The following is a 72,089-nucleotide window of genomic DNA, read 5'->3' on the forward strand; positions in this document are numbered from 1 at the left end:
ATATCAATATGATTATCGGTATTAATAATTATATTTAATATATCATCATGATATAATCATGAATAAACGGGGCACCACCCTGGGATCAGGGAAAAGATAACCTAAAACTGTATTCAGTCTCAATATAAAGGTTTTATACTCACATGCCAATCATCGTGATCATTGGCATAGAAGTACAAAACCAATCGAACAATTAAAAAGGCGTGAAATTCAAGCACTAGCCTTCACAACCTGCTGTTATCCAGTGACATATACACAACAAGCACAAGAGACCGCTAGTTATAATATAATAAGATTTATTAAAATCAGTAATAATGATCACAATCAATAACACTGCAATTAACAAAGCCTTATTACCTAACTACCTAACACACAAAGCTAAGCTTAAACAAAGGGAGATACACACGTGGAGTGTGTGTGTGCGTATGTGTGTGTGTGCGTGCGTGTGCGTGTGTGCGTGCGTGCGTGTCGAGAGAGAGAGAGAGAGAGAGAGAGAGAGAGAGAGAGAGAGAGGGAGAGAGGGAGAGATGGCTATGGGCGGCCACCGGATGGAGCTATTCCTCGCAGCGTTCAGGGGCGGAGCCACTGAGGTTCGATGGGGTAGCGAGAGAGAGAGAGAGAGGTGGAGCTATTCCTCGCAGCGGTCAGGGGCGGAGCCACTGAGGTCTGACGGAGTAGCGAGAGAGAGAGAGAGAGAGGTAGCCGTATGTAGCCACCAGATGTAGCTATGTCCCTAGCGCCCGCCGGGAACAGCTGGCTTAGGACACGTGTGTGCGGTGTGTGTGTTAGCGGGGCACAAACAAAGAGAGAGAGGATGCGCAAGCGATATTCGGAGGGACAGAAAGCGTGCCGCTATCACACGGGCTCGAGTGAATAAACTGGCGTTTATTCCGTGAGACCGGTCTTTTAACTGATAGTAGAGGCTTTCTGAGCTCGCGAATATGGCGGAGGTTAGTCGAAAACACTGTTACAGAAATCAACCCAGCTACGTGTACACGATCAGTATTCAAATACAGAAGCACATGAACCAACGGACTCGGCGGTCCGCGATCAGAACTTAAAACACATTAACAAGAATTACAAGCATATCCTACACTATCACTTGTGTCTCTGCCCAGACTGATAGCCTCTTACTGGTATCGTTGCGTAAGACGATGACGGCGTTCCGTAACGGCGGTGGTTCGTGAGTCGAGAGCGGAGCGGGTTTCCTCTCGTTGATCAAACTCAAATAAAGAAAACAGTCCGTGTTTCTTTCTTCCACGGACGGCGATGTAATCGCGGCTTGGCGATTTAGTCAGCTTACTTCAGACAGCGTCTGGTAGCTGGACGGCAGGAACCGGCTTGGTTCCTCTTGTTGCAGCGGTGCGCTGCAGGAGGGGGTCGCCTCCCGTTGCAACGTGGTGTTGCGCCGGTTGTAGGAAGAGGCCAGAGTAGGAGTCGGAGTAAGAGTGAATAAGAGAGCGTTCTCCGGGCGGCTTCGGTTTATAAAGCTCAGGCCGCTCCAGGGGACCCCCCGGGGTTCCCTGAAGATGTCAGCCAATAGGATGGTTGGGTGGCGTCGCACCTCTCACCTGGGTGAGATGTGAAACTAAAATGGCGGTGTAGTTTTTAATCCCCTTTGTCCCTTTGTCCTGGCCGCATGTGTAGGCTTCTGTAGGCCGCATTGTGTAGTCCTAACGGTTAGGTCCCAACATTAGTGAGGCCGTTTGTGTTGGCAAAACATTGTGAGGCGATAAGCTTCACTTTTTACTTCAGAGTATTGCTGGTCAGCTGTTAGAAGTCGTGAGCCAACATATTATTTCAGATCTTATTTAAAGGTTTAAACACCAGTTTTACTCAACATGAATGAACCCATTGAGGCAACATTCTAACAACTCCTATCTTCTAGTTGGAGGAGTTATGGAACTAAATTGCTTCTAATTCAAATATCTGTATAAGTTCTATCTTCTGTAACATTTATTCTTTTATATTTTTCTACTTTACATTACATTTACCTACATTTTTACTGAAGTACTTCTACTCGTACTTGATTACAGTATAAACCAAGTCACGGTACAATTTCTAGTGTCACTGCTGATCTGTGACACGTCTGAGTGCTGCAGGAGGTTCCTTCACCTCAGGTGTCACTGTTCACACCAACATTCAATAGCATTATGTCGACTCAAGCTGTAGAAACATCTCAACAGTGATCAAGAGGAATGGCAGGCAGCTGTGTTTTAGCAAGGAGTCTGACTACTTATTATATTGATATATGTATAAATAATAAATGCTTTTTTTCATCTTTTTTGCTAGTTAAGTCTGAGACAGGGTGAGCTGTGTTGTATTTTTCAATTATAAAAAAAAATCTAAAATTGGGTTTTTCCTTCATCATAGTATGGGAAAAATAAATAAAATATGATTTTTTTCTTCTTTTATAACGTTATTTATCACAAATTTAAAAAAAAGGGTCAAGAATCAAACATTTTAGCAGACTGTAACTTCAAATGCCTTTATTATTAAGTTTAATAAAAAAAAAGGCTCCCATTGGCTCATACCCTCCATCCAATCCCCTCGTCTCCCCTGCTCCTCGTCATCCCGCCTCGTCCAATCGTGGTTCACTGAGGGGAGGGTTTGGTTGGGGGGGCGGGTTGCTGTTTCAAATGTGTCTCAGAGGCTCAACTGATTTTCAGAATGTAGACCATAGCTTTAAGTGTTGGTCTTCACCGGAAAAAACATTGTTTACTCTCATTTTCAATAGTCAAACCATACCATGAGAGATGTCTGTGATGAAATGTGAAAGATGAAAAAGCTCAGACGTGACTATAATAACTCGAGACCATAGACGCCAGAAAGCCTCACACAACTCAAGGTATTTTGAGTGTGCATGCGGTTAACGTTGTGAAATAGTCACGTTGTGTTTCGGCAACAAAACCACTGGTTATAAACACATGTTTTAGTTTTTAATGAGGTTGTAATGACCTCTATCTACTAAAACAAATCTGTTGACACTGCCTTCTAACCTCATTGTCTTCTTCTCCTCCTCCTGACTGCAGAAGGAACCAGTGATGCTGACTTTTGGGACCGAAATGAAACATTTTTCACTAATTAACTTTAAACCAAAAAAAAAAAAAAAACTTTCACAGAAGTAAAACAAACTTATTTTTAGTCCATAGTGTGAAAACATGAAATTCATCATTAAATCCTATCTTCTGTTATTTTCGGTCTTGTATTAATGTCCTGCTGTCCTCTCCCTCATCACAGTCTCTGGTGTTTCCGGATTAACAAGCTCGTGTTAGCGAGGCCACTCGAGCAACGTCTGATCACACGTGGCAGCCTGTACTTTTATTTTTGTCCCGTAACTCTTCTCCATGAAGCAGAAAATGTGGGCTGCAGCGAGCCGAGAGCAGACGGCCATGTTCTAATCAGTTGTGATAGTCTGGTAATTAATGGGATTTGTTAATTGGGTCTGTCGTCCCTGGGGACGTCTGCTGTGAATATTCATGCAACGCTCAGCTAACCTTCCTCTTACAGTCACTTGAACTTTGGCCGCCTCAAACACGCTCATTTTGTTTCCTGTCGGCATCATTTTTATCTCCCTAACTGTCTCTGGTAAGGATTGGTTGATTGATAACAAACTGCCTTAAAATCTAGGAAAGACAGAGTCCATCTTATTTGGCACTGAACACAAGCTTAAGAAAAGAGACACAATTAAGGTACAGCATGATGGAAATATTGAATCCAAAACCTGTGCCTCTTGACCAATCTGTCTCTAGAGAGGAAATTGCTGCAACAATCAAAAGTTTTCATATCGTTACACTCGTTTTTTTTAAATATTAAGGTTAAAAAAGTTAAACAACTGAAACTTAACCGCATGTTTGATATCATTCACAAAAGGGCCCCAGAATATCTGAACTATCAAATTGATATGGTTGGAAGCCAACATAATTGCAACACAAAAGCAAGCATTATGTCATGCAGTGTTCCTCGTGTTGGAAGGGAACAGCTAGAAGCTCTTTGTTATACTGGGATTTCCCTATGGAACAACCTGCCCCTGCATATTAAACAAAGCCAAACAAAGGCCATTTTTAAGGCGGCTTTGTGGGAGGGTTGATGGTTCACTTTGAAGGGAGGGAGTTTTGAACCGTGGGCGTGGGGTGGCAAGGGGGTTTATGCTGTTATATGTTGTTTTTTTAATCGATTTGTTCGTTTTTATGTATTGTTTGTTTCCATCGAGGACCACTTTGGAATTAAGTGTTTTAAGTAAGGCTTTTAAGTGCTATCCTCTGGGATTATTGTATTTTGTTACTCCTTGGAGTTGTTTGTACTTTTAAATTCCTTGTAATAAAATCAAATCTCTGTGACAACAAATCTGCCACCTCAGTACCTTCTGAATGTTTAATGCTGCAATACATGGGCAGATTATTCCCACAATGCTCCTCACTGTCAGGAAGCCAGGCCGCCGCTGTGAAACGCTGCAGTCATAATTACGTTGGCGACGTGTTCCAATCAGGTTTGTTTTCTCTTAAACGAGGCATCTCCTCAGGTTTGGTCTCGTTGGGCTGGAGGGTGGAGAGCTGTGGCCCGAGCAACGCACACACACACACACACACACACGTCGTTAGCATGTTTGCTAACACGGCAGCTACAGGTGTAGTTGAGTCAAACGCTGACATTCACAGTGGAGGAGTCAGCGTGGGTTTGTTTGTGTGAGGCGTTTAGGTGCTGCTGGGCTCTGCCTGCATCCGACAGAGGAAACATATGTTTGTGCTGATTAAACTTATTTCAATCTTTTGAAATCGTACTTGCCTTCTATTAAAGAGACAACACCAGACAGATGAATCACTATCTAATTCCTCCCACCAACTCCACATCTTCTTCCCAGTAAGAAGAAGGAAATTACAGATCTTTTATATAGAGATCTAAAATATTTATTTTACCTCTACAAGAGGAAAGGAATGAATCAAGGAAAGAGAGCCGGCTGTTTGGAAGCTCTGAAGTCACAGATGTAAAGAAAATGAATAAAGTCTCTGAATGAGACTGTTCTGTTTGTGTAGAATCATTATCCGTCTCAGGTTAGTGGAAAAGTAATTTTCTTTAACTGTTGTGAACTCAACAAAGCACCTCATGCACCTGATTAAGAATCATCGACAAGAAGGGCTGAAGGGTCCTTTTAAAATGTAAACCTCCTCAGCAGCGTTCATAAACGCGTAAGACAGGTAGAACCGTAGGAATGGGGTTTTATATCACTGACCATTGATGTGACCAATCATAATCAAACATAGATCGAAATAAGCTTTCAATTCCAACATTAAATTCTACCTGAGCTGCCCGTTAGCCCCAGTGTGATCTGGATCCTCCTGGAAGCATTGTTCTCATCAAAGTGAGCTGTTGAGGACGACTTGTGTTAATAAGCATCATGTCAGTAAGATGAAGTCAGAGGTTCTGTGAGATTTTCAGGTTTTGAGTGTAATATGATGCTGCATCATCACATTACAGGAACCCCACAGCAGGAAGGATTCATTTAGATTGGACTCCTGTTCCTCCTCCTTCTCCACCTTGCTCCTCCTCTGGGCCACAGCTCGTCCTTGAGAACACACCGCCCTCCCTCAGCGTCCCCGCTGTCGTCAGCCTGGTGTTGGCGTCCTGACCGGCCCGTTCTCACCGTCCTGTTCTGTCCTGGCAGCTATATCGGGCCGCCTCGCTGTTCCCTGTTTCTAAAAGTGTCTCTGGCTCAGGTCGGGGTTTCCTCGATGCCCTTGTCCCTCCCACGGCATCAGGGCAGCTGCTGTTGTTTGAGAGGGAGGGAGGGGCATCTCACAGCTGATTGGCTCTCCGGGGCACAGAGAGGCAGGTGGAGCCCCACCCTGCCGGAGCTGATGGATCACCTGTCCGGGGGAGGACCTGCTGTGTTCAGGACGGGACACTCGCTGCCCTGCTGCTGCTGCTGCTGCTGCTGAGGAGGATGGAGGTTCAGCAACTATTGTGTGTGTGTGTGTGTGTATTAATGAAATAATTGTCTTGCTCTGTGCCTTAGAGCTCCATTGTTTCTCTCACTGTTTGTACTTAAACCCATGAAAAGTAATGCACTGTAATTGATTTACATCCCACAAAATCAATAGGTAAGTTATCCATGTAATCACAGATCAGGAAGTATAACGAGCAACACAATCCTGCATGGGGGAGGTTGGGTGGATGGACGAGTCATGGACTACTAGACTTTCAACCAGGTGGCCACTGTTAGTGTCCTGTTTAAAAGCAGAAGTCAACGTCACTTCCCCCCCCCCCCCCCCCCCCCCCCCCCCCCGCTTTTTTCAGAACTTACTTCGGTACTACTTTTATCCTAAAACATTTTCTTAAAGCTACGCAGTACTTTTGTTTTGGGTCTGTTTTTCCTGGTTTGGGTTTATTCGAGGGACTTTTTAATCATCATTGATGATAATTTAGACAACGGTGTTCTTTAACTTTGAGTTTGTCTGCTGTCTCAACATGTCAGTGTCATAGATAAATGGTTTTCCAGTCTGGTGTGGAAGGACTTGACTGTGGCGGACCTCAACCTCCTCCAACCACCTTTGGGATAACCTGGCACGCCGATTGTGAGCCAGACCTGATCACCGAGACCTGGACCTGGTGCTCTCTGTGTCGATGGGACCAAGTCCCTACAGCAGGTTCAACATCTGCTGGAGAGACTGAATCCAGAAAGAGGAGGATGTCCTTGGACATACAGTGGTATCAGGCTGAATAATTGCTTAACATGTTTTGTTTTTAAGTCATCTTTACCATTATTTCCGTTGTGCTTTCTTGAAATCCAGCAGCAGCGCTGTCAGCCTCTCATTTTCATTTCCATGCTGTGTTTCTTAGAGCATTAAAGGCAAGCAGAGAGAGTCATCATCATCCCACCATGGTCGTAAGCACAAGAAAGAAAGGACGCGAGTGAGGCACCGTGGAAAAAATCATCTCCAAAGAAAAGTCATTACATGAAATAATCATGTCAGCAGCAGCAGGAGAGTAAGTTATTCCTTTCATGAACAAAGTATTTATAGACTCATTAAAGCAGCAGCAATTTGGTGACATGATCCGCTGCCATCAAGGAACATATGTCTTTGTCTCTGTGCTTTTCCTTTACATCTAAGTTTGCAGGATACATTTAATATGAATTCATTAAACCCCTTTTACATATTCAAGAGATGTCTGCCCAAGCAGCACAATAACGAGTAGAGATGAGATCATGTTACACATTAGGCCAGAAACATCTAAACACACTGGTCCATTCCCAAAGTCCCCCTCAGACCTTAAACCCTGAACCCTCAGGGACTAAACCGATGTCACCTGGTAACTGGCTGAGGCTGCCAGGGCCACATTTACACGTAATATTTCCTCCCCTCCGTTTTCAATAATGTCATCCGTAATGATCAGTAGCCAAACAAACTACAACAAAGGTTTTTTTCTGTCACATACTGTGATGTCTGGGAACCTAAAATTCCCTTTCACCTGGTACACATGCAAACACGAAAACGTTTTCACAAATCCCCACCAGTTTCAGAAATGATCATTTTCCTTGATAAAACCTCAGGTTTCGTGTAAATAAAAGGCTAAACCTCATGAAAATATATGTGTATACGACGTCTGAGATGGTAGAAATATGGACAGGACAGCACTTGTCCACAGACATGTCCCATTACCTTGATGGCACCAAAATGTGTTGTGTATAATTGTGGGTACATTTCTAAAGTCTGATACGTCTTCCGGGCTCTTGGTTTATGAAAAATGTGTTGCCTTGCAGCTTTGATAAACAACATTTAAATGAATGGTTGATGAATCAACTGGGTAATAAAGCCCATCCATCTTATATCCTTAATGTTAATGTTTCTGTGTACATGTTACATGGCAGGCTAAACATCCACATCCTCTTTGTTTACCTTTTTTTCCATTCCTCTTATCTAAAGTGTCAATAAAGGTCTCAAAATGTATGTGAGAGAATCCTCAATCCCTCATGATTTGACAGTGGGGGGTGGGACAGACTCGTTGGAGATGAGCTGTGTATCGCCTGGACAGACAACGTCAGGCGTCAGCAGCAGGAGGTGGAGACTAAAACTGTGGTCCAGTCGGACGGTTTCCAGCAGCCTTCAAATTAATTTACAGGAAGTCACAGAAAGAGTTACATTCTCTAAAAGGTAATACCTATACTTAGTTAAACACATTAGTGTACTTTACTTATTTCTCAATATCCTGTTGATTTAACTCATGAAATGTGAGTAAGTACTCATTTAGGCAAGGCAGCCAACAGACACCATGCCATGTAATCCACATGAGAATCTGTAATATTAGCTCCATGAGAGCTGCAAATAACTCTGTTGCGTGCATTCTGTGCTTTCTTCTTCAAATTAGCCTTTTTGAAATGAGATCAATAAAGTTGTGCAGAGCATGCAGGGCAGACTGACCACAGCCAGAAGCAACAGTTGTGAGGAGCAACCTGACTCACGTATGTGTTGCTAAGTACTGTTTAGCTGTGGTCATTCCAAGAATGTTCTCTGCCCAAATTGACTGAACTTAGGTGTCTTCACTGAAGTTGTTGCTGCCAATTTTGTGCATGTGACATGTATGCTTTCTCTTCTTCACATGTGATAAGAGAGGTCATACTTAAACATAGACTGAAACATGGTTGTTACACAAGGACATCACCATTACCACATCTTCATAAAGAGTGCACTTTAACATTCAAGTCTGTAAATGCTCTTAAGGTTAAGGTTAATGTTTGTGAAGTTCAGTAAATAAAAGCTTGATTGAGTGTAATTGACAGGAGCAGTCTTGTAAAAGAAGTCAAAATGATCGCAGACAACCTCTTTGTGTATATCAAAATGTTTCTTTCAAAATGTTCTAAATGCTTGTTTGTTTCCATGATGTGGCCGTGGTTTAAGTTCAAATAAAAAATATCCCTGTGAAATAATCATTCTGTTTGTTTTTCCTAGTGCCATCGGTTTCCTAATTCTACTGTGTAAACACAACTGTTCAGGCTAACTTGGCTTACTTAGGTTGGTTGCTAATACTTAGAAAAATCAAGTTAATTACACTAGCTATTTTTAAGTTGGACAACTTAATACGATAAAGTAAACTAAACAAGTAGATTTTTTTTGCACCTTTGTACCTTTATAAATTGCAACTGGTTTCCTAGATTTTTTTAAGTAAGGTCAACTTGTCACATTTAACAGTGATGCGATCGACCTGTAGTCACACGCATGGGGAAAAAAACTTGCACGGATTTTTCATGAATATCAGTGGAAATGTATGTATCTGTCATCCATTGTTTGACTATCTAAGTCTGCCTCATAAAGCATGCTGCATTGGTTTGTTTTGATCTTGTGAGTTTATCCTAGCTACCTGTGCAGGAAGTCAGAGCAAGCTGGACAAAAATCTAACCAGCATGCATTGTGTGGCGATCACTGGTGATCGATCCTGCACAGGCCTGGCTCATCTCCAACCACCCTATTCTTTCTCTCGCCCCAACGTGAACCTTTTGGTTGGGTTCTATGGATTCTGGATGACCTGATATGATTAACACCTAAATTTCCATTATCTGAGGGCATGAGGAAGAGAGCAGAGCTCTAATTGAGAGCTAAAACAATTAATCAGTCCATCAGTTGTTATTTTGACAATCTACTTATTCTTTCAGTCATTTTTTTAGACTATTGGCTGAAAAAACAAGATATTTGGTCACATGCGTGTGCTCATTCTATTTCTCTGCCTCATACTCGTCTCAGATTCAGCCACTCCCTCCTGCCCTGCACTGAACCTTCTCTGGCCTTCCATCAGCAGACCTTTCCCACCCACCTGCCACCCATTTCCCTTATCAGCCCTGCTGTATACAAACCAGGACATCTCCACTCATCCCATCATCCATCATCAATCATCTTTTGAAGTTTCACACACCAAACAATTAATCAGCCAATGATGGAAATAAGCATTACTTGAAGCTCTGCTCGCCACACAGCCCACATCTAGAATGTGTGTAAAATCTCTTGAGTACCGTTGATGGTAAACTACTGTATACATTCATTTTATTGTACTGTAGTAAAGTGGAATTAGTGTGAAGTCAATATCACCAAGCAGGTGGTTAACAGTCTACGATTTAGTATAAAAGCTCTGAACAACAGAACAATGAAAACATCATTGCCAAATAATATGTGGTAAGCTGTGAAAAGGTAATGACACTGATGAGAAGTGAAGCAGAGGAACAATGGAGTGAATCATTGTTCCCCCCAACACCTCCATCCTTCCTGTCTTGGTGTTTGTGTCAGACGATCCGTGGTGGCTGGCGTCTCGTCAGAGCACTATCAGCAGCATACGTGACAATTTAATGGGAGTTGGTGGAGGTGGTGGTGACAGGTGGAGGCGAGAAGGAGGAAGTGTGAGGTCCAGCGAGTTAAGACCGTGAATTTGCTGGACTTTGAATTATGAAGCTTATTTTGTTAACAGAAGCCAGATGGAGCAATATTTCTACTTGAGAAAAATATGCACATGAGGCCAAGGGATATTGGCGATCTCCACTTGACCCTGTGTAGAAACCAGAGACTGTCTATGGTACAAACAACAAGGTCGCTGCCATATTTACATGGAGAGGATGTTATTTCAGTGTCTAAAGAGCAGCTGTTAACATAGCCTGCCTCCGATTGATCTGAACTCCTTTCAGAAAACTAGCATTTTTAAAGTTATTTGCTTCACGTCAGACCAAACAAACCATGACTTCGGACCTTTTACATATTGTTGCCATGATATAGTTATTCCACTATCCTTTTTTATCCATTTATGGCAATTAAATCACAACAAAATGGTTTATTTTGGGTTTGTACCGCTGTAGTAAACCAGCCGATGTTTGTCTTGCCCCATCCTCTCTGGTGCGTCGAACTGGTCCTGTGGTCAAACACACCTTATACTATGTGTTTGACCTAAATTCTACAGTCAATTTGTTACTACACTGTAACAAATTGACTGTAGAATTTAGAGTAAATACCTGGCAAAAAAAGTTGCCAGTAAAGTATTGTAAAATTGCTGTTAATTACTGTAAAAAGGATTACAGTATATTACAGGATAACTTTTACAGGTTTTTGTTGTATATAAATTACAGTAATTTGTTACAGTGTAACAAATTACAGGACTACCGATTGCCAACTAATGAGACCAGGTGCCGAGTCACTTTGGTACAACTGTTGTTTTGCTATACCCAAAAGTTGACTTATGTATTACAAAGTCATATTCATCCATTCATTGACTGCCCTAAAATCTAGCAGTGGTTTATAGGATCGGTTGATTATTTGGTGGAGTGGCCGCAGCACTCAGTCGGAAAAAGGAACGGTTCAAAACCTGCTCGAACCAGCCTCCATTTCAGCAAGTGATCTATGTCTGGATGACTACAGCGACGGTGTGTTAGCCTCTGATTATAGCACTGGTAATTTGTATTTGAGAAACGGTTCCTGTGAGGCATGTCAACCTGAAAGTGACCTCCTCGGTTGTCTTTGAGAACTGGTCCTTTATTGTGATCGTGTCCCCTGTTTGATGGCCCTACCAAAAGGATCAATCTGCATCTCATTTCACGAGATTCTACACGGCTGTTAAAACACTGTTGTCTCCTGTAGTTCATTCACTGTAACAAAAGACTCTGGATATTTAATGCAAAGCTGCTTCTTGGTGCTGACAAACCTGACATGACAGTAAAATGAGCCTTTCCCAAGCCTTGTCAGTCCTGCGGAGATTTGAATAAAACAAAACGGCGGCCTTGAAACAAACAGGATAATTATGGCCTCGGGTGCCGAGTGCCTGTCTGTCTTCCTGTTGCTTTTATTCCACAAACACTGAACCAGAAAAAAAAGTTGCCTCTTGTCGCCGAGCGGCCCCTCCAAGCCGCTCCGCAGAGCGTTCGGCGGCTGATATTAAGAGCATGACAGATGAGTGAATCTCCCCTTGTTGCACTCTTAAATAAAAAGTGAGACAACAGAGGATTGTGAGCTATGTAACTGGATTCAAACCATCACGCAAACTGAAAGCAGAGGAGGCTTCACTACACTGCTGAAAAACCTCCACATTAATGAAGATTGCTGTCTGACTTCTGCTGTGTGCCACTTATTATACTCACTATAATATTACCTGGGAAGTATATACCATCGACTAATGCCGACAGTGCTCTACACCGCAGTTAGAAATGAATGATCTACTTCTACTGATTCACGGGAAAGGATAAAAGCCTTTCACAGAAGAATGTGTTTGCCTTATAGAGGCCAGCTCTATGAAGCTCTGCAGGTTCAAAAACACAGTCCTTAAATCTTAAAAACAAAAACACTCAATGTCAGGAGCGTGTTTCTATTTTTTGACATGGGAAGTCAAGAACACAACATGCTTGACATTCTAGTGGGTAACGTCAGGAGAACATTGCTGCAACTGACACCAATAATGGTCCTTACTTCTCTTTTGAAAAACAACAAATCCTTTGGCAATATTTGGCTTTTAACTTCAAGTGTAGAAGACGATCAGCAGCAACGTGTGTCACAACTGGGAGCGTTATTGGGATGATGAAATGTGAGATACTAATCTGTATGTAATTCCAACTCACTTTAAGTCATTTTGCAGATGATCTCAACTTTACTGCAAAATATCTCTCTCTCTCTCTCTCTCTCTCTCTCTCTCTCTCTAGACACATCTATTTTACATTATATAGTTGTAGTTTGCTCTGAACTACTCATTTAGAGATATTGATAAGGAAAGAAGTATCTGTTTGTTTCAAGTTTATATACATTCTGCTATTAAAAAAGTTATAAATAGATAATAATATAAAGGTATAAATCATACATATTCCTATCATTTTTCTTTTTACTGTTTAACTCTCCTTTCCCTTACTACTGAAATGCAGCCTCCCTCCTTTCCCACCAAGACATCCGGTCACATAGGTGTTCATCCATGAGTGAGTGAGTGTGCACCTCTGTGTCTGTCCATGGCTAATCTCTCAATCTGCTGGAGCAAACTGTCTATTACCGCTGGTGTCCAGTTATGGCTGTATGCTCAAGGACCCAGGTGGCTACACCTTTTATTATGAGGGGCCGTCAGGGACATAATTCAGAATTGCCTCTCACACACACATGTGAAATGCTCTTATATGCACTACTAAAACACTCTCACATTAACAACTAAACATTATTTGCTCACACACACTACTGAAATGCTCTCATAACCACTTGTTGGAAGAAAATACCTAAAACAGGTGGTCTTTCATGGCTGTGTGGACGGCTTCAGCCATGGTGCCGTTCCATTGATGGCCCTGACGGCCAGTGCCACCTTGAATTGGATGCGTACTGCAACAGGGAGCCAGTGGAGGTCACGGAGGAGGGGGGTCACATGGGAGAATTTGGGTAGATTGAAGATAAGGCGTGCTGCAGCGTTCTGGATACGCTGCAATGGTTTAGTCTTATATGTATGAGAGCATTTCAGTAGTGTGTATGAGAGCGTTTCGGTAGTGTGTATGAGAGCATTTCAGTAGTGTGTATGAGAGCATTTCAGTAGTGTGTATGAGCAAATAATTTTTCAGTTGTTTGTGAGAGTGTTTCAGTAGTGTATATGAGAGCATTTCACATGTGTGTGTGTGAGAGAGGTAATTCTGAATTATGTCCCTGGCGGCCCCTCATATTTTATTTCCTGTTTCATACTGATTTGACTACCTGACTCAATTCTCTTAACGGGCCCCTAGCTTGTAGGGGCTGATAGTGATAAAAGAGATGACTGCGTCTCAAATTGAGATAATCCACTTGTCTCAGTGCAGTTTTGTTTGAAATCTCTATAAAATGTTGCTTTATAGAGAAAGTATCAGGCTAAAAGTTTAAAGTGTTAAAACAAGTAGATTTGATTGATGGAGGTGGAGGTGTTTTTTTACAGTGCATGAGGAGTATCCACACACATCCTGTGAGTTTTCAGTGAGAAACAGGCTGATGAATTAAAGAGGAAGCTCCTCTTTTGAACATGAACATGGACAGCAGCTTACACACTATTTGCTTGCACTTAGTGCCTGGATGAATCATTCACTCATATAATTTATTGACTGGCACCTTTAAATGATGAATGACCAGCACAGAGCCTTTGGCAGCAGCAGAAACTCTCTGAGGGCGAGAGAAAGAAGGTAGCTGGAAAATAAGAAAAACAGGGGTCCATAAATAAAACAGCAGTAATCACATATTGTTGTCACAAATCCCAGAACAAAGACAGGCGTCCTTCTTCCCTGAAGCCCGGTGGAAAAACAACAAGAAACATAGCCATATGCCTCAGACACACCTTGGCAGTTCCTATAATTACACTTTATCCTACAACAGTATTCTGCTGCTAGGACAGTTATTTACTACTGAGGATTTAAATTATTCATACTTCTTTCTGTCTGGGTTACTCCAAAAGAATTTTCTTTTAAAATGGATGTCCATATGTTGTTCAAAGGAAGAGAAATGATTCCCCAGTTTGATGCAACGGTGATGGAAACAGGTCCAGGGTAAATTTGGCCTAGCTTAGCACAAAGACTGAAAGTGGGGGGAAACTGCTAGCTGAGCTCCATCAAAAGTGAAGAAATGCACCTTTCAACAACTCCACTGATTTGCATGTATCGTATTACCAAAAAACGTATTTTCTTTTCATACATACATGATGTCCTGGAACCTGTTTGTTGAAGTGATGCAATTCTTTCTTGAGATTAAGTGTAAGCTATGATTAATCACACCGTAAAAGTCTAGGTTTTAAAGCCTTTATTTACAAATGACTAATTAAGTGCTCCTAGACTTGGACTGGTCAGGTTTGTTGTCCGGTCCCAGGAGTGGGTCAGGACCACATCCTCTTGTTGTGGTGGCTGAAGGGGAAATGTTCCACCATGTTTCATGGCGTGTTGCATTTGGCTGAGGTCGTAGGCTGTAATGGTTTTGCAATAATCAAACCATTTTCAGCAGTTGTATTTCTAGAGACCTTCTCCGTTTGTAGAGCAGAGCGCCACCTGCTGTGTACAAACACATCCAGCGTCTTTTCAAGATGCCGATTGTGCGCTGTGGAGCGAGTACACGCTCTGAAGCTCTCATTGGACGACACCTCCGGGTCTGACGGTTGGTGATGATGTCATCAACCAGGGGGCCAGGGCAGATCCTCCATCTGCTAATAAAATTAGGGGGTCATTATGGGAATAGAGCCCAGTGTTGCTGGTATTTATAATGAATTCCTCAAAGATGCGTATGTGATCCATGCGTCTCCAGCAGCTCCTTGTTCGACCATCATGCTTTGTATTATAATGAATAATAATAATTAAACAGATTATCCATCCATCCATCCATTGTCTACCGCTTATCCTGTATTCAGGGTTGCGGGGGGGCTGGAGCCGATCCCAGCTGTCATTGGGCGAAGGCAGGGCACACTCTGGACAGGTCGCCAGTCTATCACAGGGCCGACATGTAGAGACAAACAACCATTCACGCTCACATTCACACCTACGGGCAATTTAGAGTCACCAATTTACCTATAATTAAACAGATTAATTAAATTAAATTAAATAAATAAGTAAATTAAATAAATCCTATAGTATTGTGCAACTGTAGAATCATAACCCATTATGTTTCACTTGATGTGCCTTTCCTATCACTCCTTGGGGAACAGTGGGGCATTTCTTTTGACCATTTGGGTTTCAGGATGATGGGCGATCTCAACAATGGCATTGCACCAGAGACAATACACTTCCTTTGAAATGTAATTGAGATACAATTAATATTGTAATAATTGACAAGGACATTTTGTGGGAGACAGGCATTACTTTTGCTAAGTTAGGATAAATAATGTCCTAGACAGTTTTTTAATGGTCAAATACCCTCAAATCAAGTTGTTCTCAAATCATTTTATAATTCAGTTGTATGTTTACAGCGCAGTGTGTTCTGAAACAAAATAAAGAATACTACCAACATCTTCAATGTTTGTTGTGTTGCTTGGTTGCTTTAGAAAACACAATTTGGGCTCAATTGAGTGACTGAAGAACAATTTTGCTGTATGAATCCTCTGCACTCTGTTTTTCTCTGCAGATATATGTGACTGTTAGAAGAAATGACACTCCATATGGACAGGACGTACATTAAGCACAGGAGGTTGTCTTCCACCTCCTATCTAGCTTTGTTTTCTGACCTTTCTTCCCCGATGAGACTGCTTACATCACACATTTCTATTATTGGAGTATTTCTTCTCTGTCACACCTGCCAGGGTGACAAAAGAGCTAAAACACCAGCTTTTTCTCATATGATCTCACGTTCGCTTAATGCATCCTATTTATTGCACATATTCACCAAGACAAATTCCTCGTTGGTGTAAAATCCTTCTTGGTAATAAATCTGACTCTGATTCTACGGCGACGTGTTGGGCCTGACCTCATCCTCTAATGCGGATCGCCCGCTCTAACGATGGCAATGCTGAGCCTCCGACAGTCACCTGCAATTTATGGGTGTTAGAAACACAGAGGACATCTGTTCATGAAAAACTCATAAATAAAGCATGTTTGTATGACAGGCGGATCGGACCTGGGATTATTCCTGCAGATAGAAGGAAAACATGCAGGAGTGTGTCTCACACACTAACTGGGCTAATGCTGGTGACAGTGATTGGAGTCTGGATCTGCGTACCACAAACTTTCTGCCTTTGTTTTCTCACTTTGAAATGTGTTTCCTCCCGGCTTATGAGCACGTCAGCGTTACGCAGCTCTTGAATGTGTTCAGTGGCTTTGATGCAGCATGGAAACCTACAGACTGATAATGAAACTGTGACAAACTGGTGGAATTATTTTCCAGTTTAACCTTGCTGTTCCTCATTAGTTTAACCTGTTTTGACAGAAACCGTCTCTATTTTACTCAGCTGTTGTATATAACATAATACCATACAGCATCCAAACACAGCAGGTCATGAAAAAGTCACAGGATGGAAATCTACTGCATTGTGTTCATGGACACAAAATCCCCACATTTCAATGTTGCTTCACACAACTTTAATACTAATGTATAAGTTTATTAGACTTTTTTGTATCATGCATATTTGTTGCAGAGAAGAGAAGATTCTCCTCGTTGTGTATGTTCTGTATTTGTATGTATAACCTTTGACCTGGTGATTTCCTAGTGGGGATTAATAGAACAGATGTATGACTGAGATGGAGAATAAAGAGATTGACTCTTGTCAGATGTTCCTGTTGAAACGTGCCTCTGTGTCGATCCCACTCTTCCCCCAACAAAACAACACGTCTACAATCTGACATTCCTCTGAGGTGTCACTTCGGCTGACTTCAAAGATTCACTTCCCTGGCTGAATTCTGCAATCAGGTCCCCGGGGTGTCTGCCTCCCTCTCCCCTCTCAGGGGCCAGCCGGCCAGGGACTCGCAGAGAGGGAGAGAGGGGAGGCAGCCGCGCTGATGAGACGCGGCTCATACATAACGCTAATTGGACAGAGCGGCAGCTGCAGGCCTCGGGGTAATCAAAGCATCAGAGCCACAAGCACGCCTGCCTCCATTTTTTTTTCTTCACAGCCTCACATCAGCTGTGATGGAGGCGACTGTCAGCGGCCGAGCCAGAGTGTATAAGGGTGCCGAGAGCAGCCTGCAGATCAGGCACCTGATTGGTCAGCCGCCTTCCCCGCTGCCATCGCCATCGATCGGGCTGTAAAGGCTCCGTCCTCGTCACCAGAAAAATGGTCATCTGCTCTCATATTTCATTTTTTTCTTTAGATGAAATAAGAAACACTGTGAATTTCTAAGAACTGAGCTCACTGCATCAGCTGATTCCATAACTTATTTTAGGAAAGTACTAACTTACTAACTTTGATTTAAAGGTTGATGGATGTGTGAGTGTTTCCTCAGATTTAAGCTGTAGATCTTCAGGACTTAAATTTGAAGTGAGTCTTTTTGGAGAGCTCCACATTTTTTTAGAAATGGAGGATGCTTTGTGGAAAATTGGGTATTTTAGGTGAGTGAGGACTTACAAATTGCTGACTATTTCCTTTTGGAAAGTGAGATTACTTTTCAAGTGGGAACTATTTTACAAAGTGGGGACTTCTTTTTGAAAGTGAGGACATATTTAGAAAGTGGTGAGATTGTCAGACAGTGAGGATGTTTGTGAAAGTGAAGACTTATTTGGAAAATTAGGTTTCAATAACGGTGGACACTTTTGAAATATGGGGAATATCTCACAAAGTAGACGCTTCTTAGAAAAGTGGGGACTATTTTTCATGAGTGGGGACCATTCTAAGAAAGTGGGGACTACTTTTTCAAAGGGACTATATTTATGAAAGTGAGCATATTTACCTCATCCTCATTAAGTGTTGAGGTTATGTAGCTGTGATGGTTATGATTATTGATAATGTCACCGAGGGTTTTTACAAGTAGTACAATTGTGTGTGTGTGTGCAGTTTTGCAGTTTCTGTGTACTTGCATGATGACATGCTGAAATCTAGTCACTTTGCCAGTTAGAATTATGAAAAGGTAATTCATTAAGGATGAGCCTCCAGTCAACGAATGTAATTAAATCGGATGCCCTCACTAGTGAGAACAACAGTGTGTGCTGGTTAGCCGTTAGCAGCTGCAGGCTATTGATGCCTCTGCTTTGCACCGTGTTGTAAAAGCAAGAGGAAATCCAATAAATGAAGGCAGACATTTAGCCCTCCCCTCTCTCTCTCCCTCCCTCGCTTGGCCCTTGCTCGCCCCTCTGCAGGGTGGTAAGGCTGGTATTGATCTTTAGTGCCTGACTTGTAACGGCCCAGCTTTAATTAGCGCCTGCATCCTGAAGATGGAGATGAATAGATGAAGTGCTCAATGTCATTTTTTGTTGTCTTGTCTTGGCATTCCTTAAACCGTAAGCGTATTATCCGTGTTATTATTATTTTTATAATCATATCGTGTTGTCTGTCTTAATTTGTCTTCCATTTGTGGGCCGCTGGGGTTGGCAGAGTGAAGTGGCTGGCTGCAAACTCGTCAAATCTGTTCCATATTACTCCCTGTTGTATTTCCTGCTTCCCTGTGTGTGTGTGTGTGTGTGTGTGTGTGTGTGTGTGTGTGTGTGAGTGAGAAACCATGAGTGTACACGTGCTGATGCCAACAGCAGCCGTCACCGCCGGCTACGCCTCACTAACATCCAGCACTAATGGAAACGCTGGCCTCCGACGCCGCGGCACGCTGGCCTGGCTGCTGTGTTTCTGAACCTGCATTCACAGTCAATGTGTGCATGCAGCTTCCACTTTATTTTTTTTCAGGTCCGTCAGTTTGTTAAAGGTGCACCCGCCCAGGTTTTCATGTAAAAATCCAGCTGTCATCTTCCCCCGAATGAGAAAGTATGTTGGCAGCAGAGGAAGTGTGTGAGCTGCTATAAATTCTGTTGTCAGGTTACTTGCTGGTCTGCTTAAACAGATTTTTCTAAAAATGAAATATAAACAGGAATGCCATTGTGACAGGATGAATGTGAGTGAGATGGCGATCAGTACAGGGTGATTGTAAATGTTCTTTATGTCAACTAATCCCATGTGCAGACCCCACAACTGTTTCTTAGTCTGACAAACTTTTTTTTTTCTTGCAAATGCTGCTGAAAACTGATGAACAATCTAGACAGGGCTTCCTTACAGGGGGGATTCATTCATTAGTTAATCATAACGCCAATTAAGCAAAAGGGTCCCAAAGCACTGTAAGAAATATATCTGTAGAAAAAACATGATGGGCCCTAGTTTCGTAGACCAGGCGCAGTCAGCTTTCAGCGCACCTGCGCCGCGCCGACGGGGTGTGTCCGCCTGGACTTTGCAAGTTTCGTGCACCGCGCAGGCTCGCGCAGGCACGCCTCCCGTCTCGCCCACCGGCGCAAGTGGGAAAGAGGGAGGAGAAGAAGGCGTGAGTGGGAGACGAGGAGGAGACGAGGTGTGGACTGGGATTAATACAGCCGATTCAGATCTTCACCAATCAAATGAGCTCCTCTCCTCACCTTTAATGCGTTAGGGGAGGTTCAGTGCAAGTTCCGTCACTTGACAACCCGATGACAGAAGCAGCGCCGCCGCTCCCACCACGCGCATCACGCGCTGTGTGCGCGTATCATAATAATAACAATGCCCATATTATAAAAAACAGGAGAGAGAGAGGGAGATGTTTTGGTCCGAGAGGCTGAGTTTCCGTTACGCGTGCCATCCGCCTTTGATCTGACGTCAGATGTGACGGGACAATCTATATAGATATAAATTCACGTGTTGATTCAATTAGTTGCATTAAATAGTGTTTGTTGTGATTATTTATTGCATTTAAATGTGCCTGGAACTGTGGAAACCTGCCTGTGAGGTCTCGGTGACGTGTACGCACTGCGCGCCGTCAACCAAACTTCCACTCCGCCAGCTGTGATTCGCCTTGAATGAATGGACTTTATTTACGCCTTGCGCCGAGAGTAGACCAGAGGGGTATTCCACCAAACTCGCTAATTAAAGCGGCGCTTACCTGGTTAAGCCTGGTTAGAACTAACGCCAACCTCCACTTGCGTCTAAACCCGTTCCATTAACGCATTTCAGCCGCGCCTTGTTGAGGCTAATTCAAGCCAGGTTAACGTTGTCGTGTGTTACGCCGTTCACGGGATATGAAGCCAGACCAGAACCGTGAATGTCGAATCATCGAGAAAATGGCAGAAAAGACCAGAGCAAAAAATATTGATGGAACTGTATGAGGAGTACAAACCCATCATAACCAATAAAGGGAATACTGTAGTGATAAATAAAAATCGCGAGGCTGCTTGGGCAAGAATTGCCGAGCGATTAAATACGGAAGTACCGTTAAGAGTAACATGTTCTAATATAACACTGACTACGTTTTCTCTAATGTGAGGATAGTGTAGAGGTAACGCGCCGGCTGTACATGTGGCCGCCCACGGTTCAATTCCCGTCCATAGTCGTCTCTTTTTCTTTCTTTGGCCGGAACTCACTCACTCTCTCTCTCTCTCTCTCTCTCTCTCTCTCTCTCTCTCTCTCTCTCTCTCTCTTTTATAGATAGGCCTAGTAAATGCATCTACATTGACCAACTCATTTATCGCAACAATTTAATGAATACATTCAATGAACCTATTAATGAACTCACCTGAAAGGAATTTATGTGGCTGAAAATTGCATGCAGCAATGCCTTTGTCATTGGGATCTATAACATGCTATTATATCTATCATGTTTTTGCAAGTTATATTTGGGCTCTGGGGAAATTGTATGACATATTTATCATAGTTAAAGTAAAATGTTGGTCTAATTCTCTGATCTAAAAGAATTATGCAATCAAAAAAAAAATATTTGTAAGACGTCCTGGCCGGGATGTGAACACGGACTGCCTGCACCTGGGGGCAGGTGCATCTCTATCTCCACTCACCCAACTTGGAGACTAGCAACACAAGAAATAGATATGTATTTAGATAGTCGGTGTTCAAGAAATAAACGATTTATTCATATTTTTTAATTGCAAGCATGTATTCTTAGACACTTGATGCAAATATAGTTTGTACTTCATATATGTAATTTTTGGTTTTTCACGTGATGAAATCACGAGGACTAGGCTTGGCGGAACCTTCTGCTGGTACAGTTGTTTCCGACAGATGGACTTCTCTGAAACCCCCGCTAAAGTAAGCCTGATGGTTAGCCTGCCCCGGAGCAGGCTAGTTTGGTCGGATAAATTCCCATGGTTACTTAGCCGAGAGTGCCTCAAGTCACGTTGATGGAACGCAACTCTCGCTAAAGGTACCGAGGATTATCGAAATTAGCCCGGCTTTGCGCTTAGCGAGTTTGATGGAATACCCCTCAGGTTGGAGCTGGCGGGCTTTTGGCGAAGTCTCGGCGAGGCTTTTTGCCACAAAACTTCCGCTACGCCAAGCTGAATCTGTGACGCCTCCCCCTACTGCGCCGCCACACCCATCTTGGCGCAGGCGATCCACCAAACTGCCAAACTGACCGTGCGCAAGGCTGCGCGGGTCGAAACTTGCATTATGCCAGCTCCGCCACCCTGCGCCGCCCTGCGCTGCGCCACGAAACTAGGGCCCAATATCTTGGCAGAAAATGACCAGTGCCCTTTGGGTAAAGTTCACGTACATTTTCTTCAACCGAAAATGGAGAATTTCTGTAGATTTATAGAATGTCCTCTCACAGTCACTTCTGTCAAAAAACCCATGACTCTACAAAACTTGCCCTCGAGTTAAACATTAGTCTGCAAAACATTCCTGGCATATCTGATTCACACAGGTTAACAAAAGCCCAACAACTCTTCACAACTTATATGACTCACTAAGTAAAGTCCTTAAGATAAATCATGTTAGATAAGCAGTGATGAAGGTTTCCTAAAATCTGGAAAAAATAAATAAATTGATTGAATTGATTCAAAGTTTTTGTGTTGCTCCCACATTTCAATGCGTAATTAAAGATGGAAGTAAAACACCTGTGAAAAATTCATACAGAATATTCCATCATGTAAAAACAGTAAATTGGCCCATATTTCACAGGCTTATCTTGAAGTGATTGATTGGGATTGTTGTCGTGGTTTTGTTGCCTGAACATAAGTGAACAGTTATTTTTAGCCCAAGCATAATGTTTTTCCTCAACCTATGTCATTTTGTTGGCTGAACCGACCTTTTATTTTGTAGTGTGCTGTCTTCCTGTCTGAGAGAAAGAATGTGGTGCAGGCATGAACAGTACTTCACATTGAAATACATTTGTTTCAAAGTCACGCTGAATATTCATATCCGGCTGTAGATTACAATATCTTGATCATTTCACAAACTGCTGTGAGACTTGAAATAATTTAGACCTGTTTCATAGTGATGAACAGAAACACATGAACTTTTTTTTAAAGTAATTTAGCTTAAAGATTTTCACAAAATGCACAGTAACAAGACTGTAGTCCACTCTAATAAATCCAGACATTTAAAAGGACTAGCGTAAATCTGACCTATACTAAGTGCTTCAACTTAAATATAATGAATAGAAAAAGACGGCCACCGCACACTGATAAGACTCTGCTGATATACTTTTATTATGAACAACACGTTTCGCTTTCAGCGTCGTCAGGTTTGCCTCTGGCGTTGCTGGGTGTGTTCATATACCTTCGGTCACATGACCCAAACCATCAACAGATGGCAACAAAGTTTTAAAAAACACTTGTGATTATCATATGATGTATATGTACAATATAGCAACACTCAAATAAATCAAAAAGGGAAGCAATACACCCATCACATACAATAGAATACAATATAATAGAAAGCCAAGTTATGAGTGGCGCAACGTAATCACAATCACCCAGCGGGTACAATGTATCACACCACAACAATAAATGTAACAATCAATTTCAAAGAAAACAGCTCAAGTCCTGTGAGTCATTCATACCATACTAATGCATTCAATTTGAAAGTTGATTCATATAAATTCTTTAGACAACTTCATTTGAAACACTTTTTTCATAACAAAACGAATGCCACTATGGGAGCCCCCCCTGACCCTTTGAATAAATTTAAGAAAAAATCCACTTTCCTCCCTCCGGGTGCACCTAACCCCACTCTGGCCACATTTAGTAAATTAGTGGAAAGAGATATTGAAACTGTTGTAAAATCGAAAAACAATGTCAAGAATTACAACATCAGTTTTGTGGAAAGAAAGGCCTTAAATGAACTACAAAATGATTCGAAAATTGTGATTAAACCAGCTGATAAGGGAGGGGCTGTGGTTGTACAAAACACCAAGGACTATATAACTGAGGCCTTTAGGCAACTTGGAGATGTTTCGTTTTACAGACAGTTACCACATAATCCAGTGGAAACCTTCATAGAGGAGAGAGGGCCCTAGTTTCGTGGCGCAGCGCAGGGCGGCGCAGCCGGCGCAGTGCAAGTTTCGACCCGCGCAGCCTTGCGCACCGTCAGTTTGGCAGTTTGGTAGATCGCCTGCGCCAAGATGGGTGTGGCGGCGCAGCAGGGGGAGGCGTCACAGATTCAGCTTGGCGTAGCGGAAGTTTCGTGGCAAAAAGCCTCGCGAGACTGCGCTGAAAGCTCGCCAGCTCCGACCTGGTCTACTTTCGGCGCAAGGCGCAAGGCGTAAATAAAGTCCATTCATTCAATGCGAATCACAGCTGGCGGATCGGAAGTTTGGCTGACGGCGCGCAGTGCGCACACGTCACCGAGACCTCACAGGCAGGTTTCCACAGTTCCAGGCACATTTAAATGCAATAAATAATCACAACAAACACCATTTAATGCAACTAATTGAATCAACACGTGAATTTATATCTATATAGATTGTCCCGTCACATCTGACGTCAGATCAAAGGCGGATGGCACGCGTAACGTAAACTCAGCCTCTCGGACCAGAACATCTCCCTCTCTCTCTCCTGTTTTTTATAATATCGGCATTGTTATTATTATGATACGCGCACACAGCGCGTGATGAGCGTGGTGGGAGCGGCGGCGCTGCTTCTGTCATCGGGTTGTCAAGTGACGGAACTTGCACTGAACCTCCCCTAACGCATTAAAGGTGAGGAGAGGAGCTCATTTGATTGGTGAAGATCTGAATCGGCTGTATTAATCCCAGTCCACGCCTCGTCTCCTCCTCGTCTCCCACTCACGCCTTCTTCTCCTCCCTCTTTCCCACTTGCGCCGGTGGGCGAGACGGGAGGTGGGCCTGCGCGAGCCTGCGCGGTGCACGAAACTTGCAAAGTCCAGGCGGACACACCCCGTCGGCGCGGCGCAGGTGCGCTGAAAGCTGACTGCGCCTGGTCTACGAAACTAGGGCCCAGAGACTCTATCTTGAATAGAGCTCTGGAGGACCAGTGGATTACTAAAAAACAAGTTGAGTTTTTGCAAATACAACACCCGATGACTCCTGTCTTCTATCTATTGCCCAAAATACACAAGCGATTGTTGAATCCACCGGGCAGACCTATTGTAGCAAGTAAGAACTCGCTGTCTGAACCACTAAGCCAATTTGTGGATTTCTTTATTAAAGACATTGTAAAGACTTTACCATTATATGTGGCAGATACCAGGGATGTCCTAAACCTTTTGACTAACATCTCTATGCCTCACAACTCATTCTTGGTCTCCTTTGATGTTGAAGCCCTATACACCAACATCCCGCATGAAGGTGGATTAGAGGCCATGGACCTAAAAAAGATGTTCTCCCTTTTGAATTGCTCATGATGTTGACCAAGTTTACACTGAAATCAAATTATTTTATGTTCGATAAAAAAATATTTTTTGCAGTCTCAAGGCACCAGCATGGGGTCTCCCTTTGCTCCCAACTATGCAAATTTGTACATGGGATTGTGGGAGGAAAGGCACATATTCAATAATAACCCGTTTGCTGATAAAATGTTGTTATTTCGCAGATTCATTGATGACATCATTATGGTATTCACAGGTAGTTAGGATGAGCTTGAGGCATTTAATGTTTTTGTGAATGAAACCTCCTAACTTAAAATTCACTATGGAATACAGTCGTGAAACCATTCATTTCTTGGATCTTCTCATCTCAGTGAATGAGAACAGGGGTTTGGATACATCGATCTATCGTAAAAGCACTGACAGAAATACAGTTTTACATGCTGAAAGTTCCCACCCTGATCACCTCATCAACAACATCCCTTATGGACAATTTATCAGGTTGAGAAGAATTTGTAACAACGAAGGGGACTATCACGCTAAGGCACAAGAAATGGCTGAACGATTTCTACAGAGGGGATATGATAAATCTATGATTTACAGTGCTATGGCAAAAGCCAACAGAAGAGAGAGAGAAGAATTATTAAATCCTCCTACGACACAGTATGAAAACGTAAATGTAAATACCACGACCTATGTTTCTGAGTATTCCACAGTATCGAGACAAGTCAAACAGATCATCACTAAACACTGGAAACTACTTGAATGTGACCCCAGCTTGAATCATCTATCCTCGTCCAGACCACGCTTTTGCTATAAGAGAGGTAGAAACATAAGGGACATGGTGGTCAGTTCTATGTACATGGAACTCACACAAACCAATTGGCTGTCTCAGCAAGTTTATGGCAACTATAGATGTGGCAAACGTGCACATTGCGCCAACACATGTGATACTAAATCATTTAATCATCCCCACTCAGGAAAGAAATACAAAATAAAAGAATGTATTAATTGCCTTTCCATCCATGTTGTTTATGTGTAGATCTGCCCCTGTGGTCTTATGTATGTTGGCCAAACGAAACGCAACTTAAAATTGCGCATAGCAGAACATAAAGCGGCCATCAGAAATAACAACCTGGATTACGCCATCGCCAAACACTACCAAGATAAAAATCACGGCTCTGCTGCCTCCCTCAGGTTCATTGGCATTGAAAAAATAAAACCTAACCCAAGAGGAGGTAACATTATAAAACAACTACTGAGAAGAGAGGCTTTTTGGATAAACGAACTCTCCACTGTCGAGCCGTATGGTATGAATGACTCACAGGACTTGAGCTGTTTTCTTTGAACTTGATTGTTACATTTATTGTTGTGGTGTGATACATTGTACCCGCTGGGTGATTGTGATTACGTTGCGCCACTCATAACTTGGCTTTCTATTATATTGTATTCTATTGTATGTGATGGGTGTATTGCTTCCCTTTTTGATTTATTTGAGTGTTGCTATATTGTACATATACATCATATGATAATCACGAGTGTTTTTTAAAACTTTGTTGCCATCTGTTGATGGTTTGGGTCATGACAATGGGTCAGTTTGGCCTGACGACGCTGAAAGCATAACGCGTTGTACATAATAAAAGTATATCAGCAGAGTCTTATCAGTGTGCGGTGGCCGTCTTTTTCTATTGATTTTACGCACTCCTGCTACCCTCCTGCACCTGAGGAACTGTGGCTGTGCAGGGAGATTTGCTTTTCTTCAGTTAAATATAATGAACTTGTTGCTGTGTGTCACTATCACAGTGGACTCCTGGGTCCTCCTGTCCTCCGCTGACTTTGTCTTCTCATCCTTATATCGGTGACCAACCATGTTAACAGATGATGACAGCCTTCTGGGCCTGCAGGTGTAGCAGTTCTAACACACGAAGGCGGATACATCCAACCGGCTGATAACACTCGAACTTGGCTTCTGCTGCTTCACTTCTGACCACTTTCTCAAGTTCCCACTCGATGGAAGTGCAATAGCACATCACTGGAGTATCTCTTAACATTGTGGAGTTCAGCTTCTATAGACACAGACTATGTAACATCAGGAGCTACGGGGACAGGAAACATTTCTGTGTCTGAGTAAAGTTTTCACAGCTTTGAGCTGCAGATTGAAACAACCAAAGTTTGAAAACTTCCGCTCAGCACATCCTTCAGCCGTGTCGCAGCCGAGACACGATTTACACACCCAGTTGATTTAAGCGAGGATCGATTTGTATGAGAGTTTGACAGTAGCAGGATGTAGACGATTCCCGGGAGTGGTGTGAAAAGTCCTTGGCTTAATCTGATCCTAAGAGTAATGAGATGGTTTAATTACTAAAAGGAAAATCCATAATCATCCCTCTGCTCTTATCTCTCCTTATGTCAGAAAAAAAAACGTCTCGGATTTAAATTTGGATCCACAAACAGCTTTGACTCAAACCTTCATAAGCTGCGAGGGAAGCAGCGTTCACTTCTGTTTATCTGTTAGAACCATTAAAGTCACGGAGACATGAAATGACACTGAAGCGTAAAATTACATACTGTACAAGTTTATGGATTAACGTCTGCCGTGGACGTGACTGTGCTCAGTGTGTTTTTTATTCTCAGGGAGAGCCTATAAGAGCCCATTAAACAGCTTTCTGTATGGAAGTGAATTAATGTCAGTGGTGAGGCGGCTCTGCAGCGGCTCAGACGGCGCTGCTTCTCTTCATGCAACTGCTGCATTCACCACAGATCTTTTCCCTTTATTCAAATAAACATCACAACTAAAACGCTGCCGGGAACATTAAGGAGAAGATGAAGAAAAGGACTCCAGCAGAGCACCGCTCAGAAAAAAAACTTCACAGCTTAAGCAACGGAACCTCACAGTGAATTCACTTCACACAAGAATGGCCTCGAGTCGATTGGTTTCTTCTCGAGTCCAGCCCGGTCTACATAGTGGGACCTGGTATACCTGTTATATGACATGTATATTGTCTGTTTTTTAAAGGTATGATTAGAAATATTGCGACATATGCCTCTTTCCCTGAGTTGAGAGATGATCTTATTACGGCATATGAGAGCCGAGGTTAGAGAACAGTGAAGGAGCCAGGGGAGGGGTGTGATATTACAAGAAAGAGATTACAAAGTCTTAAACGTGCAGTTAACAAAGAAACACATCATTTCAGCAGCTGGTTAGGTTTGGTAAAAACAACATCATGGTTTGGCTTTAAATGATTATGAAATTGAAACACTTCTGGGTTCCAACGGGACACGAACAGTCTCCTGGTGGAAGTCCTGAGCAAATCTGATCAAATATGCTTCCCTCCAAATGGAAATCATAACGTATTTCATTGTTTGGGAGTCGGTGTATATGAACTAAAGGTTGTGATGAAGGAACATGTCAGCCATTGGTGTGTTTTTAATGGAGCTCTATGGACAGAAGAAGAAGAAGAGATTAATGAAACAATACTCCTTAGTTGATACATTCATAACTGTCCTTTAAAACAACCCTGGTTGACTTTCCCGTCCATGTTGTATTTCCATGAACACTACAGATGGTGTGTGTGTCATGTTATCCTTCTCAGTGCTGTGAGACCAGAAGGAGCTGTTGCTCTCTGCAGTGTTTCAGCGTTTCGTCTCCCTCTTGTTTCATCCGACTGCAGCCAAACATCAGATGGCACCTGTAAAGTGGCGAGGAAACACCATGTGATCTCAACTCCCAGGAAATCAAAACCGGGCCTCTCCCACAGTTTTGACTCGCTGTCAGAGAACAAGTTGACAGCTTCAAATTCATAGCTGCCACTCTCCGAGACGAGTGGAGCCGACACGTCATCACCTTTTCAGAAGCGGGACGCATTTCCATCACGCTGCACAATACAGCAAAACCATAATCAACATTTCTGATTTATTCAGCAATTCACTTGTGACTCTGGACATGTTTTTTTTTTCTTCTTCCTGCCATCAAACTCAAAAAACTTCCGTGACGCCTTTACAACTTTGAAAGAAACACGCAACCAAAGGGAAGAGAAATCTAACTGACACATTATCAGGAGCCAGAGTTCAGTTCTGTAGAAGAGCGCTGATAAAAAAAATATAGAACCTCGACACAACTCTTTTTATGAATCGTTATCCCGTCCCTCCGAGGCACGGACCGGAGCATGAGAGAACACAGAGTGCATGCTGGGAGACGAGTGCTCCTCCTCACCGCACATTATGAGCTCCAGATTGTTAAGTGTCAGGCTTCTGGTGTGCCAAGTTAAGAGGCGACAACAAAAGGCATCTGCAGCGCCAGCATGAGATTCACAACACAAGAAGGCCGCCGTCAGCAGCCGGAGTCAGATGCTCCTCACATCTGGACGTCGCACTCGCTCAGCCCTTTATTATATTAGAGATTTCACCCCGCCAAGGTGTCTGCACACATTCACAGTTAAATTTAGGGTTTTTTTGGGGAAGGGATGAATCATGGGGTGAGCTTTTAATTTGTATCTATTTAACAGCAGGAGGGCAAAGAGAGCCAGCTCCAGGTCTCACATCCAGGATGAAGGTGGAACCAAAATCGAGGATTTTGTGCTCATAGCCTGCTACGGATTAGTCACCGTTCTCTGTCCAGTATAATCTTAGCTCACTGGGAAACTGTAACGGCACATCTAACTGGCACTGGAGGCTGTTCCACTTTGATATGAGCTTTACTTCCAGCGACTAACGTGACCAACCGGGTTTCACTCCCAACATGTCAAATCCTGATGCTTGGTCAGTGTGCCTGATACCAACACACTAACACTGGAACAGCTACGTCCGTGACTACATCCCCTTCTTGTATGTGCTTTTAGTGAGTTATGTAACTTAACTTAGTTACAAAAGTATGGTAAAATAAGTCAAAGTTATGTGATACAAACACAAACAGCATCCTCCTGGGTGGAAGTCTGCTCGTTTGACCCGTTCGTCCACCTGAAGTGGGTTTTCTCTCTCTTCATCCTCCATCAGTTGCTCTGAGCTGATGATGACGTGGGTGTGTTTCTGTGGGAGTTAGTTGAAAGCTGCTATGCTCATCCAGACACTAAAGGCCCCTCTGTGTGTCAGTATCAGAGGGGCCCCCACCGAGCGTTCGTATGCATGCGTTAGGAGTGAGAACCTGGTGCAATAATATCTGTCTCCAATTGAAACAACTTTTGTATCCGTTTTGTATCTTGAAACAAGTAACACTGCAACACATCTAACTATAGAATAAAGTTACTTGAAAGTTGATTTGTTTGAGAAACAAACTTAAATATTCATTTTGCAGATTCTGCAGAAGACATTGTCTCCTGTGTGTTCACATATATAATTAGTTTGCAGATAAGCAGACGCATTTCTTCTGCTCTTCACATATTTACATCCGTTCTCACAGCTGGCCGGGTGGTGAACCGTTTCGAGGCGTAGCGCTGCGATCCAGCTTACAGTCGACCCCTGCTGGGATCGAGCTGCAGCTACTGACTGTGTTTACAAGCCCCATAAGCCGAGACAATACGAGACAGCCTGTCTGGGCAACCTGAGGCTTGTCTAATAAGCGGCAGGAGAGATCAGAAAACTTGGCAGAAGTGTAGCAGCCGGACGAAGCCGTGTGTTTTCATGTCAGAGCAGATATCACACTCAGTTTAGCTCAGGGACCTTTGTTGCTGTCAAATGACACGATCAACAGGTGCATTACAGCACCCAGAATGCCACCGGCCTCCATCTCAAGCAGTCCTTTTCTGCACTCTCCCGATAAATGGTTCCATATGGAACCACTGAGGGTTCTATAGCTACCTGACAATCTCTAGGAAAACCACGATATAATGTAACCCAAATTAATTTAGCTTTATTACTTGAGTCGTTATTGTGGTGTGGGTATGGTTGATAAGAGAAGGGGATATACTAGTCATATGAGTCTAAAAGACGGGAGAACTTGGGCCACAGGGGTGGGGGGACCGCAGGAAAGTAGGTAAGGTTATACTAGAACAGTTTATCATCATCATTTTTTTCTTTGCTCTTCTACCTTATGATATTGTCATTTTTACCTTATTTTGTTATCCTTTTGATTCTGTATAATTCATCTTAGTTAATTGGTGTATAGCAGGAGATAGATAGACAGACAGACAGACAGACAGACGGACAGATTATCTATAATATCTCAGTCTGTTTCAGGTGACAAACTTGCATGTTCAGGGAGGACTCACATTTACATTTACATTTAGGTCATTTAGCAGACGCTTTTGTCCAAAGCGACTTACAATAAGTACATTTGTCAAAAGAAGGAAACAAAGAAACCACAACGTATCATTGCTGATAAAGTAAGAGCTAAAAATAGAACAAGTGTTAGGTCCTCATCTGAGTAAACTAGTACTTCAAGAGCAACAGTGCTATGATCAGAGTGCTATAGGTAAGGTTTTTTTTTTTTTGGGGGGGGGGGGGTGTTAGTGGGTCATGCTATGTAGAGTCAAGGTGAAGTCTGAACAGGTGAGTCTTGAGCCTTTTTCGGAAAATGGCAAATTACTCTGCTGTCCTGACATTAGTCGGGAGTTTGTTCCACCAATGAGGCACCAGAACAGAGAGTCTGGACTTTGCTGAGCGACATTTGTTTGATTTCAGCGATGGTGGTACCAGCCGGCCAGCTGAAGTAGAGGAGCGAAGTGCTCGCTTCGGGGCGTGAGGTTTGACCAGTGTTTGAAGGTAGATGGGTGCTGTTCCATTGATGGCCCTGAAGGCCAGTGTCATCGTCTTGAATTGGATGCGTGCTGCAACAGGGAGCCAGTGGAGGTCACGGAGGAGGGGGGTCACATGGGAGAATTTGGGTAGATTGAAGATAAGGCGTGCTGCAGCGTTCTGGATACGCTGCAATGGTTTAATCGCAGAGGCCGGGAGTCCGGCCAGGAGAGAGTTGCAGTAGTCAAGGCGGGAGATGACCAGTGCTTGGACCAAGAGTTGCGTTGCATCCTTTGTGAGGAAGGTCCGAATCCTGCGGATATTGTAGAGGGCAAATCTGCAGGATCGGGCCACAGCAGTGATGTTGGGGGTGCAGGATAGTTGGTCATCGAGGATTACACCCAGGTTCCTCGCAGTTGACGACGGCAATACTGTGATGCCCTCGACAGTGACCGACAGGTCCATGCGAGGGCAGTCTTTCGCTGGGATGAAGAGGAGTTCGGTTTTATTCAGGTTAAGCTTGAGGTGATGTGCAGTTGTCCAGACAGAGATGTCAGCCAGACAGTCCGAGATGCGAGTTGCAATGTGAGTGTCAGAGGACGGGGGAAAAGAGAGGAACAGCTGGGTGTCATCTGCGTAGCAATGGTAGGAGAATCCATGCGATGTGATAACAGAACCTAGTGATCTGGTGTATAGTGAGAACAGAAGCGGTCCTAATACTGAGCCTTGAGGGACACCCGTGTCCAGAGAACAGGGTTTGGACATGGAGCCATTCCATGTGACCTGAAAGGTGCGATTTGTCAGGTATGATGTAAACCAGGTGAGAGCAGAGTCAGTTATGCCAAGTTCAGCCAGAGTGGAGAGGAGGATTTGGTGGTTGACTGTGTCGAATGCAGCAGATTGGTCGAGGAGAATGAGAACGGAGGAGTGGGATGAGGCTCTGGCGTCTCGCAGGGACTCGGTCACTGTGAGGAGGGCTGTCTCAGTGGAGTGAGCAGTCCGGAATCCTGATTGATTAGGGTCTAGGAGGTTGTTCAGCGAGAGATAGGATGACAGTTGGTTGTAGGTGGAACGTTCCAAGGTTTTAGAGAGGAATGAAAGAAGAGATACAGGTCTGTAGCTTTGGATGTCAGTAGCGTCTAGGTGGGTTTTTTAAGGAGAGGCTTCACGGTAGCTGTCTTAAAATCCGCTGGAATGACACCTGAGGTGAGGGAGGAGTTGATCAGGGTGGTGAGGAATGGCAAGATGTCGTGTGAGATGTCTTGGAGAAGAGAGGAGGGGATCAGGTCGAGGGAGCAGGTGGTGGCACGGTTAGATGTAACAAGTGCGTGAACATCTTCAGAGGTGAGGGGGGTAAAGCTGGTAAGACCATCCGAGTTGAGAGTTGGAAGAGATGTCTTCTGGGAGGGAATAGGCGTGAATGAGGAGCTGATGTCATTTACTTTCTTGGTAAAGTAAGTAGCAAAGTCATCGGCAGTAAGGGAGGAAGGGGGGGAGGGGTAGGAGGGGTGAGGAGGGAAGAGAACACGGAGAAGAGTTTCCTGGGGTTGGAGGCAGAAGAGTTGATCTTTGCCAGGTAGAAGGCAGATTTAGCTGCCGAAACAGTTGAGGTGAAGTTACAGAGGAGGTGGTGGTGGTAGTGAGCAAGGTCCTCGTGCTGGCCCGATTTCTTCCATTTTCTCTCTGACGCTCGCAACAATGATCTGTTGGTTCGCAGAGGTTCAGACAGCCAGGGAGGGGAGGGAGATGATCGCGCAGGTCGTGAGATTGGGGGACAGAGAGTGTCCAAAGAAGAGGAGAGTGAGGACATCAGGATGGAGGAGGCTTCCTCAGTAGGCATTAAGGAGAACTGTTCTGAGGATGGTAGCGAGGAGATAACAGTTGAGGAGAGAGCGGAGGGAGTGAGGGATTTCAGGTTGCGGCGGCTGGTGACCATTCGAGGCGTAGAGGGGAGGGATGTGGTGGGCGAGTGAAGGGTCTTCGGTAAAATCTTCTCCAGTGTGATGTCCTGACTGGGATAAGACACACGGCTGTGAGGGGGGGGGGGGGGGGATGTTATGCCTACCTCAGTGGACTTCCTCTCTGGACTCCCACAGATAGACTCCCTTGTCTTTGTTCAGATGTCTTCGTTCTGATGGCCAGACGCTGCAGCTGACGCTGTAATGACAGCCTTTTAAGTGCTCAGTTTACTGCAAGTACTGAGTGTGACCCCTCCCTCCAATCAATTCTATTCACTACAGCTGAGCTGGCTCAAACTAGTTGATAACTCACTTAGCATAGACAGTTTCACTAGAATTTCAACAACAAGCTATCAACACAAGACTAAATGTTACAACTAGCTTTACTCACACAATGCCTAAACCCAAATCTACAATTAGTTTCTGACTTACCAACAAGAGACAAAGCAGCTTCCTTCCTTTCTCCAGACAAAATGTGGTTTTTGCGTCAGCTGTTGACACTCCAGCCATTGAACGTGAATGAAGCAGAGGAGATGTCACCTGACAGCTGTCACATCCAGAGGATCAGGTGTGTAAGACAGCATCATATCGTAGCAAATATAGGTACGATAAGAGGCTAGATATTCTGCCAGTAAATGTGCTGTCCAACTCGGCCACACATGCTGCCGTTTTGTTGTGAAGGGTTCGCCAGTCGAAGCGGGCGTGCGGCGAGTAGGCGAGAGGACAAATCAGGTTTCAGAAACCAGGATGTGACATTTACATATGTAAACACATTTCCCCAAAAGCGAGATGTGCTTGACTGTGGGATTTCACGGCAGTCTCAATGAACTGAACCAACGGTTTGATGTGAGGAGTCAATGACTTGTGAAAGCGTGAGTGTGAAATATAATGCATGAAAGAGCAGTGTGTGTGAACCCTGAGTGTTTACACTCGTCCTTCATTCCCTTTGTTTTGTTCTCTTTGCACAGACGTGGTGACAGCGACATGGAGCCGACACGCCCCGAACATCAACCTCGGATTCCTTTTAACAACAACATCTAGAAATGGGAATCCACAACAGCTGTAACTGTAACCTTGGAATGATTTGATTCAGCCGGTCGTGTGGGTAAATTCTGACTGCGGGACATAATGGGGAGGCGTGAAGGGACCCGACGCCTCCATGGGAGAGGTGCTTAATGTTAATACCTTCATCTATTTCTGCACAGAGTGCCATGAAGGGAGCGAAGGGCTCCAATAAAAGCAGCTTTCACCTGCAGCCGATGGCAGACCACTAATAAAACATTAGCCATTTCTGATCTATCCGCCACATTAAAATGTCACTTCCTCATTGTGCGAGGCGGCTCATTGCAGGCCTGAGCGGCTGCTGGAAATAACCCCCGCACGGTGTCAGCAGGAATTAACAACCGGGAGGCTAATCAGCTTTATATGTGCTTTTACAGGCACGGAGCTTTCTGCTTTTGCAGGACATGAAACAGAACACTCCATCCCTTTGAGAAATAATAATAATAATAATGTTCAACCTGCAATGTAAAAAAAATTTGCACTCATTTGGGAGTGATTTGCACAAATTGATGCACAGGATATTCAGAATATTTACATTTGATGGAATTAAAAAATTGCCTATACTAACATTGTGTCAAATAAGTTTATTTACATGGAAACTAGTGTAAAACCTCTTCTCGTACTATTTGACTGAATGTTATCTTAAGATTACAGCTTTTAGATATCAGAGATCTGTTTTTTTTCTTTCACACATTTCCCACCATGCAACTCGCCCGCACTCAGCAGGGTAGATATTGTAGTGTGTTATGCTAGCAGTGCTAATGTAGCCTTTCGCCTGCAGCAGACCAGTTACCGAGATCTCACACATTTTCTCTTACTTGACACAGCAGCTCCCTCTGGCCACTCAAGGCTTCATACTAGTTTTAGAACAGGTACAATAGAACTTGTGGTGGGTACAGTGGGTTCATCTGAGCTTGTCTGATGACAACAGCTGCTTTCTGGGACTGAAGCAGATAGGAAATGTATGGTAAACCCAAAACTAGGAGCTAAAAGAGGCCCAAAAGCCCCTTGAAGCGGCAGATATGGGGATGAGTTGTCATCGTAAGCAAGCCCATAGACTTCACACGGTGATTTGATTCATTCTTGATGGAAAAACATTGACTGCAATATTTCAGAAGATAAATCAAAGTAGAGAAGATTAATGCAACATTACAATCCCATGGCAGTTTGTGAAATTTGAAATCTGTTGAGTCGTTGACTTTTCCATTTTTTCATGTGGGACAGCATGACTTCCAAACTAATTATAATCAGGTGGAATGGGCTGCAGATTAATGCTAATGTTTCTCTGGTAGGGATTATTCAACACAGAACACAGTTCTTCCTCCTTCCATCTACATCAGATGGTGTCCATTAGCTTGACATCCTACATGTTGGTTCCTACTTCCCATCAGTCTGTCAGGAACCCCAGGAGCTCAGCGAGCGGCCCTCATCGCCCTTAAAAACCTTCTTTGCTGGTTCTCTGGTGGCCTGTTATCGCTCGGTGTTGGGCTCAGGTTAATGATGATTAGCTCTAATTCTTCCTATAAACTACTTTTACAGCTGCTGTTGCTCTGGTCTCTGCTGACTGCATCTGACCCGGGTGAGCAGCTTACACGCCCACACTCGTCGTCCACTTATATGTACAGTTGTCCGTGTCTCTGATGTCATCAATGAGCAGTAAATGTTCTCATGTTGTCACTGAATAACCAAAGTCAGCAGATTAAACCAGGGCAGTTTAACACCTCACTACAGACACAGGGCCTTTTACTATGTTGATGGAGCTATTTTCCCTTTCAAAATAAGAGTTTTACATTAGTCAGAGACCCAGTATCTATTGTTAAAAAAACGTGACAATACATATGAAAATGTTAAACATTGCATGAACAATGTGCCGCTGTAATCTGATGTTGTACGTATCTGTTGACTCTTTAAATTCTCAGTAAACGCATTGTTCAGGTGCTCTGTAGATCTTTCCATAGAAATCTCAAATCGTATAGAATTCTCCAACATACCCAGCTGGGCCTGCTCTGTAATACTCCAGTGTGAATGTGAACCAGGGCTCAGCTGTGCCGCTAAATAAAACCGAGGCAGGATAAGAATAATCACTAAAAAGTCCCTCTGCTCTGTCTATCTGCTGCCGAATGAACTCCTATAAACTGCTGATTCCACTCTGTTTCATTTTTAGTAAACACCTGCTGGTCTTTTTTTCCCCCTCCTACACAGCACAGCGGGAGCCATCACATCCTGAACAGACCCTATTATTTGGCTGTTTGTACCTGCGCAGCAGACACCTGTCAGCTAGATTAATTACACCGCTGTAGATGCAAGAATGGTGAAAAATGCTTCCAGAGATATTCTGCCCGAGATGTAAAAATGTGAACAAAACCCAAATGAGCAGATGCATCGTGGTAATGTGAGTGTGGCTATAAACGGAACAGGCACACAGCTGTCTGTGAGGCTCTTTGTCCTCCATCACAGGTGGGCTGTAAGCAACTACATCTACTCAGGAAGCTACTAAAAGCTGCACTCATCAATCCTTTTTATAATCAATTCAATATAAGCATTGACAGAGTGAAAGACAATGGCCTCAAACTAGGGGCCGCTACAGTCAGAACTCAGCCCTAGTTCCTGGGCCCCAGGGTTGTCCCTTATCACAGATTCTGTTCGCCATTCCATGGCCAGTATTTCGAGGCACAGGAGGGTGAGTGATTGTCTTGTTTAGGGACCTCATACTTGTGACTCTGCTCTTTGCAGATGATGTGGTTCTGTTAACTTCATCTGATAATGGCCTTTTGCACATATTGGGGAAATTTGCAGCCGAGCTTGAAGCGGTCGGGATAAGAGTCAGTACCAAGTCTGAGCATGGCTCCTCCAGTTCACGTGTAGAAGTGTCCTTGGGCCCAGATTGCCAATCAGTGTGTGAATGTGCTTGACTGTGTTAGTTAGATCCTGATTGGCAGGTGCCATCATTGTATGTATTTGTGTGTGAATGGGTGAATTTTGAGAATGAATGTAACGGAGTGTTGTACCGGACCGCTGAGTCAGAAGGAACATTTACGTGTTCCAACCCTCACCTATGGTGACCCAAGTAATGACATTTCAGAAACAAATCTCCTGTGTCTGTAGTCCCCCAGAGCTCGACAATAGTAGCTCATATTAGTCCAGAGACCAGACCAGACCAGAGACTGCCTGTGGTACAAACAAGGTCGCTGCTGTATTTATGTCTCGATGACCTCTTTGGAGTGTTGATGGAGCAGCTATAATGTTAGCATAGCCTAGCGTACACACAAGTATTTAAAAATGTGTTTGCAGTTATTACAGAACCCTTCTGATCTGTTTAATGCAATTAATTCACATCTAAATACTTTATTTTGGGTTCTTAAAGCTGTAGTTAACCAGCTGATGTGTAGATACAGTGAATACAGGTTGGTGAAATTCACCAACAACTACTGGAAGATCTTATGAACCCAGACAGGACACATATCTGCACTACAAAGAAGCAATAGTGTTTATTTCAGCCATGATTGAACATTGTTGGTGTCTACACCGAGGTTAGCCCCCCCCTCCTCTCTGGCTCGTCTGGCACAAGTGACATAAACACAAAATGATCCTGCGGTCAAACTCCAAAATTACCTTCACATTACACTTAAAATGACACAAAGAGGAGCTCAGACAGGAGGGGAGCTCAGTAGTTTGTGTACATTGTGCAATGCCAAAGACCCATGCACTGTGTTGTGGAAATAGCCACAAGAATTATTACACATGTCTAAGGTTACATTCAGACTGCAGGCACATTTGATTCATTTCCCAAACAGATCAAGACAGACTGTCCACAATGTAATTTCCCTGGATCTGCATCCTGTGGTAAAGACAGGTGTCAGTAACACCATAGTGACACTGGGGATCTGGCCTTCCAACAGGGTTTGAGAAATAGAGGTCCCTCTTTTCTCTGGGGAATGACAGGAAAATGTATACGGTCTAGGAAGGCATGAAGGAGCAATATGATTGCAGTCCACTTACCATTTAAAGCAACACTTAAGAACTTTTCCTCTTCGGTCCCCCTACAGGTTGGAAGGGAATTGTCCATTACTGCCGTCGTAAATAATTTAGCCTACCGCAGCCTACCGTTGCACGCACGTTATTTGTTTGTACGCAGAACCGGCTCTGGAAACGATGTACGATTTGAACGATGTCCAGTGACAAGGTAGAGTAGCTAACGCCTTAGCTAAGATTAGCTAACATGAGCCATAGCGATAGTTACACATATATTAGCACAATAATATATACCAGCAGCAAGAAAGCCAAGTCACCATCCGTCTTGCATTTTGTAGCCTCCTTCAGCTCTCGCCAACGAGTGTGAGCCAGTCCAATATTCACTCTCGTACAAGCTCTTTCTTTGTCATGCTCCCGTTTTCTTTCCTTCGCCTCATCGGACATTATACTCCTCCTTTTCTTTGCAGGCTCTGCCATGACGCCAATTTAAAAACTACCTAGCTGCAAGGTATCTTCCACGCACTTGCCGGGTGTTCTCCCACTGATCTCCACGCACAGCCTCCACCTACCGGCTTTTGTAACGCTTGCCGTAAAGCAGGTCAAATTCGTAGTCTCATTAGAACTACAAAACCGCTACCCGATGAGGCAAAGTTACATAGTGCGGTTACAGCCGATAGACGGCTGCAGAGCGAATGCTGAAGTGCCGTTCACCCGGTTTTGAGGTGATGAACCACTGAAACTATTTTGGAAACATTATTTTAAGGCACTGAATACTCTTTAGTGTTGCTTTAATCATCCCTTAACTTACCTTGAAAATACAAAGTTTACAGACCTGTAGAGGTAAATGTTCTGCCAGAGCTGAGCTCGTTGGTCTTATGACACACATTTACAGCAGACGTCCTTAAAAACAATTAGGATTGTTACACTATTGTAGTCTTTGAAAGCCTGAGACAATAAACTCTTTATTCTACTTCCTGTTAAAAATTGTCCTCACGTCCCAAAAAATGTCTTTGAGCATTGAGAGCATTGCATCATTTGATGCCTGTAGCATACTGCAGACATCCCATACATACAGAACAAGTAGTGATGGTACATCAGCCAGGATATGTGTCAAATCGTGAGAGAAAACTGATCCTTTTTGCCTCATGAGTGTTTATGCTTGGAAAAAGGACAGTTGAAAATGGCATGTATGAATATGTTGTGTTGTTCTTTCCCGATTGCTGAATTTTTTTTTCTTCCCAAAATGTTCATCAATTTGGATATGTTGAAGGATGATATGCAGGAGCATTTAGAAAACAAGGTTTTGATGAGTCAACGAGAAACTAATTTATTTTAGAATATAATTTTTGTTTGCATTTCAGGCAGGAAAGAATAGTAGTTTCCCTCCACTCTGCCTGTTGTTCTTCCCTCAAAACAATCAACAGAAAACAGCTTTGGACAGATGCAAATCACCTCATTAACTCCCTAACCTAAATCCATTCTGCAGCGGGAGAGTCGAATGAATGCGAGAAGAGAGGAAAAAGACAGGAAGAGGGGAAAAAAAAGCAAAAACAAACCAAAAAAAACGAAAACGGTCTGATAAAACATCTGCTGGATTTGCCCATCTGTTCCAAGCCGAGCGAGCGATGCCCACTGTGAGAGGGAGGGGGAGAGAGAGGGAGATTGAGAGGTGGTGGGCGAACAGAAAAGAAAGGAGGAGTTGATGGAGCCCTGGTGCCCATGTCAACAAGTGCCAGGAATTGTTTTGGGGGGGGAAATGCATCATAATGAAGGCGGGGGCTGGGTGAAAATCCACAGCCAACGCTAAATCCCTCAGGAAACAATTAAAGTGCCATTGTTTCTCACGGCCAGCTCAGATTCATGATTTTTTCTTTTATTTCTCTCTCGCTCACATCTCTTTCAGATGATATTCTCTCCCAAAGAATAACCAGTGTTTTTTTCTTCTAGTCTCTTTCAGAGGGATTTAGCAATTGATACGCCCGAGGCTCAGCTCTGTTGATCAGATGTGTGTCTGCCTCAACTCCTCCACTCCACTTTTTATGTCTTGTAAGTGCTTAGCTAAGGAAGAAGAAAGCTTCTGGGTCAGTAGAGGACATGATGTCTGGCTGATTATAGTTGAATTTGGAGAGATTATCCTCATGCTAAAAAGAGATTATCGCATTCCGCCTGCATGACGCATGTAAAGACTACAGGCTGAGGTTTTAAAGTGGGTAAAGCAACAAACAGACAAAGGCAACAGCATGTTTGCAGGGACTTTTAAGGTTCAAATCCCAATTTAAGAAGACAATATAGCAAACATGTCAGCCGAGCAGAAAAAAAAGTTTGAGTAAACCTTTGCAGAGAACTGCTGCTGTTTAATCCAACTCTGAGTTAGGAATCAATCTTAAACATTGCCAACTGAAGCTCAGAACCCCTGGAGGCCTCATGTTCACCTTATGTCACTGGGTTTGGGATTGTTTCATTGAAAGCTAATTTGTCTCAGAATATGCATCTTTTAAAACAACTGATTTCCCCTGAAAGGCTGATGATTTTTTGTTCTTATTGTTGATAAATCCCATTAAAAGGCAACCATGAGAATGGGCATGTCAAGCTTGAACAAGCCTACAAAACACTATGGCTGTTGGAATGAACTTTGGGAATCGAATACAATTTGAATAATAAAAAAATCTGTACTATTCCAATGCTGAAATTAGTATTTGTTTTTTTTTACGTAACGTATAAGACTGTGTAGTATAGTCACAGTTTTTCTCAATTGCTAAAACACTAAACCCTATTGTCTGAACCAAATGCTCCGTTGCCTGAACCCACTGATTGAATCAATCACTCTTTTGGCAAAACCATAAGCACTTTTCACCTGTTTAGACACAACTTGCCAACACATTTTCATTGTGATGCACCTGTGTTGCATAATGGTGAGCACAGGTGGCAAAAGTCAAACACAAGTAAAGCACAAAAGTCACTGGTTGAACACAACAACTCAAAATTGATCACACTTGTGGCTAACAATGTGAGGGAACATATATTCAGAGACCACTGGTTTGTGAGGGAACATATATTCAGAGAGCACTGGTTTGTGAGGCATTACAATGGATAGAAATCTGAGAGGAGGAGTTTGTGGTCGAGGTGGTCGAGGAGGTCGAGGAGGTCGAGGTGGTCGAGGAGGTCGAGGTGGTCAGCGAAGACAAAGAACAGTAATATCTGATGAAATCAGAGCTACTGTGATTGACCATGTTCTTGTCCATGGTAGGAGCATGAGGGAGGCCAGACAAAGAGTACAACCAAACATCAGTAGATTCACTGTGTCCACCATAAGCAATCAGCAATGATTGAGAGGCAGGGGAGTATATTATCCCTATCCACTGCATGCCACACAGGTTTGTAACTGAAAAAATGGATTATGTGGTAGCAGACATATATGCACATTTGTCACATGCGTGTGTGCACACACACTAAATTATTTGTCAGTAAGACAAACAAACAGGCACACAGACACACCAACTACTTGTGTAACAGAGTGGAGAAGAAAAAGAAGGTGGATCGTTTTTTTTTACTATATTTTGGCTTTCACAGACTAGAGCTGGCAATCCTGACCCTCCAGAAGAAAGAACCAATGGTGTGCCAGGTGTACGATCTTCTGCATCTCGTGTGGAAGACCTACCACTTCAGTGGAAAGTCCAAGAGAGAGCTCCATCAACTAGGGCAAGTGCTTGGTGTGGATGTCTGCACACCGTCTACCGTCAAAGGGACACGCTGGATCCCCCATGTCCACAGGGCCCTCAAAGTGTTCCTGCGACATGGGGCAGACAAGGACCTCGCCATAGACCATGGCCAGTACTCTATTGTTCTGCGGCACATGGAGCACCTGGCTGTTGCAGGTTCAGTGGAGGTTCAAGGACGGGCAAAGAAGGTCAGTTTTACACAAAACATGAAGCTAAAAAAAATAGGTTCAAGTCAAATTACATTTCAGACTTGAATGACTGGCAGGTGAGGAGGTTGCTAGGAATACAACACTTATTTTGTACTGATCTACTCACTACTACATAGGTAAAGAGAGGAATGGAGAGTGCACTTTTTTGTGTATTCTGCCATTTTCTCTCTGACCTGTTCGAGGAGTTGTCTTCACTTAGCCTGACCCTGCAGAGAAATGACCTGATCCTCCCCCAAGCTACGTCAGAGCTGAGGAAGACTGTGACCAGACTAGAAGGACTTAAGTCTAGGGCAAAGTCAGGAGGCATGCTGGAGAAGATCCAGACCATGCTTGCTCAGCATGGAGATGATGATGAGTGCAGATTCCAGGTGTGTTAGGATGAGTTTGTTAGGATCTAAGGGAAACAAATGTTTAGAGCAAAAGTGTGAGAATCAGTCACTATATGAGAATTAGTGTAGGTCTATTTGATTTAAAGATTTGGAGAAATGCAGTCTTTAAAACAATTTTGTGTGTGATTGTGTGTGTCTCTCTCTCAAAGGGAATACCACTGAAGGGGAATCTGACAGGTCTCACAGACCTCACCCATCCCCAGCTGAAGAAGCACATGGAGGCGGCCATCAACATCGGTGTGACTGAGCTAAAAGCCAGGTTTGGTGTGCTCCTGAATGATGAGGCTGAAGTCAAGACCCCGGTGCAGGCCTTCAAAGTCTTCAACCATGACACATGGCCAGATGACCAGGGCAGCCTTCTGACCTTTGGTGATGATGGTGTGGCAGACTTGATGAGGCATTTCAGAGAGCCTCTTGAGAGGTAAGAATGTATTTTGCACTGCTGTGCCATGTGATGCGAACAATGATGTTTGGGTATTTGCTAACTCCCTCTGTTAAATCTCTACAGATTAGGGTGTGACCTGGCGGCTGTTCAGGACGAGTGGCAGGGACTGAAGATCTTGGTCAGTCAAAACTTCAAGGACAAGTCCTACAGTGGCCTGTGGGAGACCATGCTGACCAAGGAGCCATACAGGGAGGATTACAAGGTAAGCAAACACTGCTGAGTGTTTGTATGCTGCAGTGCCCTCCTATTATTGGTGGTTATAGATGAGATAAGTAAGGCCTATCTTGATCCCCCTAGAACATACTGGAGTTGGTGCAGCTGATGCTGGTGCTGCCCATTTCAGCTGCCCAGTGCGAGAGGGGCTTCTCTGCACAGAACCGCATAAAAAGCTCCAAAAGAAGCAGCCTTGCGGTCTCCACCACCGAAGACCTCATGAGGATCACCCTGGAGGGGCCAAGTCTTGAGGACTATGATCCAAGTCCTGCTGTGGACCGCTGGCCAGGTGACCTGACTACAAAAAGATGTGGGACAGGGATGTTCTGTGTGTTTAATTGAGGGTTGCAGTAGGCCTTATGATGGCACTGTGTTTATACGTTTGAGTGCACATGTGTGTTACTGTACATGATTTGAGTGTTAATAATAAAATTGTGTTATTTAAGAAATTTCATAGTGCTCCTAAATTTTTTCTGTGCTCCTAAATTTTTTCATTTAGGAGCACCTGTGCTCCTAGTGAAAAAGCTAAGCGTACAGCCCTGCATTGCCTGAACCCACTGATTGAATCAGTCACTCTTTTGGCAAAACCATAAGCACTTTTCGCCTGTTTAGACACAACTTGCCAACACATTTTCATTGTGATGCACCTGTGTTGCATAATGGTGGGCACAGGTGGCAAAAGTCAAACACAAGTAAAGCACAAAAGTCACTGGTTGAACACAACAACTCAAAATTGATCACACTTGTGGCTAACGATGTGAGGGAACATATATTCAGAGACCACTGGCTTGTGAGGCATTACAATGGATAGAAATCTGAGAGGACGAGTTTGTGTGAGAGGAGGTCGAGGAGGTCGAGGTGGTCGAGGTGGTCGAGGAGGTCGAGGTGGTCGAGGAGGCAGAGGAGGTCGAGGAGGTCGAGGTGGCCGAGGAAGTCAAGGTGGTCAGCGAAGACAAAGAACAGTAATATCTGATGAAATCAGAGCTACTGTGATTGACCATGTTCTTGTCCATGGTATGAGCATGAGGGAGGCCGGACAAAGGGTACAACCAAACATCAGTAGATTCACTGTGTCCACCATAATCCCAAGATTTAGAGAAGAGAACAGGTAATTTTTTGACATTATAGTATGTACATGTTGACAGCAATTACTGTATGACTATACTATATACTGTACCACAGTATACTGTAAGTAAAAATATGTTTCAGTACATCACTGTGCTAATGTACTGTAGTATTGTAATGGAGGGTTAGTCTAACTGTTTGTAGGCCTAGTATTCCATGTATATTTTTGTACTTTTATGTTTATGTAGGCTTACTGTATACAAGTGCTAAATGCACAAGATTTCTGTTTTTAGTACTTTTATTTTTTACTATGTACAAGTGCTAAATAAACAGGTTTTTTGTTTTGCAACATGCATTTAACGTACAGTGAACAATGAACATTTATTTATACCGCTTCATGTCCTGAGCATTGTGTTTTCTATTTTTCTATGTAGTGTTTAGTGACTGCTCTGTAGTGTTTTTAATTTTGATTGACTCGGGGCACGATTTGACAACATAGTTCAGTTTTGAGCACCGATTGAACTGTTTTGAGGTGAGAGTTCAGTTTTGGGCACAGATTAAACTGTTTTGAGTTGAAAGTTTGGTTTTGCAAGAAGAGTTTGAGGTTCTGTGAATGTAGCTTGAAAATTGGGTTTTGTGTTCACAGTTTAGAGAAAAGGAGAGCAGCTTTCGAGAAATGTGTCTTAGCAATCGAGAAAAACTGTAATAACAATGCCGATATTATACAGTTTTTCTCAATTGTTTACACACAAATACTGGTACTTGAAACACAGTGACCACAACATGTAACTCATGCACCAACCCCCTGAACTAACTCTGCTAAACTGCAAACACAATTCCTGCTTTACACTCACATTGCAGTTTTAAAACACACTTTTTTCAAAACACTACACACAATTCTCTGCATTTGGCACAATTTTCATGAAGAAAATCTCTTGTTTTCACAAGGAACACACTGCCATTCAAAATTCTAAAGTTAATTTCCCTACTATGCACACTGACTCATCACATGGGCAAACACCTGCAACCCAGTTTTACAATTTGCAATCAGAGCATTAGCATAAAAGTGCAACAGGTGAGCTCTTCTGTTTTGGAGCAATGGATGCCAACATTGGCAACAGAGGCAGAGCCAGAGGAGTGAGAGTACGAGGAGGAGCCTAGCATGGATATTTCCCCCGCTGTTTTGCCATCGCTTGCATTGCCTGTGATGTGGATGAGGTGCTGTGACCGAAACAGAAGAGAAGATGCGGGATAGTTGTTTTTTTGTAACTGTTTACAGTAAATTCTTCTGGTTTTGTATGTAGTCCACTGTATATGCAACTTTGTGTTGGTTGGGATGAAAACTGTGTACATTACAGTATTCTTGTGGGAAAAATAAAATATATAAAAACAATATTCTAAAATATTTTACAACACATGTATGTATGTACTGTCTGTAGTGAGTGTAACACTGAACAAAAAAAGGCCTAAGTCATTATGGTAAATGGAGAACAAGTGTTCATCGTGTTTTACTTTGAGCACATCAGTGTTCAACTGGTTCTTATAAATGTCTATTCATATGATGGTTTGTGTGTGTCATTTGAAAACAAAATACCATTTTGAGAAGAAATAACATTGTTTTGAATGTAAAGTTTCATTTTGCAGGAGAATTGAGGGGTTTTGCCTTGAATGAATGGACTTTATTTGCGCCTTGCACCGAGAATAGGTTGGAGCTGGCGGGTTTCGGCGAAGTCTCGGCTAGGCTTTTTGCCACGAAACTTCCGCTACGCCAAGCTGAATCTGTGACGCCTCCCACTGCTGCGCCGCCACACCCATCTTGGCGCAGGCGATCCACCAAACAGCCAAACTGACCGTGCGCAAGGCTGCGCGGGTCGAAACTTGCATTACGCCGGCTCCGCCACCCTGCGCAGCCCTGCGCTGCGCCACGAAACTAGGGCCCTATAGGTTTAATCTGTCAACCGTCTGTTAGGTTTGATGTTCTGCTAAATACATAACTGTATGTCACTCACCTCGTAGCGTTAAAGCAGAAGAGATTTCTCCCTGGCTCTTGACTTGGACTGTTTTGCAGGGTTCACATTTCCATTCAAGACATGAGACAAAAAGTGAGCTGGGGACAGTTTTGGACAAATTAGCCAACTATCTTATTTTGAAATTGACTTAAAAATATGAATTCAAACATTATCTGATTCCACCTTTTCTAATGTTCTAATTTCCTTTGTATTACATAAACTAAATGTTTGATTGATTATTCAGGAAAATAACCAACACATTAATGGAATGAAAGTAGACATTATTTGAATGAAGATAATTATGAGTTTTTGTGAGGGAAGATCATAATTAATCCAGTATGGAGGAATGATTGAGTAGTGATTCCATTGTTTTCAATGTTTTAGTCACAGCTGGCTGGAAGCAGATTAATGAGAAAGCAGTGTGAGCCTTTATGTGTGTGTGTGTGTGTGTGTGTGTGTGTGTGTGTGTGTGTTATACATGAACATACATGTACAGACTCAACAGTTCCTGCTCCACACATCCATCAAAGCAGCTCATCCATGACGGTGCATCTGTGAGCAAAGCTCTGGGCAGCTAATCCTGAACTGTGCTAAATCGCATTAGCATCAGCGTTTAATTAGCTGCTTGTTGCCGTCTTTCTCTCCCGACTCTTGAGAGACAGAAAAATAGACTTTCACCCACACACCTGTTAGTATATGGCTTAAAAAACATTTGATCTTTTCTTCTTAAGAAATCCAAAAATTGATCGGGCTTTTCCACCAACAGTCATCGTTGGTTCGGTATTTCCCTGTTTTGATGATGAATCAAAACATTATGATTAAACATCCATTACTTTAGGCTGAAAATGTCTGCAGTGAAATCAAAACGACATTATATAAATTATTTTTAGCAGTAAGGTTTGCTTCCATTATCCCTCAGCTCCTTCCAAACATCAGAAAATGCTCATGGTGAAGTGGCGTCAATAAATAACACACCATACATGCAGAACAAGAAGTATGAATGTACTGATTTGACATGCACCCCTGATGGCTGACAGAGAATGCAAGTTAAAGACAATTCAGTGTTATCTTCACTTAGAATTTTGACTTTCAACTAACTTCAATATAAACACATTAACATTTTTAGATGCTCAGAGCTACTGAGGGTGGTTGGGTCAATTAAAGACTAGCAACTGACACATTCGCCTTCGCCCAATGTCAGCTGGGATCGGCTCCAGCCCCCCACAACACTGAATACAAGATAAAGTGGTAGAGGATGGATGGATGGATGGATGGATGGATGGATGGATGGATGGATGGATGGATGGAACTGACACATTCTCTTTTGCACAATGTTAAAATAATGCTAGATTGGAACCTAGAGTGTCATAGATTTAAACTTAGGACCACTGACAAAGTGGCAATTTTTGACACACAAAGGAAACTGATACCCCTCTTTTTATCTGACTCCTCATATCCTGAAAAATCTGTCTTTATTTTAGATCGAGAACGGTCAGTTTAAAAGATTTTCGAGAGCTTGCAGGAGGCGGCACCCCGTCTCAAAACTCGCCCGACGAGAATGCATTGCACGGCTTCTTACATAGACAATGAATGGGAAGCGTGGAAATAACGCTGCCTGTGGACACATACCTTCAGCCAAAATCTCACTCTGAACTGCATAGCTTATTTCTCACATAAAATGTTTTCAGAAACACATTTCGGTGAACTATTTTTGTAAAATATGAGAACGTTTTTTTTTAATTATCCAGGTAATTTGTCTGCGTGAGAAATACTGTGGCGTGTGAGCGTGTGAACAGGTTAAAATGCGTGTCTTGAGAGCCCTGTTAGTGATGGAACGTAGCTAAGTTAGCTAGCTACCTAGCCAGCCGAGCTAACAGCCGTGTTGGCGACGTACGTTGTGTGAGACCAGAGATGTCGTTCACTGAGCGGTTTCACACTAAACTAAACACTAAATCGGAAACCTTTTTCCTGGTTAAACAGCCAGTTTTTCTTCCTTGGGGTTTCACCTGCTCAGATGAGCTCCTTTAGCTGCTAATTCTTCCTCCTTTCCTTCATTCGTTGCCGTCCCTCCCCAGTAATTAGACCAAGGCAACGCAATAAATCAATACACAAGTGCTTGTCTGGAAGCTGAGCCACTTGAGGAGCTCCAGACATTAATGCGTTGAGCAGAGAAACAGACATTACACTGTAATCAATCCTGCTACACAAATCAACTTATGCCTGCCAGTCGGGCTCCTCTCGCAGTTTTGTTCTCCACCTGCTTTTGATAAATCCACTTCCTCTACATTAACACAAGTCAATGGCAAACTCTGAGGTGTAAATGGCTGGCTGATCTTTGCCACTTAACAGGAAGCACACTGTGTACCACATATTGAATTTTCAATATCCAGTAATGTGGCGAAAACCAGATTACAGCTGCATGGGTTCACACTGTGCCTGCAGGAACTTCTGAGATGCCACCTGTGATCATACCTGGTGGTTTGTCACAGCCAGAGGTGGCTCAGTGGCCTTAATGCATCACATTGACACACATTATATACTGATATTATTACCAGCACGGTGATTCGATCCAGAAAAAAGATGAAAGACTGTCTGGTGTCAGAGCCGTTTGGTTTGGTGATGGTTCAGAATGAACCGACAAACAGCTGAGGAGAAACGATGCCGTTCGTTTAGTGGAGAGAAAAAAATCTAAGGTAAAAAAAAGAAGCACAAAAGGAATACAGACCTAATGTTATTCAACTAAAAGCACCACCTTTTACTAACCTAAACTAAGTGCCTAAACAAAGAGTTCTAAAACTTAATTTAATGAGGATCCTTTTTCATTGTGGACACAGAGGTATGGCTGTAGTATTAAATATTGACTGACAAAGACTACTTTTGGTGGGGGGTTGGGGGGTGGAAATGTCCGACAACAATTCAAGTTTTCCTAAGCTAAGAAGTTGTTTTTTTTTGCTTAAACCTAACAGTGTTTTTGTCTTGCCTAAACCTCACATTAATTTTGTTGCTTGAACCTAACTAGGCAATTTGTTTCACTCGGCACGAGACCAATAGATTACATTTTGTGACTGTTTCATAAGGTGCCATGACACTGTGTTACTCCAGCAGATATTGTGTTGGATTATTAGATATTCTTACGGAAAGGAAAGGAAACGTGTTTTCAGTGAACATTGTACTGATACCTTCAGTCTTTAATTTGCCAGATATGTTCTATTCCCTCCCAAACATTTTTGATGTTTTATATAACATTCTATATTTAATTCTTGAACACAGTTCATATTTTGAAGATTTGATTCAGCCAGGATCTTCATCAGATTCCCAGAAGTCTGATGGAACTGTGTAATATGTTTCTACTTTAGAGAACTAAGTGCCTCATTTTACAACCTCTCACCTTGTATTCCTTCATCTGGCGTCCATCGATTGCAGCACTTCATCTACATCTGCCATCTCCTGCGTTTACAAACAATTGACAAATAGTCACTTTTGTCAACATGAAGTGACACAATACAATTTAATAATTTATTGCCTTGATTTATACATCAGGTTCAATTGATTTTAATTCATTCGGCAGGCTGTGAACAAGCATTATTAAAGACACACATTATGCTGGCAGAGATTTATGCCATAAATGAGGTGGCAGTCCTCATTATGCAAATGTATAATCTATCACGTCTTTAAAATGCAATTATGTATTATTAGACTAATGGCAGAATACAATTCTGAGCAGGGAGAGTAAAAAAAGGCAATCATTCTGAAAGTGAAATCAAATGGCTGGTGAATGTGTTTTAGGAAAAAAAAAGGCTAACCAAAGTTTCCCATTACATATAAGTATGACTTGGTAATTATATGTGGGTAATGAGTCGACGTTCCTGCATGTTTTGATTATGCTTTGGGGGGAAGGGGGGTGAATTCACCTCCGCTCCATTTGTCTTCTCATTAGCTTTAAATCTCTGTTAGTACTGACTGACTTCCTTTCATAATTACACACACAGTCAGTCAGATCTGCTGCTGCGGGAAATATCAACTAATGCATCAAGTTTTCTCAAGTCAACTTTAATTCCCTGTTTTTCAAAGTGAGTTGTGTGAAATTTTACTCCTTTGAAAACATTAAGTTTGACCTAAAAGTGGTGGTAGAATTTCAGCAATTGATATAATAATTATAAACATTTTGAATGAGTAAATGCTTATTTAATGTAAATCAAGTTTAGTTTAGTTTAGTTTATTTGTTTATTTCGGGCATGTCAGTTAAATCATCTTCACACATCATTTTCACATAGTAAAAAATACACATGGCCGAAAGGGAAAGCGGGAGAAGCCAAGGCTTATCTAGTCCCGCCCCCATTACACACAGAATAAAATCATCATCATAATCTTTTCTTTTCATTGCATCTTTCATTTGACATAACTTTTCCTTTTCCTAGTGACATTTGACATAACATGTTACAGCAGTAGGTGGTACAGAGAGCTGAAGTCCAGTGCATACAGATTACGTGTGTGTTTGCACACTTGTCCATATTTATTCATCACAATAGAGCAACAGTCTCAACATGTAGACAAGGTCCGAGGGAAAAGAGAAGTAAAAAATAAAAAATAGAAGAATAAAAAAGATTTAAAAAAATAAAGAATAAAAATAAAAATAAAAAATACAGATAAAAAATATAGTCCAGTGTTGGAGAAGTAAATAATGAAGAAAAAATAAAAAATGAAAAAAAGTAAAAATCAAGATAAAAAATAAAGTCCCGTGTAGGTACTAGTTGTTGAGATGGTGAGAGATGGTGTGGGAGCCCCCCCCTTTTTTTTTTTTTTTTATGAATCCTCACTGTACTCTGCAGCTTTCGCTGCCCTTGACTTAGCCACTTCCTCCCGGTTATTGGCAACTTCAGCTCGCTTCCGTGACGGGAACTCGCGAAGTGCGGGAAGGTCAGAGCGCATCCCGACCATGGTTGACCGATTGGTCACTATTTCTTCCCGGTTAGTGGCCACTTCAACTCGCACCAGTGCCGTGGAGTCACGAACTGCCGAGATATCAGAGCCCATCCCGACCACAGTAGACCGAGTGGTGGCGTTGTCCGCCCTCACACTGGTCATCTCCGTGGCGATCTTTCTCAATTTCCGATGTAGCATGAAGATTCCACATCCCAAGGCGATTATTCCAGTTGTCATGAACGCGAACAAGTACACGTCCTCGACGTCTTCCACATCCAGAGTGGCAAGGCAGATGACTCTCCACTTTCCCCAACCATCCATGATGTAGCCGGACATGAAGGTCCCATCCGGACACGCAGGTTCACCAGAACCCGCACGCCGTGTTGAGAACACTCTGTCGATAGCATTCAGTGACCAGCTCAGTAACTCCATCGTGAATTGTAGGAGTAACAGTTGCGCTTGGTATTCATACCACATTTATCTACACATTGTTGATATTTCCTACCACGTACAACTGACATCATACCATACAGTTTCTTCAGACCAACTTATTGTTTGGGTACAGAATGTTCATTTGTTATGCTCCCATCCCGTCACAACACATGTCTACTGATTCGTGTCTCAGACATTTATCAACTCTCATGCAGTAATCTATACCGGTCAACGGTTGAATATACATACTTCTTCTTAAAGCCACTTAGTGTTGCTGATGTTTTGACTTCTTCTTCTAACACAAGTTAACATGCACAAGTCAAAAAGCTAAAGTAATAAAAGCTGCTGTTTGCTGTGTCTCATCACTGTAGTCCAACAAACAGTGACATGATCTGAACTCTTGCGTTGTGTTTATTGACAGGAATTTCATCATCTTGAGAGTAATCTTTCCATGTGTAAGCGTGGGTTCTCTCCGGGTTCTCCGGCTTCCTCCCACAGTCCAAAGACATGCAGGATGGGGATAGGTTCGTAGGTGTGAATGTGAGTGTGAATGGTTGTTTGTCTCTACATGTTGGCCCTGTGATAGATTGGCGTCCTGTCCAGGGTGTACCCCGCCTTCGCCCAATGACAGGTGGGATCGGCTCCAGCCCCCCCGCGACCCTAAATACAGGATAAGCGGTAGAAAATGGATGGATAGATGGGAACCAGATTGATGCAGTTGAATGCTGGTAAAAAGAACAAGCTAACAGCTATTGTCTGATGATGATTTAACTTTTAATTGGTTAGAAATTACCTTTTTAAACTGACTACTAGTGAAAGGTTCTGGTCGTACATGTCTCTCAACTCCAACTCCTCTCAAATCTCAAGTTGCTAATCAGACTATCAGGCAATGAGCATGAGAACTAAAAAGGAAGGCTTGGCCTGGCTATCTGCTGACTACACCAGAAATATAGTCCCTTGTGTCCCAATCCAGTGTCAGCATCCTTCGGATGCAGCATTTGAAGACCGAATGCTTCAGAGTAGCGACGACAAGGCCGTCCCATTCCCAAGACTTCTTCAAGACCTTTTCCTGATTCAGATCAGATCCAACTGATGGAGGCCAAACTTATCCCAAGATTCATTGCGTGCCTGTGGCGGATAATACAGAGTCCCTCAGTATTCATACCAATCCTCTTGCACCAAGTCCCTGAACGATTATCGTGTCTTCCTGCCAAGTTTTCCAGCACCCTGCTTGCCCATTTGGATTTGCTCTCTGCATCTTGTTGGATTTGTTAGCCTGATCTCCTCTGCTTAGATAAACTGAATATTCATTCTCTGACTGTCTCGTTGTCATCCTTTTAGGTTTAAGTCTCCTCATACTAGCCTACATTACAACTTTGTGTTGTTCGACAAACACGTTCTTGCTGCCAAGATGTCAAAGAATGCAGCCTGATCAGCGCTCCTTGGCGACTCGCACCGACGCTCATTTAGAATCAGTCTCTTTTTGACACACCCACCTAGAGGGGAACGTAGAACCCTTTGGAGGACTGACCGACCTGCATTATTTGATTCATTGGAGTGAGAACATGTTGCATCCACAGCAGAACTTTTCAAGCTGCGGCTCATTGACTGCAGTCTGGCTGCATGATATACTAACGTTACAACCAATTCCCTGAAGTTAACAAGCGATGAAAGGTTCTTGAAAATACAACAAGTGGCATACTGGGATCCAAGCAATCGGCCCCGGTGAATAGGCACTGCACAAGTACAGTTCAATGGCAACCTTGCTAGTGGTACAGGTATAAAAAAAAAAGTGCTGCTGACATTGAAACAGAAACTAATTGTGCTGTAAAATCAAAAACAGGTGCTACAAGAGGCTAAATACACCTTCATGGAGCTGCAGCGCTTTCCGTGAGCAGAATCTCCAGGACTACAAGTTCCATGAACAAATTCAGTTAAATTTTCTGTCACAAATATTTTATTTCTCAATATTTGTTGCTGAGCTTAGAGTTATAGTTTAGCCCACATTTGGTGTATTTAAGGGTATACATCTCGCTATAGTTGCTATAGATGTAGTGTAAACGGTGTAGTGCTGACAGACCTGCCCACTCGGCCTGTCAGAGTCTGACAGTGATGGACAGACTGAATGCAGCACGATCCGGTCTAATAGGCCTCCCCTGCAGATAGAGGGGTGGGGGGATCTAATGAACCAGAGTGACCGTGACACCGCTGCAGGTAGCATTCACTGCTGCTGTCTGTGTGTGCTGCAGCTGACACTACTGTAAGACATGACACCGTAACCTACAGGGTGAACTGACACATGCCTGTACACTGTGTGTGTGTGCCTCTTGCTTTCCCAGCATGCCTTTCAGCTACTCTTTGATGTGAGCTTGCTGACATGAAGAAGCTTTTTTTCGAAAGCCATCTCCTCCTCTGGCGTCTCGGCGGGTGCAGGGCAGCGGTGGAGGAGGAAGAGGGGAGGAGGTGGTGGTCGAGGTTTCATCTGGTCGCTCAAACGCTCACCACGGCGATGGCAGCTCCTTCGCATGTATGTCTAAGATGGCGACATTCCTCAATGCATCCGCAACTGCTGGCTCATTGATGTAACCACTGAGAGACAAATTACTGCTGTTGTGTGGCTGTGTCACATGCAGCATCTTCGTGTGTGTGTGTGTGTGTGTAACCCATCCTGTGGGACTTGTAACACAACATCCTGAATTGAGCCATCAGCTTTTGTCTTGGCTAGTCTGTGGACGTGGTGATTGTAGTCCAGGCCAGCCAGCATGGTTTGAGTAGTAAACGGGTGGCAAGAAGCTGAAGCGCTTACATGAATACATAAGTATGTTATTATGAAATGATTCTGCAGTTGAACCTCAGAGCACAGTGGAAATTATATATATAATGTTTATGTTCTTTTAATACAATTCAAGGCATAGGAGCACACATTCAGAATAACAGTGAAGTATTTGCATCGGGGAAAACCATAAGTTCAAAATATACCCTGACTGATATACCTTTTATATTACTATTTCAGTGAATCTCTGGTGTGCCACACAACGTTGCTGCATCCACTCCTTATCTCTGCTCTCCACCTAGGGGCCATGTTGACAGGCACCCAGGGCCCACGCTGCTGCCCAGCCTGGACATTGAAACAAATTTCATTTTGATGGGATAAACTGGTGATGGCTAACCATCAGGGTATCGTAGTGGTGGACAAACAACAGAAGACAGCAATAGTGATAGGATCTATCCCAAGTGACAGCAAAATAAGAGAAGGAACATGAGAAGCCAAGGGCTGAAAGAGAAGCTAGAAAAGATGTGGAAAGTAAAGACATCAGTGGTACCGCTGGGAATCGGAGCACTCGGGGCTGTGACCCCCAAACTGGGATGGTGGCTCTAGGATCAACATCTGAGATCTCTGTCCAGAAGAGTGCAGTCCTAAGAACAGCTAAGATGGGGGGAGGGAGGGAGGAAAACACAAGAAATGTCATACATATACACTGAACAAAAATATACTGCCAGGAATTGTGTACACAGCCTTGCAACATGGGGCCGTGCATCACCATGCTGCAACATGAGGTGATGGTAGTGGATGAAAGGCACAATAGTGGGCCTCAGGATCTCCTCGCGGAATCTCTGTGCATTAAAAATGCCATCAATAAAATGCATCTGTGATCGTTGTCCATAACGTATGCCTGCCCATACCATAACCACACCACCACCACGGGCCACTCTATTCACAACGTTAACAGTTGACAAACAGCTCACCCATATGATGCCATACACAACCTGAGCCTCAGGTATCATGTTATTTCATATTGTGAGTTTGAAGCCTGAATAGGATAGAGCAGGGGGTCCCAAACTTTTCAGCCCGCGACCCCCAAAATAACAGTGCCAGAGACCGGCGACCCCCAACATCCCAGAGGTGACTGAAACATAAGAGACTGCGTACAGGACACACACACAAATGGGTGTATCCAAACACGAGCCTAACGACAACACAACAGAACAGAACGGCCTGACAACCATGATATGATTTTATAACAATTTACTATTAGATAAAAGCAGAATATTACTCAGTCAGTTACTTATGAGTTGTTGCTGTCATGTGCAATCTTCATTTTGACACAATACTTTAATTTCCATGCTACCAGAAGAACATCTCAGTCAAAGTAATGAAAATCCTACTATCCTACTGAATAGTGCCAAAGCTGAGTGCTGCTAAACTGTGTTTCATTGTCCAATGAAAATAAAGATATATTCTATGCATTCTATTCTAACATAGCAGTCCTTGTTTGTTTGGAATAAGCATGTTTTTTCTCGAACAGGTTGATCACAAAGCAGATCAATGGCATGATGACGTATTGGCATCAAACTGAGCTCTGAGACTGTTTATCCTGTGGAGGCAGAAGCATAAAAACGGAACCATTTTTTTTAAATGATTGAAGAAAATGAAAATTGTGAATATACCACACACAGTGAATAATCACTGTAATTAGTCTTTTTCAGGGTGTTTTTGTGTTTCATCTGAACAAAAAGAGTTATTGTTATTAGGTTGTGTTGTGGTGTTGTTGTCAGCTCCGTGTGTGTGTGTGTGTGCATTCTCCTGTTGCAGCAGTGATCCTCTCTCTTTTAATTGTGATGTTTTTTCAGGCCACAGCGATGTCACATGATCTCTCAGGTCACCACTGTGGTGACCTGCCTATGTGTACTGTTGGCACCACCTAAAAGGTTTTGGAAACATTTTTGAGACAGCATGTCTTGTTTCAGCAAAGGTCACGTTTCTATTCAACTGTCAAGTGAAGTTTTAGCAAACTTTTGAAATGTTGCAAAGAATACATTTGAAGTAAATGTGTTTCCGCAAAGCACAGTTTAATCAGACGCACGTTATAGGCTATGATTTATGCATCACTGTTAACAGGAGGCAACCTCCAGTTCTGAAAAGTGAAGCCAATACTGAAGTGCCTTGAACTTTAATTCTCTTTACTGGCTATCCGGGGGTGACTCCTCTAGTTGATTGTATGGAGGTCTATGAGATAATTTACCTACTTCTCTCTTGATGTATTATCTCATTAAACATTGTAATAATGAGTTTATGGTCTCAATCTCTAGTTTCAAGTCTTGTTCAATCCAGCATGATGTTCATTTAGTACATTATGGTCCATTTAGAGTCACCACGGAGTTTTCCGGTCTGGGTTGTGTGTGTTTTCATCTTACAACTTTAATCCTTTCACAGTCACATCATTTAAGTTAATTAGAATATTTTGGGTTCTAAACGTTCCACTTTCAATATCAAATTATTTCAATGTCAAAATATTTTTTTTTATTTTTTATGAATTTTAGTCTGCGTTCATCTGTTTTCCTTCCAAATTTCTGTGAGTTAAATGATCCTCCATACAGTAGCATGCTGTCCATGCACCAAATTCAGGTGGGGTATTCAGCCTTGAATACCCCACTCCAGTGGTAGTTTAAGCTTTAACCTCAATGTGTGTGTGGACAACACAACGAGATTTAGATGACTACAGAAAGGCTATTTCCCTTTGTTTCTCATTGAAATGGAAAGCTGGTGAGGCCTTTCAACTTGCTAAACATGATACATCCACATCCTTTGTTGTGTGTCAGATTCCTGTTTGAGCCGACTAATGGGCTTCTCAAAATAAAATGTGAACTAATGAAGATCTCTCATGTCATCAAATTAGGGCTATCTAATTAAAATTCTTCCATTTCAGCTTTTGCTAATGAAAAAAACGAAATATTCCCCTCGTGTGAAGCAATATGAAACAGCCTAACCTCCAGTTGTGTTATATTACTGTGGAAGGACAAGCAACCAGACTCAGTCCTGAAACCCTCCAACAGGAAAGCTACTGTTTATGATAAATCTGAAGAGATTGTTCTCCCAAGAAGAACAGCGGCATCAGTTGTCATAGTAAATGGCCAAAACAACATATTATGCTCCATTTATGCTGTGCAAAACAATTATCTTTGCATGACGCAATTGCTTAAGAAGTCAATGCAAATATATGCAAATTTGTGCCGGGAGCAGATGAGATGAGATGAAGCGTATTGGCACAAGTTGAAATATTTCAACTCAGTCGAGCAATTGGTCGTGTCTCTAATGCCTATCAGCATTGAGATTCTCCTCCCACTTGTGACCTGATGTTGTTGAATCAGAAACAGAAAAAAAAAAAAAAATTCACCCTGAGCTCATATACCTCATATATGTCAAGAGGCCAGCTGATATGTTTCGCCCTGAAAGAAGACTAGTCTCCTGTTCATCAGTCAAGATGGTGTCATGAATAAATTGTAGGGGTGTGACGATACACTCCGCTCACGAGACGAGACGAGACACGATATTGGGTTCACGAGAACGAAACGAGACGAGATTTTAAGAAAACTACAATGACAAAATATATGACTGGACTAACAGACTTTAATTTAACAGAGTTGCACATGCATTTTGAAATATTTTATTATAACTCTTTACATGCATGATGTAAGCATGATCTTTTAATAAACTTCTTCTTTCACAAATTTAAACTGAAACTAAAATTTATAAAAGTTAAAAAAAAAAAAAAAATTATTTTTCCCAAGTGTAAATATGTGCAAAACCAAATCAAAGTTCTACTTTGTCAATACAGGGTGCAAATAGTGCAAACGGAGCCTGACCAAGTATGTCATGAACAACATGCTGCAACTACAGCATCTTCAGCATCTCTGACATCGCAGCTGTCAAGTGTATCAATGCTTCGAGAGTTTTGTCGTATCTCTGGGCTGGTGATGCTGCTATGGCAGCTTGCTGCTCAAGGTAACGAGCCAGCATATCCAACGTGCCCGTCATTAACTTGTGTGATGGTAATTGTAGCCGTTTCTGCTCGGACATTTTCACCGCGGTAGCCGCTGAACTACGATGGAAATAAGCAGTCACACGTCTCACCCGCCCGAGTAAACGAGCGACGCGGGGAACACCGAAGCCAGCTTGGGTTGCAAGATTTATAGTGTGCGCAAAACAGATGTGCGACTTCAATCCCGCGTCGCGCACGGCCACGTCCATATTACGTGCATTGTCGGTAACAATAAGCGATGCCGTGGTTGGGTTTTTTAAGCTCCCAGTCAGTAACAGCTGTCTGTAAAACCTCAGCTATGTATAGCTCACAAATCTCGCGAGACGGATTTTTAACGCGACGGGAAATATCGTCAACTTTAATCTCGCGAGATCTCGTGGTACGAGATCTCGTCACACCCCTAATAAATTGCTTAATAAAACAATAGACAGATTTTCTACATGAATTGATTATCCAACCCATTTTTCATAACATAAAGAATGAATTAAAATCAAATAGATTTGAATTTCTCACAAAAATTCTCTCAATAAAATATTCTTTTTGCTTACCATACAAATAAAACCTATTTAAGACATTTAAGTATTCTTATTCGTTGGCCAAATTACCATAAACCATACTTACTGTATCGTTCTTTTGTTTAAAAACACAGAATATTCAATGTCATTTTGTGAATAATGATGCAGGGGAACGTGCTCCCCCTACAGGGCGATCTTGAATCAGCTAAAATAATCAATCAATTACAAGGCCAAACGAGTAGATAATAAAACAATAGAATTAATGAAATAATAATAATTATAATAATAATAGAACAATTATTTAATTTATAATATGTATAAAATAGAGCTGTTGCTTGTTAAGTCAATGATTGTTAAGTCAATGATTTTACAAATTATCATTATGTTATTTCAGCATCCCCCCTTTTATTGTTTATTGTAATTCAATCACAGCAAAATCATTTATTTTGTGGTGCTTTCCTGGTGTATCTGGGACTTCACTACGTGTACAAAGCAGTAATGGTAGTTATTTCAGTCATGATGGATGAAACGTTGCTGTTTGCATTCCTCCCTCCTCGCTGAGATCCTGAGAATAAACTTGTGTGATCATGTGATGTGAACAGACCTTTAGACTCATGACCATATTTTCAAATCCCCAAACCAGGACCCTCCAGTGTGCCACTGTATGACATACTGTATGTGTGTGCTTATGCAAGTCAGAGGATCCCCAAACTCAGTAGGATTCATCCTGCTAGACAAATATACCAGACATGTGACTGGTTTCCATTCTGGATTCAGGAACATCGTTAACAAACAAAAACATGTCAGCCATTAACAAATCATATGGTCAAGATTTCCTGCAGAGCCCAGGAAGTCCTACACCACAGAATAAGAGTGGATCTGAGTCAGGAAGAGAAAAGAAATGTGATGTCAGACATTAAATGGCTGAGAACGGCAGCAGGGGCTTTAAAAATGACGATACTTTATCCTTAAATTGTTTTGAGAGCCTCCTGCCAGTCGGGTCATGAATCAGCCTGTCCGGCGGTCCTTGTGGCGTTTCGGGTGATGGCTGCGGGGCCGTGACAGGTGAGCCATTCCTGTTGCTAGAGCGTGCCCCCCCTCTTCATCATTTAACATTTAATCTAAGCTGCCACCTAAGCCGACTCTCGCCACCACTGCCTTCCCTCTCCCCTTCATTCATCTCTTGCAGTCTGAGCAGCCGAAGAAGAGCAGAGAGAAAACATGTGCTTCCTTCTCCGTGATGGTTTGTGGTGATCGTGCATAACAGGCTGCATCAGCAATATCAGTCTACCTGTCAAAACAAAGAGCAGGAAGTCCCATCCACCAGGAGGACATCGTACAGGTCCCTCCTTCCTGTGACACAGACAGACAACTGAAGTTCATATGTGTCTTTGAGGAGCAGCTGATTTGATCAAGTCTCACTTGTTCAAGATAAAGAGGAAGCAATGATATACGCAATAAATTACATAAGCTTCATTTTTACAAAAAGTATTTTTCCAACAAACACTAAAAAACTGAAGTGGCTTAAACTTGCATTCTCTATACTGGCATTAGGGGGCGACTCCTCTGGTTGTAGAAATAAGTCTGATTGTATAAAAGTCGATGAGAAAATGACCCTTCTTCTCCCTTGATGTATTACCTCAGTAAACATTGCAAACATGAGTTTTTGATTTCACAAGTTTCCTGTGGACACGTATCTGAAAAGCTCACTTTAAGAACACCACTAGTTTAGTGAAGATGGACACCAAAACAGACAACGATATGTATTTTAAAATGTTACTGGATTAATGTGAGTAGTAAAGTGTAGAGCTGGGGTTTCCAGACTGGAGGGTTCACATGGCCGCCTTATTGCTGTTTGCTGCATAAAAGTTCTAACAATCAGACTAACTTATGAACAATAAAGATTCTGGTGCCAGCAGGGATATTAGTACTACAATTTCCAAGACTTACTGAGAAAACAAAATGTAATCCAAGATGGATTCTGACATGTTGAAAGAGGAAATGGCCTTTCCCAACTCTTGACAGCAAGGTGAATGACCCAAACCAACATGGTCAGGTATTGTGATAAATGGAGGAAACAAATAAAGATATGACTTGACCTGCAACATTCAGTCCTCCTCCCTCTCCCTCTCTTTGACCTTTCCCCAAACAAACAGGAAGTGGCAGTTATAGATCGAAGTCGTGGCCGGCGTGCGCCAGGCAGGACTGATCGATACATCATACTAATAAGTAAAATCTGCAAGCGCCAATTATTGCGTGTCATGTTTACCCGCCCGTGTGAGTAATCGTCCAATTTAGTGAAAGCTCACCAAGGTAAGCTGAGCTGCCGGGAGCTCGTTATAAATTGCACGGTCTCACACACTGACGAGTAATTAAGATCCCAAAACACACATTTTAATATCGCTGCAAGCCTATTGGGCCTGCAGGGCCTGTGTGTGTGTGTGTGTGTGTGTGCGTGTGTGTGTGTGTGTGTGTGTGTGTGTGTGTGTGTGTGTGTGTGTGTGTGTGTGTGTGTGTGTGAGTGTGTACGTAATGAATGGGGTTTTGCTGACTTGTTTCCCAGAATGCTGTTCATATTTCAACACAAAAACTCCAATAAACTACATCTCTCACTGGAGACTGATAGTGGATGCCATCTTGTGTGGCTGCCCCAAACAAACCTTCATCCGTCGCCATGGTAATCATTGTCCAAATCAAAATGTATATTTATGGATGTACACACACACACACACACATGGAAAATCCATTTTCCTTGGCTCTTATTGGACAACAGCAAATTTAATATGATATAAATGAGTTTAGAGTTTTTAATTGAGGACATTTAAATCGTTCTTTCATATCAGCTAGTATTGCTATACTAACATGTTTCATGTTTTCAAGCATTTGTGTGTTTGTCGTAATACTAGTGATGTCCAAATGAAGCTTCGTGAAGCATTTTCTTTATTTTCTGAGCCCAACAGATGGCGCTCTCTGTTCAACAAAGGGTTGAAGGCCTATATATTTCCATTGCTTTCAACCCTTTGTTGAACAGAGAGTGCCGAAGCTTCATTTGGACATCACTACGTAATACCCATGATGCTCACAGCTGATCAGCCACATGACCAGTGTTGGGTATAGTTACTTTGCAAAGTAGTTAATTAGGCTACAACGTTACTATCAATTAAAAGTAATCAGTAACGCTACAGCGTTACCTGTGAATAAAAGTAACGCGTTAGAGTACTCATGCGTTACCAAAAATTAAAAGCCGTTTGCAGCGCCTCACACATGCTGCGACACACACAGCCTCCTTTAAATGCACCGAGAAGTTGTGACAATGATGAATAACGTCAGTCATACAACCAAATTAACTCTGCAGGATAACAATAAAGACAGTTAGCAATATGCCACATAGCGCTTTATTAATTTTTTTTTTTTTTTAATCACACAACATATGAATCAAAATTCACACCTACCCAGCCCAGGTAGCCTATATATGAGCACCAAGATTAGGTAACTCCTGATTTTTTTTAACCCGAATGCAGTTATGAAAGTGCATAAAGTGCACTTACTTGTAAACACAATCTGAGGTAAACAGGTAGCAGATTCAGATCGACCAGTCAACGATCCAACAGAAATATTAACAGCTGGATCTATGTCGAACAAAAATGATAACAGGCCGAATAAAATCGCTCACTGGCACACAGGCAAATGACAAATAGCCTAATAGCTGAACTAAAATACTATTCAAGTGTCCCAGGCCTAAATTCACTTTACCATCGTCCACTTACATTTACTCTTCAAAGTAGTGATTAAAACGTAGCAGAAGAAGATTTTCGAAACGTCTGTCCGACAGTCGATTTCTCCTGGGAGTAAGAACGAGACTCCACGGGTGCGCTGGAGGGTGGTGGGGTATTGAAGCGCTGACACAGGTAATGTAGGTCAGCAGCAGGGCACAGACGCATCACAGCGCTGCGCCTCCGCTGACACATCCGCAGGTGGAACACTACTGTCTGACAAAAAGAAGGCTGCAGTCGGGATTTTCCTTTCCGTATGTGGAGAAATTCTTAAAATAACGGATTACTTTTTTAAAAAAATAACGAAGTTACTGATTGCTTGACGCACGAAACTAACGTGTTTCGTTACACGAAAAAAGTAATTAGAGTACTCTAACGCGTTACTTTACAACACTACACATGACATAATTGTTTGCTACATCAGGACCATCATCCATTTAGTGTTCAACACAGTATCTGCTTTTGCCGCGAATCGCATTGCTGGAACAAAACCTGGATGATGGGTTGACTTTGTTTTTTCATTGGGACGTACCGTGAGAAAATAAAGCTGCAATATTCTTTACAGGTTCAATATATTTCAGAGGGTTTGTTCTCTGAGGAGCAGGAATGTGTTCAGTATATTTCAAGGCTGTTTATTATAAATTAATCTATTCAGTATATGTGGGAGTTTTTACCCATTGCTGATGTTACAGAGAGGGGTCAGTGGGTCACCAAAAAGTTAGGGTCTCCAAGAATTTCCATAAAAAGTTTGAGCAACTCGGAGCCAGTGCTTTTAGTAAACATGTTGTCTAAGATTAAAGGGCCGGTCTGGAGTGAATTCTGACCTCCTGTTGGTGCTGGAGGGAAGGTCAGGGAGTCATTAATATTCATACCCATCATAAAGATCCATGCATCCATAAAATAGTTCAGAAAACTGTCTGCAGGTGTTCTGTTCAAAGTATTTTCCTTTTTTTAAATTTGACTGTGAATCAAAGTCAGGTTGAACTTCCAGCTTGTCATCAACCCACTGATGACACGTCACGGATCGATGGGTGGTGGCGGCGCCGGCGGAGTTGTGTATGGCGGATCGCTGCTGCAGGTCGACCACGCTGACACAAGCTCCAATGCTTGTTCACGAGCAGCCGGTGGCTTGTTGTCGCTGAAAGCTAAACTGATCCGAGTTGTGTTTCACGTGCTACTGACACTCTGCCTCGGGTGTGTGTGTGTGTGTGTGTGTCTGTAAGCAAATAGTTTGCCTGGAGGAACTCTGCTGAAATGAATGACTCTCCTGTGGATAATGGAGGCCCTCCTCACCCTCCTCCCCGTCCTCCTGCTGGTGGTTTGGAAGTCAAGGAGGGGGGGGGAGTACCAGCCTGTTCTCATTCCCGGGGTGTCAGTCATCTACGCTTTGTCACACCCCTCTGATGCTGATGCACAAGAAACACTTTAGTGTATGAGACGCACCAGGCTTTCAATGAACTACAATGTAAACACACCCCAGTCTTTCTCAGACACTCAGAGAGCTCTGGGAGTGTGAGGACGTCGTCTGTGAAGACTGAAATAACCCAAACAGGCTGGGAGGGTCAAGCAAACACAGGACTTTCAATCAATTTGCTTAGCTTATTTAAACCCGTAATGTTTTTCTTAAACTAAACTTAGGGCCTGCGTCCATATACCACGTTTCTGTTTTATTTTTTAATTGACTCCCCTCATGTGTCATATTTGATTGAACTTTTTTGTTTCATCGCCAGGTCTCCCGCGCTTTCCGTCTTCCTGCTGTCTTCCTCGTGCTGTATCGGTTTGATCTTGGTTTAGTTTTTCGTAATTCTCCTTCGTGCTTGGATTTGCCTCCGCATGCCTGTTTTTGCTACCAGCTTTGTTCCATGAAAGCTTTTCTTTTGTTCTACTCAACCTGCCTGCCTGGTGTCCTGCATTTGCCTGTTCTTTGAACAGTGGATTCTAAACCTTGACTTGATTCTGGTGCTCTGTGATGGGCCTTATTTCGACATGTTTCAAGATCCAGAAACACACACACACACACACACACACGTCTGGAAACAAATGTTTAAAACAACCTGGGACTAATCAACATATTTCACTAATTTAAAGACCAACGGATTCGTTGAGAAAACAATCAGCAGATCAGTCGATGTTGTTGCTGCCCCAAGTTTGATTAGAATAATAAAAAAAAATTACAGGCAGTTTTAGACTGTGGAATTCAAAATAAAGAAATCGTAAGAATGTATGAAAAAGAGAAGAGAGGTCCGGCTCCGGCCCGGTTTATGGGGGGTGAGGTTTTCTGGGTCTCTTCTACCTGTTGTGACTGACAGGCAGTGAGATGGAGCACACGGATTCAGATATTCTCAACATTCCATAAATGGCAATTAGCTTTAATGAGTACTTTAATTTTAATGAAGGCCTTGCAGATCTCCTCTTCCATTTGGTCCATTTCACGCGTCAACCCCCCCCCCCATGGTAAATGGACTGCATTTATATACCTATTAATTATAATGCATTGGGAGCAGCGTGCGCTGCAGCGTCTTGCTCAATGATACTTCCCCCTTTGGACAGGAGCGGCAGGGCTGGAACCAGCAACCCCTATGATTAACCCTCCAGCCATTTTCACGCTTTGTGCATGTCTTTTTAAATTCACCTTTTAGAGCTCCTGTTCAACATGACTTTCATATGTTTAATATGAAGTGTCAAGAGATAAATGGCCTTAAAGCTGAAGAGCTGAGGTCTGGTTTTGAGATGTTACTGTTGTGAAACCATCTCATCTCCGTCAGGACTGTAACATGAAGGCATGTCTGGAGAACGATTGGCCAACACTCCCCGACAGTTCACTGACCTTCCACCCAATCAAAGCTGATTAGTTCCACACAAACCACCACCCCCCGCCCCCCCCCCCGCGCGGCTACCTCCGCTTTCTTTAATACTTTTCATTTATTTTTATTTTTTTCCCCCTGGAATGTCAATCCATCTTATCCTAATGAAGCTTTGATTTCTCTGCATCCAGAAGCACCCGAGCAGTAACGATCGTCAGCCCACAGCCACGGCCTCAATTAGATTATCTGTTGATGCGGGGACGGATGGAGGGATGGCGTAAAGGCAGAAGAAGAAGAAGAAGTAGGCGGAGAGTGGTGGTGGTGGTGGGCTGAGGGAGCTGATTGGCCTGATGGTGGATGTTTGATATAAATTGTGTTAATGGTTTTAATCCCTCTGAGTGCAGCATGGACAGTCAGCAGCAGCAGTTAGCTGAGGCAGAAACGTTGACCTTGTGGACAATATGGACAGACCTGGATCATGGAGGACATGAGTCCAACTGCCTGCTCCTGTGTTGTTGTTTGGACAAACAACAAGTCAAAGTCAGATAGGTTCGACAGCAGTTACGACTGAACATAGTCTCACAGCAGTACATGAAACAGTCATGGTGTTCAATCTATTGGTATTACGCTGAGTACACGTATTGCCCATTGCTTCCCTAATGCAAATCACAACTTATTTTCAGTTTGTTGTCTTGACATTAAGCGACACAACAAACGTTTAGGAAAAACCTCCTTCAAATACCTACATACAGTTGGGATTATGCAATAAGACTTATCTTAGGTTTACAACACTTCAGGACACACAGTGTTCAACACTGGTCTCATGGTTGACAGTCCAGATAGATGCGTTTAATTGGTTTCCACCATGACAAAGGATCCTAATTAACTTTCCATTTGCATTGTTTTAATGCTGAGAGATATGAAAAACATAGAAAATGAGTGTCACGTGACAGTAATAGATTCCAATTTGTTATTATTTCACAACCTGTCATTGTGTTTGATGTGCATCATACATACTCATGTACATACTCATTTACTTTTGCAGATGGGAGAGATTTCAGGGCGAAGCAGGTTGAAGAGTCGACAATAGCATATATGTTTGAAGGTGAACATCCTCAATTGGTAGTCAAGACAGAAGACACAGGAATAAAGGAACAACACTGTTCCTGTACAACTGGGTAGGTCTTTAGTCACCGTTACAATCATTAAAAAGACATTCAGTATATACTGAGTCGCAACTAGAATAGAAGTGCTAACACCACTTCTTAATACTGTATGTGACCAGCTACTTTACTGGACTGATCAGAATTAGAAGGTACTTTATTGAAATGGAAATGCTTAAAGTGTACAATGTAAACATTGGAGGGAAAAAAATCCTACAGTACAGTCAGTACTAGAATTAAGTGAATTTAGTCCAGGTCCATTCTCCTCAAAGTGTTTGATTATATCAGATGGGTGTCTTTGCCAATTCTGAAAAAGAAAACAAAGAAGTTTCACATCATGTGTTATGCTGACAGGCACTGTATAAGTAGCTAGTGCTAATGATTTAGCAAATAGCCTATTGTCCTCAGGTAGGCCAGTTGCTAACCCATTAGCATCAAAGTCAATTCAAGCAATGCCAACAGGCCCCTTGGCACCTTACTGTTAAATCAGATGCCCACATTACGAGCCAAAAACCTCCCATTACAGCTTAGTTTCGATGTGCATATACTGTAATTTTAAAATGACAGTACTGAGTTAGCTTAGCTAGCTAAGCAAAGTAAATAACTTGGATGTTAACGGAAACTCACCCCATAAGAAACTGAAAAGTATTCCTGCAGACTTTGTTGGCTCCGATGAAATAAGAGGTCAGGGCGGATTTTCTTTTTGTCTGCGGCTTTTTGGTGGATGCAGTCATCCCCGACGTAACTACTGTATGTAATTTGCAGTCAGGGCCATAGCCAGCTATGAGGTCACCGAGGTCCGGACCTCAGTAAAAAAAAATTGAGAAAAAAAAAAAGTGGGCCCCGACCAGCATATTAACACACCGCCACCGGACAGCTTTTATTTTGAAACCACAGGAAGTTATCTATCGGCGGAAGTCACGGGAAATTTACAGAGGAGATGACCACAGACAACACTGCGAGTTGACAGGTGAGTGACAGCTTTTAAATATTATGCTACAAGCAGAACAAGTTAAACCAATGATCGACGCGATCCAACAGTGTAAACTTGCAGTATTGATCCACTATTTTCGGTCTTAGTCGACACAGTAGGCTAAGTAGCCGAACGTATGAGGAGCGTTCGGATGGAGTCCGGCAGACAGCAGTCAGACCGGGTGACATTCAAGTAGATGAGAGAGCGACGGTAAAACTTGGGGGAGGTCGGCAAAATATATTGTGGACGGTCACGGGAACGCTAAACGTCCGACTCCCGAGATAAAACATTTTGCCGGCTGCCCTGGCGGTATCTCACCGCGAGTTGGTAACCATGGCAACAGAGGGTCATAGCGTAGCAAGTGTGTGTATGTGTGTGTAAACAATAAGATAATAAGTGATCATGATGAGAACAGTCTCTCTCTCATAGGCCATACATAGGCTTAAAATGTTAGGCCTATGCATATAATCAATAAGGTCAACCTCTTTTGATTTCCCCCTACAGAAGAAAAAAAACAAATCAGTGACTGTCTGAAGAGTGAAAAATGTCATAAAGAAAAAAAATTCAACAGGGTACGTTGGATTCATTTGTTCAAAAGAAAAGCAGGCCGTGTGAAAATGAGGACAGAGAAGGGGAGAATGAGCAGAGGAAACAGGAGGATAGAAAGAAGTGCGGAGCTACTGCAAAGAGTGGAGAAGAGACAGGACAGAGCAAAAGAACTATGTGGAAATACAGGAGAGACGAGAGAAGAGAGGAGCAGAGATAGGGCAGAGTGGAAAACCAAGTGGAATAGATGAACAGAATGGAGTGGAGAATCAGGAGGACCAGTTCAGTCAGAACAACAGAGGGGACCAGAAACACAGACAGGAGAACAAATAGGACCAGAAACACAGACAGGAGAAACACAGACAACCAGCAGCACAGAGAGGAGAACACAGACAACCAGCAGCACAGACAGGAGAGAGAGCTCAGACAGAAAAACAGAGAGAGGGTGGGAAAATCCAGAGAGGACCAGGACCAATGCAGAGAGAGGAGCATGTGGAGGATGACTGACTGACTGACACACACACACACACACACACACACACACTGCTAGCACAATAAAAACATTTGCTTTTTGCCAACAAGTGTATCAGTGTACTTATTTTTGTAGGTGACATTTTGGTATGGTTTGTGCAAAAACTGGTAAAAGGGGTGTCTTTCCTGGGACGGACCTCACTAATTTTGAAATCCTGGCTACGGCCCTGTTTGCAGTCAAAGTTGCGGATTTCCTCCATTTCGCTGTCTTTATCCCGTTGAAATGTGTCTGATCCGCTGCACTGAATAAGTAGCCATGTGTTTCGCTTCTAACGTGCAGCTGATTGGCCGGAAAAATAACAATGGTGATCAGTATGGAAATGAACTGCATTGCCGTACTGCCCTGCAGAGACACAGACAAGGGCAGATTTTTTCTGAAACTACTAATACAAAATGTATACTTTTACGGCAACCAATACTGTTATCTGAAACATGGAGTGGCTTCTTCATGATCTTAACTTGCATATTATGCAAAAAAATGAAAATCACTAATTTTGGTTGATAAGGGTCCAGTAGGAGCCTTACCTGGGGCCCCTAACATGTTCATTATGCCATGAATGAATTCTCATGTTTGTTTCTTTTAGAATCTGCCCTCACTCTGCCTCTTGTCTCGTGCTTTTTCCCTTCCTCGTGTCTCTTGTTTGTTCACCAAAATGAGGCTGTGTTGCAAAACTCTGTAATCTTTGAGATTATTTTCCTGTTGTTGCTGATTCAGAAATGGAGGAAACAAATGTTGTCCCCTGTGTCTGTGGTCTCCCAGAGGTCTATGATAGCTCACATTAGTCCAGAGACCAGACCAGACTATGTGGATGAACCAGAAACTGTCTGTGGTCCCCCAGAGGTCTAGATAGTAGCTCACATTAGTCCAGAGACCAGACCAGACTGTGGAGAAACCAGAGACTGTGCATACAGCTACAATGAAATTCAATGAGCTGCTCTGGGTGGTGTTATGGACCCAGGACGGTGATGTTCTACTGGTGTATCTGGGACTTCAAAACATGTACAAAGCAGCAATAGTGCTTATTTCAGCCATGATGGATGAAACCTTGTTGGTGTTTACATCGAGGTAAAAAAAAATGCACTTTGCATACACCCCTCAAGGCATGTAAACAGTCTCGTTGGGATAAACTGGGATACAATATGTATCAAATTAGATGCAACAATATTTCCATTTGATGGAAAAGGCACACACTCCCATTTGGGTTGGCAGGCTGGTAAAGTAAACAGTTTAAATGTACACCCTTAGACCTCCCTCCCAGCAGGGCCACTTCCTCTTCTTACGGCATTAATTGCAATGCCATGATTAAGGGTTATCACGTTTTACTCCCACACAGATGTGAGAAAAACTCAAGTGGGGTTTAGAATAGCATGTGAAAGTCCATAAACATGTGAGGCATGTACACACAAAGAGAGGAAAACCAGCATATCTGATTAACCTGTTTAGCCCTAGCCATATTTAAAAACATATATGGCACCACGGATGGATTTACAATGATATAAATCATTTAGTTCTTGTTGTCCCACGCTTTAACCCTGTAACACCCCTTGTTGTAAAATTACGTTACCTTTAGCCATCCTAAAAAACAATCTGGTATATTTTATTTTGTTTTTTACCACATATACATAGTCATTGGGTTCTTATTGTTCAGTCTCACAATGCTATTGGATCATACATTTGTTTATAAGTCCCGCTTTATGGCCATGAACTCACACAACCTCTCAACAACATCTCTCTGTTTCATTGGACTGTATTCATCAGATTCAAGTAAGTAAAATATCTTTTAGTGTAGTAAGCAATCAACCTTGCAAATGAACCCTTAGTTGTTCTGAATTGTTGTTCAGACAACGTGAGCACAAATACAGGAATTCTGCTCCCATCTAAGCCCAATTTTGCAATATTATTATTTATTTTTATTATTCTCTAAAATCTTTAAAAAAAATGTTTTAAAAACTCTTTAATTTTTGCATCAAAGGCCTCCTACAACAACATCTGAAAGGTAAAATAACTTTTTTTTTTTAAGTTTTTCTATATCTGGGTCTTACAGGGTTAGATGAGCCCCAAAAAACTTCAAACCCTTTTCTAAACATTAATATTTGCACTAAAATACATGTTTGGTCTGGTTTTATGAACATTAGGGTCTAAACTTTGAGCAACAGTTAAAAAGAAACACCATTGTCCCGTTTAGTTTTTTAGCAGATTATTATGGCTGTAGTTTGCACTGAGTCGTTTTTTTTTTCATCCGATACAATTTGTTACGCACAGAAACCACACTGAGTACAGTACATTTTTTAATATTGCGTTGTGTAAATTTGCAAAACGAAAATAAATGGAGTCATCCAGCAGTGAGGAAGATTTTCTGATTGTCTTATTTTGGAAGAAGAAAACATTTTGGATGGATTTCAGGAGAGTTTGCAGCACTACTGGCAGCACGTCAGAAGAAGACCACCAATCTCTGCAGTCCAACTGACCCTGAACAGCAGCTGTAGTACCAACCTCGATCCCAAACTTTGAGGTTGATGAGCTTGTCTTTTGATATGCTGTATGTTTGTAGCTCTATGGTGACTTTGGGTGGTCTAACAACTCGCTAAACGATGTTTGACGGATGCGGAAAATGCAGAAAATCAACCTTTTTCCCAAAACTTTTTTGATGGAAGTTAGGGTTTTTGGTGAGCAAACATGAATGACATAACATGACGTTGTAATTATTACGTGTATATGTGCGACAATTTCCCTGAGCTGTCAAGTTGACCTTGAATTATG

The 72,089-nt window shown here is 42.7% G+C and overlaps 1 protein-coding gene across 1 annotated transcript; it reads left to right on the plus strand.

Moving 5' to 3' along the window:
- Window positions 1-6,484: 6,484 nt before the first annotated feature.
- On the plus strand, window positions 6,485-44,290 carry LOC311013356 (uncharacterized protein; the record flags this gene model as incomplete). Its single annotated transcript, XM_084009374.1, has 7 exons — window positions 6,485-6,705; window positions 7,982-8,080; window positions 42,369-42,705; window positions 43,265-43,536; window positions 43,624-43,762; window positions 43,858-44,046; window positions 44,273-44,290. The coding sequence occupies 7 exons, from the start codon at window positions 6,485-6,487 to the stop codon at window positions 44,288-44,290; spliced, it is 1,275 nt and encodes a 424-aa protein (XP_083865500.1).
- Between the last annotated feature and the right edge of the window lie 27,799 nt (window positions 44,291-72,089).

The sequence above is a fragment of the Eutrigla gurnardus genome (genome assembly GCF_963514095.1).
Source record: "Eutrigla gurnardus genome assembly, chromosome: 5".
In the NCBI taxonomy this organism is placed as follows: domain Eukaryota; kingdom Metazoa; phylum Chordata; class Actinopteri; order Perciformes; family Triglidae; genus Eutrigla; species Eutrigla gurnardus.